Source organism: Lissotriton vulgaris, chromosome 4_1 (genome assembly GCF_964263255.1).
Source record: "Lissotriton vulgaris chromosome 4_1, aLisVul1.2, whole genome shotgun sequence".
Lineage (NCBI taxonomy): Eukaryota > Metazoa > Chordata > Amphibia > Caudata > Salamandridae > Lissotriton > Lissotriton vulgaris.
The window spans coordinates 2,110,394,108-2,110,466,196 of NC_141691.1; positions in this window are offsets into that span (position 1 = coordinate 2,110,394,108).

A 72,089-nucleotide genomic window follows, 5' to 3' on the forward strand; every position below is an offset into this window, starting at 1 on the left:
TTGCACTCTTCCTCCCCTCGCTATCTGGTGAATAAACTGAAACTGTCTAAAGGCTCAAGACCTTCTCAGTATGCAGAAAAGTTCCTGCTTGAGCCCCCCTCCTTCAAAAGGGAAAAATTGATGGCTCAATCGTTCTCAGGTAATGCAGTGAGAATCTGGAACTCGCTTCCTCCTTTGTTCCGTGCCATCACCTCCATCCAGAACTTCAAAGCAGACCTCAATCTCTTCTATTCCAAAGACACTTTCAGAACAAATTCCTTCCTTCTCAGACCCCGCCAGGAAGTTCTTTAGTCATTGTAAATTTGTCATATATTTATATTTTCGTTTGTACATTCTTTGCTTGTTGTGTTCCTTTTGCCTGCGGTCTTTTGATTCTGTATCCTGCTATTTTTGTACGTTCCATTTTTGTAACACTTCTCTCATGTAACGTAACTGGTTCTATTGGACAGCGCTCTGACACCTTCGGATAAAGTCAGCGCTTTATAAAAATGCATTAAATAAATAAATATAACCTCGATCTACGTAGGTGCCCAGATTGGGGGGCCTGCAACTGAGGCCCAGAACACAAGCAGTTTACAGGAAACTCCTATAGAAGCAGTTGGTGTGCTACTCGTATCCAGTCCGTGTTTTGCAGCCGTTCTAGTAGGAGCAGAGAGCAGAGGAGCAGGCTGCGTGCTGGTGTGAGCGCTGGGAGCTCGGAGCGCTGGGATAACAACACCGACGTGGCCTGTAGCATCCAGTGGGGGGGTCGTAACCTGCCATCGAGAACCCGGGAACCCTGGAAGCTTTGAGAGCCAGGCCCGCCTAGACAGACTGAGAAGCGGAGGCGGCTGGAGCCTGGGACAGCACGGAGTGCTCTGAGCTTGAGCACTGAGAGAGGGGCCTGACACCGCGCTCTTCCACTGCCTGCAGCTACAGCCTACGGTGTATACCAACTGACGCCTTTCAGGGGGTCTCAGCGCACCACCTTCGTTCCAAGGTCCCAGCAGCTACCAGGGAAACCCACTGCCTTGCACCCTCCGGCCTCTGTTGGAGCTCACTCGAGCCGCCCGGGGGAAAAGCTTGCGGTAAGTGTTCCCGAACCCTCACTTACATATTACCTCATCACCTGCGGGAGCCCTCGAGCACCGACTGTGTGCCTCCTGCAGGGAGTGTTTGCGGGGAGGAACCTGCAGGTGGGTACCTGCACATCTGCATACCTGTACAAAGTACAAGTGACTGTTGGGGGCCCTGGAGCACCTGTGAGCTCTGCCTCTGAGCCCCTCCGAGCATCAAGCACAGGGTCCCCCCTCTGTGTCTCACCGCAGCAGCAGTGGTTGAGCCAGGGACTAGGAACGCAAACAGGAAGCTGTGAAAACGGGCATGGGTGCAAGGTAGGTGAGGGGAAGGTGAGAGGAAGGTGAGCGGCAACCCCCACGAGCTGTGGAACCACCATTGAGACCTACTGTGAACTACTGTGGCCCACCGAGACATCAGTGACATCAGCGTTGATTAGCTTTGATCCACGGAGAAGGAAGCAGGGGTTGTGAACCCTCCATAACACTACAACCTGAGGAGGAGGCTAGTGGTCTCTCCTAGTCCCCGCCATCACCCCCCCCCTACTGACACTCCGCTTCACGGACGTCCCACTCCACAGGGGAAGCCAGCACCACAACAACTTGACCCCTCACCTCCTCGGCTGGGGTGTGAGGTTACCCTTGACAGTCTGCAGAGTTCAGCTAACTCAATATGAGGTCTGGCAAGAAAAGGGTCTACCAGGAAAGCAAGCAGAAGGCCAAATCAAAATCCCCGTCAAAAGCAAAACAAGAACCTACATCGAGCACCAGCGAGACAGGAAACATCAAAGAAGTCACTGTGAGCTGGGCAGCGATTCAAGGTGAGCCTGGAGTGTCAAGTGATCTAAACTCTCCAGTTGTGATCCATCGACCTAACTTGCGACAACCAAAAATTACATCAAAATTTAATTTTATGAAAGATCCTTTTTCCACTATCTTCTCGTCTAGCGGGAAAATTGCGGGCCTTCAGGATTCACTTCTTCCTCTTTCCCCGATGGATACGCCGCTCTCTCAATCTCTGCAGCAAGCCAGTTGTACCTCATTTCACTTTTCCACGTTAGTCAGTCAACCAGAATTGAGTCTAGTGACAGCAGGGGCAATGGGGGCCCTGGTCGACAACGAGCCCTCCAACAAGGCTATCGGTAGTCCATCACCACTAGCAGGTGGCGGGGGGCAACGTCTGTTTTTCATCTTCCCTCTTCTGCCATGGACCTAAATACTCCATGGGATCCAGCGGCCTTAAACTCATGCACAGCAAGCCAGACACCGCATAGGTTCATGCACAACTCTCCCTCCAGCAGCGGTGTGGAGCTCAACCAACGGCAAGAAGCCCTGAGCAGGGATGACATAGGTCTCCTAAACAACTCGCTGATTGAAGATACCAGCCATCTGCCCCAACCAGATAGTACAAGATCCCTCTCACAGCCCCTAAAAGGAGCAGCAAAAGTTCAGCTAGATGATAGCAAGGAGGACTGTGCCACCAAACCAAACCTTGGGAGCGACAGTCTTGCCAATACAACCTACTTGGGCTTGCAAGAATGGGCCGATCTCGTTGCTGCATATATTCCACCCACGTGCATGGATCTAGCGTCGCCAAAGGTGGATCCAACAAATAACACTCAAGCTTTCAGACAGGGTCCCAGCCAGGAGGGTTCCCTCTCAAACTCAACCTCTGTGCCCAATGCCTCATTGTCTTCAACCCCCAACAAAAGGGGCCTTGATATGGGGCACCCAACAAGACCACAAGGAACAGAAGTGTCAAACATGTGGGACATTTTGCTCAATACTATGCAGCGAACTGTTGACACCCTCTACTTCCAATCAGATAAAATGGACCTACAGTTGTCTCTACTAGACACCCTGGCCGTTTTTGTTGGGCGGATAGACGACAAACTCGGCCAATTAAACTCGCTAATTAGTAGGGCCCAGCAGGAGGCGAAGCTGTCATGTAGCTGCGGTCCCATTATTGATAAACTCGCAGCACTTCCGGAAATTGTATCTTGTCTTTTAGAAGGGCTGCCAAAAGGGACAAACGCACGACCTCAGTGGACCACCCCGGATGGAACAGCCAACCGCGTAGCTCCAACAGGAGGGTCAATCGCACCGAGTACCTTCGATAAAGTTCCACCGGAGCCGTCGCTGGGTTGCCAGCCACCAGCCCCGTCTCACATTGCAACTAGCTCCACTCCGCCTCCAAATGCTTGCAAGCCGCCCCTCAACGCAAAAAGGCGGCGCCAGCTGAAAAAGAAAAGGCCGGAACAAACAGACCTTAATAAGCAGACCAGAAATTTACCCACTCTTTCAATCAGGGAAAAAACCTGAACAGCTGGTCAGGAGCCCTGTCGTAGCAAGCCCTGTCAGTAGGGATCCACCCCTTACAGCCCCCGGATTCTCCCCTAATGGAGTACCACCAAAAGCAAGTCTTACCCCTTCCATGTTGGAGGATGGCAGAGTTGTATCCAATGGTAGCAACGGATTCCAACATAAGCCTGAGGAACACTGTATCTGCAAAGCGACCGATGTAAGTCCTCTTACTCTACCTCGGATATCTGAACCCGTAACAGTTCTGCCAACTCAAAACTCGGACCCTGTACGGAACGAACCAACCACTGCAAGCAATGTAAGCCTCCGTCCCCGAGAGCTGGCGGTACCTAGTCCCTTGAGTCCTCAAATTAAATTCTTACCCACCACAGCCAGCTCCATCACGGACCTTTCCATGCCCACTCTAACAACCCTCACCCCTGGTGAGAATCCTACTGGAATCCAGCATCACCCTGATCATAGTAATTTAAGTTTGCAAGCCCCGAACAACCAGCCAACCCCCCTGCAATCTTATCCAAATGATCTCTCTTCTAGCATTCTTTTTACTCTAGAGTATCAATCAAAGGGCCCATTTGACATTCTGAATAGAGGGAACTTACTGCGGCTACTTAACAGCATACCAGCTCTTAAGGACTTGTCTTCAGCGGACCTCTTGTCCATTGAATTCATAAAAACAGGCAGGTTGGACGGGAATGAGGCGACAAAAGCTACATGGACTTCCACTGACATAGTCAACAAAGTCTTCAAGGAGCAAGGTCTCCTTAAAGCATGGGGGATCAACACAGCTGCCCAATACAACACAGGATACCCGCTGCCCCTGCTTGAGCGGCCCCATCAGACACCAGACACAATCTCAACGACTAGGTCCGTGCTGAGGGGTGCACTGGGTCGCTCTACCACTACAGCACCGCAGGCGATACACACGGAAAATACTTCAAGGCTTACTAACACGTATCGCACAATTGAACATCGGCTCATCAGGATATGTAATTCACAAGGAAATTCTCAATGACCAGGTCATCGAACAGAGAGAGATCTGTGCATGGTGGCACCGCACATGGACCTATGCTCTTGGAACATCAACAGGCTATACAATAAAGTAGCGGATACTGATTTCCTACAATATGTACAATTGTTTGACATAATCCTCCTCCAGGAAACATGGCTGGAAGAGCCAATTCACCTGGAGGGTTATACCTGCCATCATTCCCCAGCCACAAGGAAAAGCAAGTGTGGTCGTCTGTCAGGAGGCCTAGCAACCTATCTCAAAATATCAATGATTGGTTACGCTCGGGCACTCAGCACGACCTCCTTGGCTATAAATACAGTGGAGGTACTATTTAACTTTGGGGGTAAGAAGAAAGAGGTACAGCTTACCAACATCAACATCAACCCAAAAAATAAGGGAAAGGAGGGGAAAGTCCTAACAGACCACTTATACAACATTATGAACACCCGAACATCCCCAAATTTAATTCTGTCTGGAGACTTTAATCAGTGCATCTTGGGGACTTCAGCAAACAATGATATTCAGGCACAGTCTCATTATTGGGATATCCCGAACCAATCGTTAAGCGGTCATTGCAAGGCATCAAAGGCTGCAAAGGCACTATTGGAAGACCTTGAACACATGGGCCTGAGGGTCTTAAACGGAAGATTCGCAAAGGATTCGCCATCTGTGGCCTCATTCAACTCTAGCACTACCACCTCCTTTATTGATTATACGCTAGTATCCCTCACGCTATTTCATCACGTTTTGGGCTACAACTTAGGAGACAAGGGTGAAAGCGACCATCGCCCTCAAGAAATCATTTTAGGAGCCCTCCCAGACGATATTCTCTCAAACGCAACTGGGCCGCAGGACAGTCACACAAGCAACCTTAAGCGAATTAAAACGTCAGTAGCAAATACTGCAGAGATACTTTTGGCTGCAAAGACTCAACTGAGCACTTCAAATTATCCTTCCGGCAACACAGTCGCAGGCTGGGAACATTTTGCGATGGAGTTTGCAAACAACTGCTCTACAACTGTACGGCATTTTCCACTACCGGCACATGGTGTCACAAGGAAGATCTCGGGCACCCAGAAACTGGCAATGAAATCATATAAAAAGCGATTAATAAATCTTTAAGATTGCTGAAGAAAAGCCCGGGGGATGGAATGCTACTAGCACAGATTCGCAAGCACAGAGCAGATCTCAAAAAATTGAATAGTGAAATCAAAAGAGCTAATAACGCTGACTTCTGGGCCAAACTTCATCATGCATCCAAGGGAAATAACAGTGCCCAGTTCTGGTCGATGATAAATAAATTGCTAAACCCAAAATCAGTGGTATAACATCACATATATCGAAATCAACTTGGGAATTATTTCTTGATGATCATTTTAATCACCAGGAGAGCAAAACAAGGGAGCCTCTTAATCTTCTGGATGGCCGACAACCGCAAATTTGCCCACCAAGAGAAGATGACATTCTAGCACCCTCTGCGGCTCAAATCAGGAAATTAATCTCCAAAGGTAGAAAAGACGGGGCAGCTGGACCAAATGGTATTCCCCCGGCCCTCTTCAAACTTGAACCTGATTATTGGGCCGACATATTGATCCCCCACTATTCATCCGTCACCAACTCTGGGTGTCTTCCCGTCTCATGGAAGGGCTCGATCATTTCACCGATCTATAAGTCGGGGGATAGACTCCTCCCAAAAAACGGCTGATTGCACTCCTCGACGTCGAGGCCAAATACTTTGCAGGACTCCTATTAATCCATCCGCGAGAATGGGCTGCAAACCAAAGCTTAATACCATCTAGCCAAACGGGGTTCTGCAAAGACATGGGGACAACAACCAATTTGATCGCCATTTTGCTGCTCATTGACAAGGCTAGAGCGACCAAGCAGGCTCTCCACCTCTGCTTTGTGGACTTTAAGGCGGCCTTTGACAACGTCAACCGAGAAATCCTCTGGCGAAAACTGGCCTCCTGGGGGATTCCCCCGCCTCTATTAAGCCTCCTGATCGAGTTGCACGCAAACACGTGGGTCCAGGTAAAGCTTGGAAATGGCTCGCACCTCTCTAGGTGCATTTCTACCACAAGAGGCCTAAAGCAGGGGTGCGTGTTAGCTCCAACTCTTTCCAATCTCTATACAGCTGACCTGCCACCCGCCTTAGACGCCTGTAATTCTCATGCTCCGCGGTTAGGAGGTAAAGGGCTGTCCAGCATCTCCTATGCGGACGACGTGGTCCTGGTCAGTCACACGAAAGTTGGTCTTCAAAACCTTATTAATACCCTTCACGGTTACGCCGTCAAAAACCTACTAGAAGTGAACATTAGCAAAACAAAAGTTCTTTCTATAACTAGGAGCAAAAAGACGTACACTTGGACGCTCGGCTCAGAAGCAATTTCAAACTGCTCTGAATACAAATATCTTGGGATCCAAGTCGATAATGGTGGCCGCTACCAAAACCAACTAGAAGCCATCAAGAGGAAAGGCATGCTAATAGCTGTGACTTTGAAACAGTTAAAGACTAACCTGACCGTCGAGACTCTACTTCCACTATTACGAGTAGCTAAAATCAAAATAGAGTTATCAATCACGTACGGCAGTGAGGCCCCAAGAGGAATTGACGCAAAACTTCTGGACACAACCATCTCAAAGGCCTACAGATTTCTCTTTAATCTGCCACTCTATACTCCGCAGGCCCAGATTCGGTTGGAATTTGGGCTGACGTGCCGAACACTTGCTCGAAGAGGCTCATACATCAAGTGCTGACACAAATTAAAGAATTCACCAGAAAACACCTTGAACCAACAGCTCTGGCAAGACATGATTACCTCATTGCGGATGCCGGCGAAAAAATACTTAGAGGAGTCCCTGACCATCACAGGACTGAAAGACCTATGGGAGACTCCTCTATCACATGCGCAATTCAAGCGCATAGTTAACAAGAGTTTAAAGAGACACTCACATGTGGAGGACAAAGCTTTGCTCTCCTACAGGCTCCATGCCTGGATGACCTTGTGCACATACAAAACACCGGGGCTCCAAGCATATTTTGGTCTGGGGTATGTCTGGAAAACAAAAGAGGCCTTTTTCAAACACAGGCTAGGGATTCTACCCGCCATTCCTTACCTACCACCATGGTTGAGGCAGAACTATGGGACCAAATGCCGGCTCTGCGGAACAGGAATCGAAGACTTGGAACATTTATTGTGCACTTGTCCGAAGTTGAACGATGAAAGAGTAGCTCTGTTGAAAACAGCTTTCAATGAATTAGGAGTCCGCTCACGCAGACAAGCTGTCCTCGCCTGTTTTGATCCTTGTCTCCCGCCACTAAATGGGAAGCTAGTGAAATTCCTGAAACTAGCAGAACGGAAACAAATAACCCAGGCACTTGGCTAAATGGAAACCCGGGACAGGACCAAGTGCCTTGAACAATTCTCCCTGCCGGGGTTTTACTGTCTTTTATCTTGATATTCGATCAATTACAATCTTTTGCTTTTAAGGCCTTTTAAATTTCTTATGAGATTGTTTTTAATGCACTTTTTGTAACCATTTTTATTAACTTAAACAATAAAGAATTACTTACTATAGAAGCAGTTCATCATCCTACCACGAGATGGCACGGATGACCACATGTTGAGAAATGGACGAGTCTATTAGTCTACAGAGCAGTCACTGTAAAGGTAACTTCAGTCAGTCCGATCAATGACATGTTACTTTCAAACCTTTTTTAGTTTAGGTAAACACCATTTGTAATAGATAGTTGTACGATAATAATTGTAACAAGCATTGACATAGCCAATAGGTCTCGCCTTTGGGACCTTATAAGTGTTTAGCCATGCAACAGTTGATGCTGTTGTACCAATGATATTGTGCTGGATAACTAAACATGTATAAGTTCCTAAGGGCGAGAACTATTGGCTATGCCAATGCTTGCAAATATAAAGATTGCATCTTCTTGCCCAGCGTGTCCACATTCGTTTACTGTACACATCAACGTACAGTGCAACCTAATGCTTCTTTGAATGGTCAAAATATGAATTACATTATTGAGGTCAAGAAATACACACCAAGAGGTCACTATATAGCGTCTGACACTCCCTCACTTACTCACTCCTCCACTCGCTCACTCTTTCACAAAATTGTGCTTCACTCTTTCATTCAGTTGCTAAATCACTCACTAGCTCACTGACAATTTCTTTCCCTCACTCGCTTGCTGCCTTAGTAGTTTTGTCTGACTCACTCATTCACCCACTTGCTCCCTCAATCCTTCCTTCACTCACTTGTTGATTCGTTCACTCTTGTTTCCTGGGCACCAGAGTCCTGCACTTATAAATCTTAGCTTAGGATGGTATGAGGTGCAGGTGATGGAGGTTTCTCTTACAAAGTGCAGAGTATTTTTGGTCTGTGCCAGATTGGTTGTGGGTGGCTACCTGAAACCTTCAGTAAGAGAGGATGGGGGGGGGAGGTGTAATGTCAGCGCTCTAGCTGACTTACGTTGCGTGATGACGCAACGCGCCCCCAGCCACTTTGTGGATGCGCGCGCATCCGAAAGAGATAGCGCGAGTGCCGGAGCCGTGAGTGAATTGGCTCGGCGCTCTCTGACCGAGAATAAGTACATTAAACCCCTGAAACTGTATCCTGTGGTCCTGTCGTTATTATAGCAAGGAGATACATTACAATGGCCACGAGGTCGGGATGAAAAATAAAAAACAGAATAATCGAGCAGTGGACCCAAGCAGGTGCAATCATCAGGCCATCACAAGGTGCCAGAGAGAGCCACGGCCAAGCCACAAAAGAGGTCCAGAGGCAGGACAACGACAGCCAAGCCACACAAAAGGACACCAGGGACGTCAGAGAGCGCGGCAGAGCCCAAAACACCCCACTCCACGAAGGGGCCATAGGAATCCAGGTACGAGGAGCCCCACCACGCAAACACCCACAGAGGGAGCCAGACAGGGCACACAGAAGGACGGTAAGGGCACGCAGCAGTGCAGGAACGCAAGGGGCACCCCCATAGTAAAGACACACCCAAGGGGCAGGAGCGCTGGCGACTTCAGGGAAGAGTGAAGGAGAATACACAAAGAGACCCCAACTTCAACCAAAGAAGCAAGAGGAAGACAGCGCACCAGGCAGTCCCAAGGGCCAAAGTGGGATCGCACCGCCGGAAAGAAGCGAAACCATGTGTGCGCAGGCGTCTTTTGCAACGGCGCCTGTACCGTTTCTGCCCAAGCCAGGAGAACCTCTCATGAAGTGGGAAGACTGGAGAGATTACCTTGATAACTTTATTGAAGTACTAGAGGATGAAAATGAAGAGAAATTTACAAGTAAAAGGAAGAAACGGATACTATTACACAACCTGGGTCCGGAGGGGCTCAGAGTATTCAAAAACCTAGTACCTAAACAACGTGATGATACCGACGACGATGTCTATGCCCACGCAATTGAAGAATAAAATGAACACTACAGGCGAGCAGTTTGTGTATCAATTGACCAATACAATTTTCAACAGAGAAAGCAGGAAGCTGGTGAATCGGTTGAAGAGTATGTAGCGGCATTAAGGAAACTAGCATCCACGTGCAGATACGCCGCATTCCAAGACGAGTTCATAAAAGACCATTTCGTAATGCACACCACAAGTAAGGCCGTGCAGGATAAATTATGGGCAAGCGGGGATACCTCGCTGAAGGAAGTCATGGCAATAGTAAGAAAAGCGGAGTTGGCACGACGATGCGCGGAGGCAGCGAAGAAAGAGACGTTTGCCAGACATATGGTGAACAGAATAGAAGATGAGGAGCCCCGAAGAGACAACAGGAACAAGGGAACCCCACAGAAAGGCCCGAACAGGTGGCGAGGAAATCCAGGCCCACCGGGAAAACAAACGGGAGGCGGCAAGAATGCCTGTTACCGATGTGGAAGCACAGCACACAAGGCCTATGATAGGAAATGTCCAGCGTTTCGCGCCAAATGTATGCTCTGCGGGATCGTAGGGCATTACGAGAAGGTCTGCCGTAGGAAGTCAGCCAGGAATGTGGTAAAATATGTCGACCAAGGACAAGAAGACCCAGAGGAGAGCAACCACGAGGAAGAAGACACGGTACTCTGCATTTACGACCAGGTGCTATGCGTGGATACCAAGAGATCGAGCAAGTCGGTGCTGGACATGACGATTGGTGGAGTGCCAATAAACATAGTAGCAGATACGGGTTCGCCCTACACAATAGTCCAGAGGGCGGTGTGGAACGAGACATTTAGACCACATTTGGGCTCAGAGTTAGAGCGGCTGGACATAAGGCCCGTCACATACAATGGAGACCGCATACCCATGGTGGGGTTCAGACTATTAAAATTCGAATTTGGAGGTCGCAGCGCGAACTGCAAACTGTACGTCTCAGAAAAAGGACCATCGGTACTGGGGTGGATGGACCAGGGTAACCTAAGCATCAAACTGGACCCGGGAGGAGAGGTTCAGGTTTTACTCACCGAACCAGAACGATGGCCGGACCTGGACAGATGGAAAAGGGAATACCCTAAGGTGTTCGGAGGCAAGGTGGGGAAACTAGAGAAGTTTTCACACAAGATTGTACTCAAAGCAGGAGCGGAACCAGTATCCCACAGGGCGAGGAATGTGCCCCTCGCAGTGAGAGACGCGGTGCAGGTAGAACTGCAAGAGTTGGAGAAAAAGGGCATAATCGAACCAATCACGTGTGCCGAATGGCTGGCACCACTGGTGGCGGTGATGAAACCCAGTGGGAAGGTCAGGCTATGCGTGGATCTGCGTGTGTTAAACAAGAATATCGTAGTGGAGAAGTTCCCCTTGCCACGGATTGTCGAGATGTTAGCCAAAACAGGAGGAATAAAGTAGTACTCTACCATCGACCTAACCTCAGCATACCACCAGATCGCGTTGCACTCGGAGAGTAGGAGGCTGACGTCATTCATTACCCCCTTTGGATGCTACCAGTTCCGCCGTATGCCTTTTGGACTGGCGTCAGCGGTGTTTCAAAAACTGATGCACCAATGGTTTAAGAACGTGGACGGCATCCAGTATTTTCAGGACGATATCCTAGTGATGGGACGTGACAAGATAGACCACAACGCAAAACTTGCTAAAGTGCTGAGGGTGCTGGAGGAAAAAGGCCTGACTGCAGAGTGGGAAAAGTGCCGCCTAGGTAAGACCCCCAAGGGAGAACAGTGCTCACGACAGATGCCAGTGACAAGGGACAAGGTGCCGTGTTGATGCAGGACAGAGGACAAGGAGTGGTCGAGACATTGAGCTTTACATCTCGCACACTGAGTGACACGGAGAAAAAGTTCAGCGTCATAGAAAAAGAGATGTTGGCCGTGGTGTGGGCAATGACAAGGTTCCGACAATTTCTCTGGGGAACACGTTTCTAGTTGAAGACTGATCACAAACCGTTGGTGAAAGTACTCACCTCAAGTGGGCATGCCAGTGCCACACCCAGAAATTCAAAGATGACTCTGAAGCTTTTAGAGTACAGATACGACTTGGAATATATTCCGAGCAGTCGGAATAAAGTGGCAGACTACTTGAGCAGGGCTGCGGCCATGGAGACGGAAGAAGAAGACAAGGAAGCTGGAGAGGAAATGGTAGCCTTGCGGGATGACCAGGAGAGGGTCATTAGCAACCAAGAGTGGGACGAAGCCTATAATGAAGATCAGGACATACAGGAGGTGAAGGAGTGCATAGTGAACGGTTGGCCAGAAAAGAAACACCTCAGCGAGAATCTACGGAAGTATTATGAGGTCAGGGAGGAACTGTCAGTGGATGATAAGGGAGTGTTCTTATACAGGGGAGATAAGGTCATTCCCCCAGCAAGAATCGTTCCGAGATTACTGGCGATACTCCACGAAGGACATCTGGGGATCGGGAAAACAAAACTACAGACCAAGAAAGTCTGACTCCCCGAAGAACCCGTGGGAAGAGCTGTCTATTGATATCTTGGGCCCGATCTTGGATGGACAAGGGACCCAGAAATATGTGTGCGTCCTCATAGACAGGTATTCCAAGTGGCCAGAAGTGAAGGTGGAGGAAGTAATGGACACAGAGACAATTCTAAGGTTTCTGAATGATACGTTCGTGAGAGAAGGCATTCCCAAATCCATACTGAGCGACAACGGTCCTCAGTTCACCTCAGAAAAATGGACTAAATTCATGGAGAGAAATGGCATCCTATCCAAACACACCTCCATATATCACCCGGCTGGTAATGGTCTAGTCAAAAGCTTTAACCGAGTGGTAATGGGATCGGTGAAGGCGGCCATAATGAGTAACAAGGATTGGGAGAAAGAAATATGGCAAATGATCTGGGCGTACCATATCACCCCCACGGGAACAGGGTACAGCCCCTTCCAAATTCTGAGGGGTCGAGATTCATTCACGAACGACAACCGAGTGTGGAAGGAGAAAACAGTAACCAGCAAATGGTCCCCGGCAGTGGTCCAGACGACCTTAGAGAGAGCACAAGCTGTCTACGCCAAGTACTACAACTTACGAAGGAACGTGAGAGACACTGGATTAGAGGAAGGTGAATGGGTGAGAGTCAAGTTGGCGGTGATGCAAAGGAAGGGAGACAGCAAATATAGTAGACCCCTTCAGGTCAAGGAGGTGTATGATAGAGCTGCTCTTTTAAGCGATGGCAATGTATGGTTGCAACACCGCATGGCAAGATGCAACAAAATATTACAGTGGAACTCTGGTGAGCAGGAGCTGGAAGGGGCAGCGGAGCCCAATGAAGGAAATGAACTCTCCAACTTGGAGGTGGACATGGAAGATGGAGACTCGAACGAGGAGTAGGGCAGCAGATGTACCCCAGAATAGAGATGGAGAGGAGTGCAAGGAGGTCGACGGGGAGCCCAACTGAATCGAGCCAGAGAGAAGGTAACGGAGAGACTCAGGCGAGAGAAGCTACAGCTACCCGGTAAGACATACCCGAGGGGGGAGAGCGGCGGTGAGACCATCCAGGTTCCAGGACTATGATATGAGCGATGGACTATAATTTTCATGGTTGTTTCAATGGTGGAAAAAAGGGGAGATATGTATTGTCATCGCTCTAGCTGACTTACGTTGCGTGATGACGCAACGCGCCCCCGGCCATTTTGTGGATGCGCGCGCATCCGAAAGAGAAAGCGCGAGTGCCGGAGCCGCGAGTGAATCGGCTCGGCGCTCTCTGACCGAGAATAAGTACATTAAACCCCTGAAACTCTATCCTGTGGTCCAGTTGTTATTATAGCAAGGAGTTACATTACAGGGTAGAGGGGGTGCAACACCAGAGGTAACCACTCTTCAGAGGAGAAGACCTGCGAGTAACTTACTGAAGAATGTGTGACAGCGTTAGTGCCATCAGATGACCCTTGCCCCTTCATGACATCTACGAAGTGAAGTCACACCGTCTGTGACCCTGAATACTACACAGTATACCTGCTTTTAAAGACACTCTAGATCCAGTCTGTTACTAAACAGCGATGGATAAAAGACGCAAGTGACCTCTCACTAAGGCAACCAATGCTGCAGACGAAGCAAACAGAAAAGGTTCTTTAGTCACAATAGTTATTTCACAGGGTTTAAAAACAACTTTTATTATGACAACCCCTACCCGTTGGTAGAAGCAAGGACCCCCTCAGTGTGGAGAATGGTAGTGGCCAGTATATAGTGTACGAATTAAAGGCGTGAACATGTCATAAGGCCAGGGTGGAAAAGGGCAATGAAAGCGCAATGACACCAAACATTCTCTCTGTGGGAAAGGTGTGTTGGTGTCAATTCCTGTATTTTATGCAGGCACTTTTTCGTCTGTTCATGCCCACCTGCATAGGATAATGAGCGGACGCCCGTCACAGCTGCTATGCTGAATTAGCCCAACTTCTTCTAAAGACAGAGACAGTTCTCACCCTGGTGTGTATTTTAGCGCCGAGGTGTTAAAAGGCGAAAGTGTTGCTCAGTCACATTGTACCGCCCTGGTGGCTGTAGCCCCCCTCCCCAATGTCCGCTTTACTTTAAGCCCCCAGTGGGAGATGAGGGGGTGTCTGTACTCTACACTCGCTAATACTGAAGTGCTGCCAGGGACGTATGAAAGACTACATGACCGACTGAGCAGCTCAAGTCAGCTGCAGGTGACAAGTAAAAGGGTGGATTTACAGAGGTATGGGAAAAATGCACAGGTGAAAACATCATGTTTTCGAAGTTTCTTTCCCTGTCTTGAGTGCATGAGTATTTATTTATTTTTTTGGGTCCGGTTTGAGGGAACTTTGCTGTAATGCTTTGACATCCAATAAAAAAAAGTCACGTGTTACCTCCAGCGCGTATCCATACCTACATGTTCCAGTACTCAGAGAGGTAAGTGTAGTAATAGAGACTACACAAGAAGTAGGTTCAAGCAGGTTTATTCGTAGGAAGAACAGTTTAGACAACCACAGGTAGCAAGAGAGGTCTTCATCATCAGAAATGCAGTAACAGACACAAGTCAAGGGAAAACATTCTAAAGTCCTAACACTCTACTGAGTGACATGGGAAGGTTCCAGATAACATGAGGTAATGGAATACCACACACCTCCCCACTTTTGGAAAAAGAAAAAAAAAAAAAAAGAAAACAAAAGCCTAAAAAAAAACCAAGAAAATACAAAAAGAAGTCAGGTTCTAATGTAATCTCTAAACTTTGAAGGAGCACATTTAATGCGCTCACTACGTCTTAGTGAAATGTCTTCACACTCTACATTCGATTGATTGTCAAAAGAGACACACGGAACAGAATGCGCATCAGGGTTAAACACAACATCAGAATTATTTACAATCACCTTTTCTAAATTGTCATAAACTTCATGCGTACCAGAGAAACCATCTGGATTATGGTCTGATACAAGTTTTTCTGAGTCAAGTCTGTCAGAAACAAGTTTGTCTGAGACAAATTTCTCTGGTAAAGTAGATTTCTGAGAAGGGGTAACAAGGGGTTTGCATAGAGAAATCCTTCTTAAATTCCATATTTTCCCCCCTTCGACTCTGACAGCTTTGCTAAAAATTTCAATGACTTTGATAGGATCAGACCATCTAGACACATTCTTATGGAACAAACCACCCATTTTTACACGCACTCGATCACCAACTCTTACGCTGCAAGCATTATACTTCTATTTGGCAGAATGCTGGATCATACTTTCCTGGTATTTCCCAATTTTCTCCCTCAATACCTTAAAGTCTACCTCGTAGGGAGAATAACCTTTTAGCCACCAGGGTAAAAGCCGAGAACCTGGTTTCCTCCCACGCAATAATTCAAAAGGAGATAGCCCAGTGACTGAATTGGGAGACAACCGATAAGTTAATAAGGTTGCCTGAAGCGCTTTTTTCCATTTCAAGCCACTTTTAATAGCCAATTGGCAAGATTCTTTGATGACTCTGTTGAATCTCTCAACTTGGCCGTTGGCTTGCGGAAAATAATTAGAGGTTCTTTTGTGAACAATACCACAGTTTCTGAGAAAACACTCAAACTCATTGCTAATGAACTGTGGACCATTGTCAGAGACAAGTTCCTCCGGTAAACCTTCCCTAGCAAATATCTCATCAAGAAAATCGATAACATGCTCAGAGGAGGTTTTCTCAACGATTTTAAGTTCAGGCCACTTAGAGAAGTAGTCAATTAGGACTAAAGCAAACATATCCTTACTGGACTGATAACTGAAAGGTCCAATAATATCAATTGCTAACCTTCGCCAAGGACCATTAGCGTACTCAATGGGAGAAGTGTCAACAGCCAAACTCTTCACAGATTTGTCACTCAACGAGCAAGGGGAACAATTCCTGACCCAACTATCTACCATGGCATCGATACCAGGCCACCAGTAGTGTTCCCTAATCCTTCTTTTGGTGGTGGACATTCCCATGTGCCCTTCATGAGCTAAATTGCAAATTTTTTCTCTCAGACTTGTGGGAGGTATGATTTTATCTGATCTGAGAATGATGTTTTGAGATAACATTAAATCATCCTTAACTTTGTAAAACGACCCCAGCTCACCAGAAAGCTTCCTTTCTTCAGGCCAACCTTTAATCAAATACTGCTTAACTAGATTCAAGACAACGTCATTCTCCATAGCTTCTGACCAATTCTTTTCTGAAAGAATCAAACAATTTTCCTGATCTGAAATTATATTGATGTCTGCAAACGAGTACGCAACATCACAATCTAAGCTGTCACCAACTTCTACACTGGCTGGAAAATGCGACATGCAATCCGCATGAACATTTAGACGACCTGGAATGTATACAACCTCACAACGGTATTCCTGTAATTTTGCCGCTAGTCTCGCTAAGCGAGCAGTAAGAACTCTTCCACCACCAGCAGCCAACATGGAGATCAGGGGTTTATGATCAGTTCTTAAAGAAAATTTTTGTCCCCCACAAAAACTGTCTGAAATGCTGAGAAGCCCAAGTACAAGCAAGTAGTTCTCTTTCTATAGTTGAGTAATTCTTCTCAGCATCACGTAGAGCTCGAGAAGCATAAGAGACAACAAACTCCCCAGATTTATCTTTTTGCATTAGAACAGCCCCTAAACCGACATTGCTTGCATCAACGTAAACAATACATTCTTTACCCACTGAGTAAGGTTTCAAAAATGGGGCTTCAACAATTTTACGTTTTAAAATAACAAAGGAATTCTCTTGTTCTTTCCCCCAGACAAATTTTGCATTTTTTTTTAGAAGAATTCTCAAAGGATGCACAATATCCGAATAATTTTTAACAAATTTCCCATAGAATTCAGTCAGTCCTAGAAAAGAAAGTAATTGTTCCTTTGAATTGGGAGAAGGAGCATTGACGATATTTTGAACATGATTAAGTTTAGGTTTGATTCCATGACTTGATATTTCGTGTCCCAGGTACTCAACTTTGTCTTGTCTGAATTTGCACTTGTTATATTTCAAAGTGAGACCCTTAGAACGAACTTTCTCCAAAACACAAGATAAATTCTCATCATGTTCAGTATGGTTTTTCCCAAAAATCAAAATATCGTCTTGGAAAGCTATGGCCCCTTTGCAGTCTGTTAATAGTTCTTTCATAAGACGCTGGAAGACGGAAGCTGCACTTGCCAACCCGAAAGGCATGCGTAAATACTGAAACATGCCCTCAGGAGGGACAAAAGCAGTCAATTTCCTTGAGTCTTCATCTAATTCTACTTGGTGATAGGCACTAGCCAAATCAATTGAAGAAAACACAGTAGCGCCTGACAATGCGGAAATTAACTCGAGAATATTTGGCAAAGGATGTTTATCAATCCATATTTCTTTATTGAGGCTGCGCAAATCCGCACATAAGCGAAGTTCACCAGAACTCTTAAGAGAAATCACAATAGGCGAAACCCAAGGGGAAGATTCAATTGGCTCTATTATGTTCCTTTTTACTAAATCATCTAGAATTTCTTTTAATTTGGGTCTGTAAGCTAAAGGGACATTTCTTACCTTATGCCTGACAGGAACAGCATTATCATTAAGGACAATTTTGTGCTTGAAATCAATGTATTTCCCAAGCTTGTCGTTAAAAATCTCGGGAAAATTCTTGAGTACACTCTTAGTGAAATCAGAATTATTAGATGTATTCAAAGTTAAATTGACTAGCGAGTCAGTAATGTGTTTTTCAAACCGGGGTTCTTCAACGTAAACTGGTGGAACAGAATTTGGATCCAACTTGATCCCTAAAGCACGTTGATGAGGCCAACCAAGAATAGAAACACCCTTGGTAGCAACATAAACCTTTGCTCTGACATCCCAGTTTTTAAAAAACAATTTAGCCCAAAAGAAACCCTCTAATGCAATCCTACGTCCTGTGTACCCACCAGGATATATATCTGGACTTAAGAGTTCCCTGTTGTGCCAAAGTTGTTAAAAAATATCCTTACCAATAATAGTGTACCATGCACATGAATCGACAAAAATATCAATAGGTTTGTCGTCCATGAAAATTGTACAAGAAGGAAAATTATTTTGAATACATTCGTCAACAGAAAGTATGCAATTTAGACTATTTTGGACTTCTTCTTCTTCAGGAGAAATATAATTAATTCTTTGACCAGATCTGCACACATTACCAAAATGTCCTTTCTTTTTACATTTGATGCAGATTTTATCCCATGCAGGACAACCTTTGTAGTTACCAACATGGTTAGTACTACCACATCTGTAGCAAACTATTGTACTTTTCTTGGTAAAACTCTTATTATCACTAGCATTCCTTACATATTCTTTCTTAAATGCAGGCCTAGGATTAAAAGTATTAGAAGTGGTTTTAACAATGGCAACTTCAACTTCAGGAACATTAGTTTTCAAATTTTTCCCTCTTATTTCAGATACAAAAATTTCAGAATGTTCTATACCCTTAGCTATGTTCACAACTGCAGCAAGGGTAGTTTCAGTACCTAACCAAAGCCTTTCTTGGATCTTTTTACTTTTTGTTTTCATCATGATTTGGTCTCTGAGGACTTGCTCATATGATATAGTTTCGAAAGAACAAGTGCAGGCAAGTGAACGTTAAGCTGCAACGTAATCCTCAATTGTTTCATCCGGTTTCTGTTCCCGAGAGTAGAATTTAAACCTTTCCATCACGGTATTTATCCGTCTACCAAAACGGATTTTCATTTGCTTTGAAGCTTTGTTAAACACATCCATATCGCCAGCATCTTCCAAAGGTGGTAAATTATCGAATTCTTTTATTCCTGCATCACCAAGACAATGTCTTAGAAGAGCAAGTTTTCTTTTTGCTGAACAATCCTCTTTTTCTAAAACATCCACATAAGCAATAAACATGGGAAACCAAAGATCCCATTCAATAGGAGGATCGCCTGCAACTTGAAGAAAGTGAGGTGGTGCTGCAATGTTAGAATTGAAAGAAGTGGCAAGCAGGCATGAACTTTTGAGGAAATTTGAACCGATACGAAGATTATGCTTCAGACTTAACCAAGATGGCCGCCGAGAGCGTCAGCAATGCGCGATGACGTGCGCAATGACGCGTATGACCAGTGCAGCTCCGTATAAACAATGACGATGGAGCAGGGTGTAGAAGGCTCGAGCAATACCTCGTGAAGAGTTCGTGAAGTAAACGAACTGCAAGGCGCTCGAGCAGCGCTCGAGGTGAGTCTTTTTAATTGTAAACAAGGCTTTACTTAAAAACTGTACAAAATCTTCACTGTTACGTTTAGGTTCGTAACACCGCTCGATATTGCGGTCGAAAAGTAAAGGCACAGAGCGGAAAATAAAATCCAAAAAAAATGACTCACGTTTGAGCTGGCTCACGTTTGAGTTAAGGGTCAGTTCAGATGGATAATGATGGTCCACAATCTGTTCAGATGAATGAGGATGATGACGAAAGATCCTCTCAACAGAGAAACAGAGAGAACGTCCTTCTTGGTAGGCAAAATCCAATTTAGCCAGAAATAGGAACCAAAGTAAACGAGTGAACGCTGTCTTCGAGAAAATCACTGCTCCCAACGTCGCCAATAATTGTGTAGTAATAGAGACTACACAAGAAGTAGGTTCAAGCAGGTTTATTCATAGGAAGAACAGCTTAGACAACCACAGGTAGCAAGAGAGGTCTTCATCATCAGAAATGCAGTAACAGACACAAGTCAAGGGAAAACATTCTAAAGTCCTAACACTCTACTGAGTGACATGGGAAGGTTCCAGATAACATGAGGTAATGGAATACCACAGTAAGAAACCTGGTTAATGTGCAGAAAGGGGTCCTTTTTGGTGCTGACGAGAGGGAAGGCAGGTAACTTGCAGTCTGCCGCAGCAGAAGCATGAAGTACTCTGTAATTGAGGGATACTCAACTGGGCAGATTTACAAGCCCCTTGCGACATCTTTAGGACACCGTTGCAGCACTTCTGTGCTGCAGCAGCGTAGTAAACAATGCACCACTATGTGACAGATTAACAACATGGCGCATCTAGTGACATGCGTCACGTTGTAAAGCCCTGTGCTACATTATACCTGCGTCAGGTATATTGTATGGAGGGCGGGCGTTCCGTTCCGTCGCAAGGAAGCCCTGTAAAAGAGGCGCAGTGAATTCTAAAAGATTTACTATTATTACTATTTATTTATATACTATTATAATGCCTACTTTCGGCAGTAGTAGGGAGGTGGGTTTATTAGATTCAGAATTACCCAGCTTTCAGGTCCCTGCTGCGGAAACACTAGTCACTGTATGCAAGAAGGTTAAATCAGGCTCCCCCCGTGATCCGGCCCCCCCCAAAATACTCAATGCCAGTCTAGATGTGCTAGAACCTCTGTTCAGACATGTTATCCAACTGTCCTTCTCCTCGGCCACCCTTCCAGGAGACTGGAAGAAAGCCATAGTTTTGCCGATAAAAAAGAAATCTAATGTAAGCCAGGATATACTGGAAAATCTCCGTCCAATCTCCCTTTTACCTTACTTGGCGAAAGTGACGGAAAAACTGGTAAACACTCAGCTTATGGAGTACTTAGAGTCAAACAATATGTTTCATAGCTCTCAGTCCGGCTTTCGAAAGAACTATTCCACTGAGACTGCCCTGCTGAGAGCAACCGAAACTTTACGGATCGGAGCTGATGAGGGTAACACTATGGCACTTATCATGCTAGACCTCAGCGCCGCATTTGACACTGTGGCACATTCCACCCTGCTACAGTGTCTGAGCAGCGCTGAGGTTACCAAGGCAGCATGGGGATGGCTCAAGGACTTTCTCTCTGACCGTAGTTTCCAGGTTCAGAGAGGTATGTTCCTCTCCAACAGCGTTGCCTTAGAACAGGGGGTGCCTCAGGGCTCTGCCCTGAGTCCCACCCTGTTCAACCTGTATATGGCTCCATTGGCAGCTGTAGTTCAGTCATACGGCATAGATCTAGTATCTTATGCCGATGACACGCAGCTGCTCATCTCCCTGTCACAGTCACCCAAGTTAGCAGCAGCCAATTTTAAAACCTGCATGCAGGAGCTTGCTGGCTGGATGAATCAACACTGCCTGAAGCTCAATGGGGCTAAAACGGAGGTGCTAGTGATAGGGGGAGATGGGGCGAGCTGGACTCAGGAATGGTGGCCGCCTTGCCTTGGCTCTCTGCCCATCCCGTGCAGTGAGGCCAAGAACTTGGGGGTCTGGGTTGATCCTAAACTCTCTTTTGAGAGTCATGTTGACAAATTGGTGGGGAAATGCTTTGGGGTTATGAAGACCCTAAACCGCACTCTGGACCTACTGCCACTTGAGGCCAGACGCATTATGATCCAAGCTCTGGTCACTTCTCGTATTGACTACGCGAATGTGCTGTTATTAGGAACTACGGAGAAGAACCTGAGAAGACTGCAAGTGCTGCAAAATACGGCGGCCCGTTTAGTCCTCAGACTCCCCAAAAGAACAGCATCCAAGCCTACTTTGGCTGCCCTTCACTGGCTTCCTATAAAGAAAAGAATCCTCTTTAAAGCCCTCCTCTTTTGTTATAGGATAACTTCTGCAAAAGCTCCAGGGTATTTGAAGGACTTGGCTATCCCCTATCTACCCCAAAGAGCACTTCGCTCTGTGGGTATGGGTCTCCTTACAGTTCCTCGTGTAAGAAGGGCCAGGATGGGAGGCCGCTCCTTTCGGGTGCTGGCAGCCACCCAGTGGAACAGCCTTCCAGCTGTGATCAGACTAGCCAAAACTGAAACTATGTTCCGGAAACTTTTAAAAACACATCTGTTTGCCCTTTAGGGATGGATGCCTCTGCCCTCTTGACTCTCGCTCCACAGCGCGGGGATACGCCGTGATGGCGTGACCAGGCGCTTTAGAAACCCCTTTATTATTATTATTATTATTATCTTTAGGACTTAGGGTCTGTGGGATAACACTGCGCTTAAACTCAGCTCCTGTGGAATATGTAGTTGAAGATAATCCTACAAGGAGAACAATTAATACTGCAACAAGGGCAAAAAAGACCCCTACTAATATATATCTACGTCTGTTTGTGTTATTAGTTTCTATAGCTTCTCTACAATCAGACCATTGAGTATAAATTAGCAGCAACATGGTATTCTCTGTATGTATCCACTTGTGCAAATTGCAAAACAAAGTTCAAACAATGTGCAATTAAATTATGTATAAAGACCTCATGAATCTTCCCTAGCACTACTCCATCTTCTTATGAATGACACCCTTGGACTCCTTCTGCTGTTTCGGGCCAGGGGAGTCTTCTTAATTCTTTTAAACAGTTGCCTTATGTTTTTTTTCTAACAAAGCACAGGCCAAAGTTCAGTTCAAATGATCAATGCAACAGTATTTCTACTCAGTTCGCTCAATAAGAGTGCACGTTCAAACTCAGTTCAGGTTGCATCTCTGGTTCACGGAGGCTCAACTAGGATTTCACTCTTGTTCCTCAAATCACAGATAGCGCCTCCATAATCACTATCAGCAAAATATGTCCATTCAGGGGATGAGTGCATCCGGCGCGGCACCCTAGCTCTTTTTGATCTCCTTACTCCAGGTTGTTTCTTTCTTTTTCACTCAGGCCAGACTCATCAGTATCCTCCAGGACAGTACTCAGTCCTCATTCTGTACTCAGTCCTCATTCTGTACGCAGTCCTCATTCTGTACTCAGTCCTCCTCATTCTGTACTCAGTCCTCATTCTGTACTCAGTCCTCATTCTGTACTCAGTCCTCATTCTGTACTCAGTCCTCCTCATTCTGTACTCAGTCCTCATTCTGTACTCAGTCCTCATTCTGTACTCAGTCCTCCTCATTCTGTACTCAGTTCTCATTCTGTACTCAGTCCTCCTCATTCTGTACTCAGTCCTCATTCTGTACTAAGTCCTCCTCATTCTGTACTCAGTTCTCATTCTGTACTCAGTCCTCATTCTGTACTCAGTCCTTATTCTGTACTCCTCAGTCCTCATTCTGTACTCAGTCCTCATTCTGTTCTCCTCAGTACTCATTCTGTACTCAGTCTTCATTCTGTACTCAGTCCTCATTCTGTACTCCTCAGTCCTCATTCTGTACTCAGTCCTCATTCTGTACTCAGTCCTCTGTACTCAGTCCTCATTCTGTACTCAGTCCTCCTTCTGTCGGCAATCCTAATCTCTCTCGTTCTTGCCTTCTCGGCCAATGGTCCCCAGTCTCCACTTAGCTTGACACAGAGTCTGAGTCTGGCTCAGGTAGCAGTTCAAGCCAAGACTCCTCAAGTGTCAGTTCATCAAGACCCCCTCAGGGATGAGGATGTGCTGTCACCGGCTCTTGCTGAGGCTCAGTAGTTCGTGCACCCTCTTCTTGCTGTCTCTCTGTTGTGGGTTTCTCTTAGGGGCCATATTATACAAAGTGCCCTGGGGGCGCAACAGGTGTTTGCGCCCACTTTGCGCGTCCCTGGGGCTCTTTAGCATTGCAGAAGGGGCCTCATACACTTGTGCGCCCCCTTCTGTTATACAGATAGAACAGGCGCACATGTAGTGATTGTTATGTCTTTGCCTCTGCTTCCCTGCTATGTTTTAGATGTGGCAAAGAGGAAAAGAAGCTGTCAAGTGGTGCACTGACAGTGCCCCACCTAATGGCAGCCCTCCGAATAGGACCCCCCTAGTCATGCCCTTGCAGGCAGGTGCAGGCACTCACTGCACCTGCCTGCAAGGTGGTCTTAAATGTGCCACCTGCATAGAAAACCACAGAACGGCTGCTTCAATGCTGCTCTGTATTTCACTTACATACACTGCCCCCAAGGCAGCACAACTTTGCAGCAACCCTGAGGGCAGCATATTCAATAGAACATGGAGCACTCTCCTTGTTTGCACCGGGCACACCCTTTGTAAGGACGATGTGTCACCAGATCAGGGCTGGCTTTAGCACTGGTGACTCCTGGTGCAACAATCTTTGTTGGCATATCACAATGACCTCCTTCTCCACAGATTCCCTCAAAGGTGCCCCTCATCTCTCTATATCTTCTCTCACATACATATTTCATTTCTTTTATGGCGCAATTCATACCAATGTATGATGCTATATTAGAAGCATTGCAAGTTACAAACTTCAAATAACAAAAACATCTCCATTACAAAACCAGTACCCCACTGAGTTTTCTACATAAAATGTAATTCTATGATCTGCAGGTTACAGGTGGTTTGCAGGCACATTGATTTGTTTGAATATTCGGACGTTATCTGACGTAGACTGCCAGTTCCTGCTACAATCAGCATCGAAACTGGTGAGAATATCAGATTCTACAGGAAGGAAACACAGAGCTCTGTGACTGGATACACTTTAAAACAACTACTTCACCATACCAACAGGATTCTTGGAGTGCGTTCATCAAATACAATAGATCCTTAATATACATTTTCGCCAACCCAAAAAGATTTAGGGAATTTGTGCATCGCATCGGTGTTAAATACGATCGTTCAAAATCCTTTATTTTGGTCTCAAGGACCATAAAAGTATGCACAAGACAAGACAATGATAATACATGTAGACAGTTCACACAATTAAAAACATCAGCTCTGAAAATGTTAACACTCACTACTCACCTGTGAGGGTCTCAAGGCGCTGGGGTGGGGAATGCTGCTACTACTCAAAAAGCCAGGTCTTGATGAGTTTTCTGAAGGTCAGCAGGTCTTGGGTCTGCCATAGGGGGATGGGGAGGGTGTTCCAGGTCTTGGCGGCGAGGTGGGAGAACGATCTGCCACCTGACGTCGCTTTTCGGAAGCAGGGGACTGTAGCGAAGGTGAGGTCGGCGGAGCGGAGCTGGCGGGTGGGAGTGTAAAAGCTGAGTCGTCTGTTGAGGTACGTTGGTCCAGTGTTGTGGAGTGCCTTGTGTGCATGGGTGAGGAGCTTGAAGGTTATCCTCTTGTTGTTCGGGAGCCAGTGCAGTTCTCTCATGTGGGGTGCGATGTGGCTGTAGTGAGGGATGTTGAGGATCAGGGCCCTTATTTATGAGGCCTTGCGTCAGTTTTGCGCCGCCGGTGCGTCACTTTTTGTGACGCACCAGCGGCGTAAAATATGCGCCTTGTTGCGCCATATTTAAAAAGTGACGCATCTAAGTAGATGCGTCACTTTTTAAACCCCTGCGCCACATTATACCTGCGTCAGGTATAATGTATGCAGAGGGGGCGTTCCCCCGCAAAAAGACTCGTAATAGTGACGCAGTGAAATCTATGAGATTTCACTGCGTCACTTTTAGGATGCTGTTGCGTCAAAATCTTGCGCCTGCCTCACAGCAGGCATAAGACTGACGCAAGCCCTTTCACATGGGGCTTTCCCCATGTGAAAGGACGCATTGCTGGAGTTGCGTCACTTTTGTGACACACTCCAGCAATGCGTCACTTTTGCGCTTACAGATACGTCAGAAATACTGACGTATCTGTAAGTCCTTGCGACATGATGCGTCATACATTAAATATGACGCATCATTGGTGTCGCAAGGAGTGCGCAGTGAAAAGTGTTGCATCGCTGTTTTCACGCAGCGATGTGTCACTTTTCATAAATGAGGCCCCAGGTGTGCAGAGGCGTTCTGGATGCGTTGGAGCTGTCTCAGGGGTTTGGCCGAGGCTCCTGCGTAGAGGGCGTTTCCATTGTCCAACCTGCTGCTGACAAGGGCCTGGGTGACTGTTCTTCTCGTTTCAGTGGGGATCCACTTGTAGATCCTACGGAGCATGTGGAGGGTAATGAAGCAGGAGGAGGAGACGGCGTTGACCTGTTTAATCATGGAGAGGGTGGAGCAGAGGATGACCCCAAGGTTGCATACGTGGTCAGGGGTATTGGAGCGGTTCCCAGTGCGGTCGGCCACCAGGAGTTGTCCCAGGCTGAAGGATTGGATCCGAGGATGAGGACTTCCGTCTTGTCCGAGTTCAACTTCAGTCGGCTGTTCCTCAGCCATTCAGCAATGGCCTTCATTCCTTCGTGAAGGTTAGTTTTGGTGGTGTGGGGGTCCTTGGTGAGGGAGAGTATCAGCTGGGTGTCATCGGTGTAGGAGAGGATGTTGAGGTCGTGCCGACGGGCAACGTGGGTGAGCGGTGCCATGTATATGTTAAACAGGGTTGGGCTGAGGGATGACCCCTGGGGTACGCCGCAGATGATCGGTGGTTTCGGAGCGGAAGGGGGGAAGGCGGACGCTCTGTGTTCTGCCAGAGAGGATGGAGGTGGTCCAGTCCAGGGCCTTCTCTTGGATCCAAGCGTTGTGGAGGCGTGTTCGTAGTGTGTGGTGAAAGACCTTGTCAAAGGCGGTTGACAGGTCCAGGAGGATGAGGGCTGCCGTTTCTCCGTTGTCCAGCAGGGACTTGATGTCATCGGTGGCTGCGATGAGGGCAGTCTTGGTGCTGTGGTTGCTGCGGAACCCGGACTGGGAAGGGTCCAGGATGTTGTTCTCCTTGAGGTAGCGGGTCAGTTGTTCGATGACGGTCTTCTCGATGACCTTTGCCGGGAACGGGAGCAGGGAGATGGGCCGGAAGTTCTTGAGGTCCTTGGGGTCCGCCTTGGGTTTCTTGAGTAAGGCGTTGATCTCAGCGTGCTTCCAGCTCTCCGGGAAGGTTGCTGAAGGAACCCTAGACCATGTGTGTACCAGTAGCACTGAAGCCTTCAATCCCCAGAGAGGGTTACAAGCAGCACAGGCACCAAGAGGTCAGCGTAGGAGCCCTCAGGACCATGTACGTACCAGCAGCACAGAATCCTTCAGTCCCCAGGGAGGTTTACAAGCAGCACAGGTATCGAGAGGTCAGTGAATGAACCCTAGACAATCTGTGTACCAGCAGAACTGAAGTCTTCAGTCCCCAGAGAGGGTTACAAGCAGCATAGGCTCCCAGAGGTCAGAGAAGGACCCCTCAGGGCCATGTGCGTACCAGCAGCACTGTACCCTTCAGTGCCAAGAGAGGTTTACAAGCAGCATAGGTATCCAGAGGTCAGTGAAGGAACCCTAGACAATGTGTGTACCAGCAGAACTGAAGTCTTCAGTCCCCAGAGAGGGTTACAAGCAGCACAGGCTCTCAGAGGTCAGAGAAGGACCCCTCAGGGCCATATGCGTACCAGCAGCACAGAAGCCTTCAGTCCCCAGGGAGGTTTACAAGCAGCACAGGTATCCAGGGGTCAGGGAAGGAACCCTAGACCATGTGCATACAGGCAGCACAGAATCCTTCAGTCCCCAGAGAGAGTTACGAGCAGCACAGGTGCTCATAGGTCAGCAAAGGAGCCCTCTCGACCATGTACATACCAGCAGCACAGACGACTTCATTCCCCAGGGAGGTTTTGAAGCAGCAAAAGTATCCAGAAGTCAGTGAAGGAACCCTAGATCATGTGTGTCCCAGCAGCACTGAAGCCTTCAATCCCCAGAGAGGGTTACAAGCATCACAGGCACCCAGAGGTCAGGAAAGGAGCCCTCAGTACCATGTGCGTCGCAGCAGCACAGAAGCTTTCAGTCCCCAGGGAGATTTACAATGAGCACAGGTATCCAGAGGTCAGGGAAGAAACCCTAAATCATCTGTGTACCAGCAGCACTGAAGCCTTCAGTCCCCAGGGAGGTTTACAAGCATCACAGGTATCTAGAGGTCAGTGAAGGAACCCTAGACCATGTGCTTACTGGCAGCACAGAATCCTTCAGTCCCCAGAGAGAGTACAAGCATCACAGGTACTCATAGGTCAGCAAAGGAGCCCTCTCAACCATGTGTGTACCAGCAGCACTGAAGCCTTCGATTCCCAGAGAGGGTTACAAGCAGCACAGGCACCCAGAGGTCAGGGAAGGAGCCCTCAGGACCATGTGTGTACAGCACCACAGAAGCCTTCAGTTACCAGAGAGGGTTACAAGCAGCACAGGTATCCAGAGGTCAGGGAAGGAGCTTTCAGCACCATGTGTGAACGAGCAGCACAGAAGCCTTCAGTCCCCAGAGAGGTTAACAAGCAGCACAGGTATCCAGAGGTTAGGGAAGGAGCCCTCAGGACCATGTGCGTACCAGCAGCACAGAAGCCTTCAGTCCCCTGGGAGATTTAGAAGCAGCACAGGCTCCCAGAGGTTAGGGAAGGAGCCCTCAGGACCATGTGCGTACCAGCAGCACAGAAGCCTTCAGTCCCCAGGGAGATTCAGAAGCAGCACAGGTATCCAGAGGTGATGGAAGGAGCCCTCAGGACCATGTGCGTTCCAGCAGCACAGAAGCCTTCAGTCCCCAGGGAGGTTTACAAGCAGCACAGGTATCCAGAGGTCAGTGAAGGATTCCTAAACCATGTGTGTACCAGCAGGACTGAAGCATTCAACCCCCAGAGCGGGTTACAAGCAGCACAGGTTCCCAGAGGTCAGTGAAGGAACCCTAGACTATGTGCGTACCAGCAGCACAGAGAGCCTTGAGTCCCCAGGGAGGTTTGCAAGCAGCACAGGTATCCAGAGGTCAGTGAAGTAACCATAGACCATGTGCGTAACAGCAGGACAGAAGCCTTCAGTCCCCAGGGAGGTTTACAAGCAGCACAGGTATCCAGAGGTCAGTGAACGAACCCTAGATCGAGTGTGTACCAGCAGCACTGAAGCCTTCCATCCCCAGTGGGTGTTACAAGCATCACAGGCAACCAAAGGTCAGGAAAGGAGCCCTCAGGACCATGTGCGTAGCAGCAGCACAGAAGCGTTCAGTCCCCAGGGAGATTTACAATGAGCACAGGTATCCAGAGGTCAGGGAAGGAACCCTAGATCATCTGTGTACCAGCAGCACTGAAGCCTTCAGTCCCCAGGGAGGTTTACAAGCATCACAGTTATCCAGAGGCCAGTGAAGGAACCCTAGACCATGTGCTTACTGGCAGCACAGAATCCTTCTGTCCCCAGAGAGAGTACAAGCAGCACAGGTACTCATAGGTCAGCAAAGGAGCCCTCTCAACCATGTGTGTACCAGCAGCACTGAAGCCTTCGATTCCCAAAGAGGGTTACAAGCAGCACAGGCACCCAGAGGTTAGGGAAGGAACCCTCAGGACCATGTGCGTACCAGCAGCACAGAAGACTTCAGTTACCAGAGAGGGTTACAAGGAGCACAGGTATCCAGAGGTCAGGGAAGGAGCTTTCAGCACCATGAGTGAACGAGCAGCACAGACGTCTTCAGTCCCCGGAGAGGTTAACAAGCAGCAGAGGTATCCAGAGGTCAGGGAAGGAGCCCTCAGCACCATGTGTGAACAAGCAGCACAGAAGCCTTCAGTCGCCAGAGAGGTTAACAAGCAGCACAGGTATCCAGAGGTCATTGAAGGAGCCCTCAGGACCATGTGCGTACCAGCAGCACAGAAGCCTTCAGTCCCCAGGGAGGTTTAGAAGCAGCACAGGTATCCAGAGGTCAGTGAAGGAACCCTAGATCGTGTGTGTACCAGCAGCACTGAAGTCTTCAATCCTCAGAGAGGGTTACAAGCAGCACAGGTATCCAGAGGTCAGTGAAGGAGCCCTCAGGACCATGTGCGTACCAGCAGCACAGAATCCTTCAGTCCCGAGAGAGGGTTACAAGCAGCACAGGCTCCCAGATGTCAGTGAAGGATCCCTAGACCATGTACATAGAAGCAGCACAGACACCTTCAGTCCCCAGGGAGGTTTAGAAGCTGCAGAGGCACCCAGAGGTCAGAGAAGGAACCCTAGATTATGTGCCTACCAGGAGCACAGAAGCCTTCAGTCCCCAGTGAGGTTTACAAGCAGCACAGCAATGCAGGGGTCGGGGAAGGAACCCTAGATCATGTGAGTACTGGCAGCACAGAAGCCTTCAGTCCCCAGGGAGGTTTACAAGCAGCACAGGTATCCAGAGGTCAGTGAAGAAGCGCTAGACCATGTGCGTACTGGCAGCACAGAATCCTTCAGTCCCCAGAGAGAGTTACAAGCAGCACAAGTACTCATAGGTCAGCAAAGGAGCCCTCTCAACCATGTGCGTACCAGCAGCACTGAAGCTTTCAGTCCCCAGGAAGGTTTAGAAGCAGCACAGGTATCCAGAGTTCAAGGAAGGAGCCCTCGGGACCATGTGCGTACCAGCAGCACTGAAGCCTTCAGTCCCCAGGGAGGTTTACAAGCAGCACAGGTATCCAGCGGTCAGTAAAGGTGATGGAGCAAGGTTTCACGATATATTAAGCATCTAGGAGTAGCTTGCCAATGTGCTTTACTAACTATAATCCGTTTGCACTAAAATGGCTGCTGCTACGCTGGATTTTCTACTGCGCATGCGTCTGCCATGCTCACGTAACATGCTTGGTGGGAAAGCTTTTGCTTCTGCACAATAGAACTAAGATGGCTGTTATTTGTCCTAAAGTGTAAGAAGCTTGCATCGCCGCATTGCTAAGCTGTTTGTTTTTGTTGTTTTTTTTTCAGTCCTCATCACGCAAAGTTTTGAATATTAGAGTGTTTTAGCAATTTGGCCACCTAAATTAGAGCCTTTTTGGCTAACTGTACCTTCCATGGCCCTTCCTCGGCACTAGGATTGCTTCTTAATCTTCGTGGGGGTATCCTACTGGCTTATTAGGCATCTCTTAAGCAACTTGCCCACTCCTCACAGGCTGTACTCTGTACCCGATACTCCAAAACTGTTAGTGCGCTTAATCATTGGACCTTAAGGTTTGCTGAATCAAGGATACTTATGCTCTTTCCGCCCAGTACTGTTCCCAGTTGTTACAAAACTCCAGCTCTTTGCTATAAGGCCCAGCTTTATCCAATTTGTTTATTCTAGTAACTGAGTTTGACCATTCTTCTACTGTGAGGGGAACGGGATTAACCCATGTAATGCAGATCTCGCATCTGGCCGCCAGTACCAACATAAATAACAAATTTCTGAGTTTTTTGTTAAGACTAGATCCCCCAGTATCGTCTGTTTCACCCCAAATAGTATCAAATGGGCGCTTACATGTATTTCCTGTTTGAGGACCTCGGAGAGGATCTTACCTACGTTTTCCCAATAAGACCAGAGGTAGGGGCACTGCCAAAATATATGTCATCCACTCTTTCTTTGTTGCATTTGGAGCAGCTCTTTATTCTCCCTTTGTTCATTTTCGATAACCTCTTGGGAGTCCAATATGCTCTATGTAGAGTAAACAAGAAGTTTTTTTTCAAGGGTGCAGATTTAATCACATCTCCGCATGCAGCCACAGATACTTGCCATAGAGCCGGTACATCCTGCGACGGCAGCGCCTTCCCCATATCTCATTTGGTAAGGTGAAATCCTCTCGTCCCTCATTAATAAGCGACCAGTACAAGTAGGCTACTTCCTTCTTCTGGAATGTTTGTAGGATCTTCGCTAAGTTCTACATTCCCTGGCCCATCCTTTCCCAGCTTGCTAACTGGTGGTATTTTAATTTTGACAGGCTTCCGTCTGTTAGGTCTGCAAGTTTTTCCCAGTCAGTGATGTTAGACCCAGTCAATATTTGCCCCCAATCCACAATTCCATTTTCTTTCAGTGGAGTTGATAGTACATCCTTTAGGCATTCGGGCGTGCCCGGTGAGTCCCATATGGGGGCATATTGACTGTGTTAGGGAATCTTCCATAGACGTCCCACTTGGACCCACAGTCTGATGGCTGCCCTCAAGAATTTCAGTTTGATCTTCTTGAAAACTTTTGTGTGGCAGAACTTGTACAAGAAGTAGTCTCCTCCTGCACCTGCCATTGCTTGCAAATATGCTGGAAAGCTATTATGTGTTTTAAATAGCACTCTGATGTTCTTAAAAAGGAACGCCCTATGATATTAAAAGAGGTCTGGCTGGCTATCCCTCCATGTTCCAATTTCCTTCTCAACTTCTTCCAAGAAATTCTTACTCCCTCGGAGCCCCAGATAAAGCTATTAATATGGCCCTGAAATTTGGCTATTGCTTCTTTTTTAAACTCTAAGGGTATTGAGTTGAAAAGGAAAGTGAATTTTGGAAGGATCATCATTTTAACCAGGTTAGAACGACCTATAAATGATAAAGGAAGAAAGCTCCAGGCAATAAGTAGTTTTTTGACCTCAGAGTGAACCTTGTTAAAGTTTATCTGAGCGATGTTTTTGATCTCTTTCACAATTGAGATACCTAAATATCTGATTTGAGGTCTTTCTAAGGGGTGGGTGGTCTGAGCGTTCCAACACATTATCTCGTTTTTTTGTTGGTTAATTTGGTACCCTGATATGCTTCCAAACTGTTGTAATGTGCCTATTATTTCCGGAAGAGACTCTGCCAGGTTGCTTGTGTATATCATTAAATCGTCCGCATAAAGCGCAACCTTCTTTTCCCATTCCCTATAGCTAAATGGATATATGTGTGGGTTTGATCTTAAAGCACAGGCCAGGGGCTCAATGTATAGATTGAACAATATAGGGGATAACGGGCACCCCTGCCTAGTACCTCTTTCTATGTGTATTTTCTCTGTCAGAGACCTGTTAACCAGCACACATGAAGTTGGAGAAGCATATAGGGCTCTGACCGCTCTTGAAAAGTTATTGCCTACATTATATGCTTCCAATGTCTTGTGCAAGAAACTCCACTTGACCTTATTAAAGGCTTTGGCGGCATCAAAGGTTGCAATCAATAGGGAGAGGTTTTCCTGATAAGCTAGATCTATGGCTCCTATCAGCTCGTGTGTGAGTTCTTGAATCTGTCTACCCCTTATAAACTCTTTCTGATCCATGTGGATTAGGTGTCCTGCACATATTCCTAACCTCTTTGCTAATAGCTGTGTAAAGATCTTATAGTCACAGTTTAACATAGAAATCGGTCTATAAGACTCACAGCGCTTAGGGTCTTTACCAGGTTTCAGTATTATGCAAATTATAGCTTCACTCCATGATTTAGGAGGTGCTTGTCCTCTTATAAAGATGTCATTAAACAGATTGGTAAGTTCTGGAACCAGTACCCCACGCAATACTTTATAAAATTCATTAGGCAAGGAATCCGGTCCAGCTTCCTTAGCACTTTCTAGACTTTTAATCACCTCTTCGAATTCAATTTCTGAAAATTCTGCATTTAGCTTCTCTTTTTGTTCTTCTGACAGAATTAACCCAATTAGTAAGATATTCTTGAGTTAGGTCCTCGCTATTATTTGTATCATCCTTATAGAGTTCCGAGGAAAATTCAGAAAAGTCATTTTTAATATCTACAACAAGGGGTGGTGAGGGACAGAGTCTCTGAATTAAGCAGAAAGCTCTCACCCAGTCAAGAGATCAGGGCTAGATCCAACACCGTTTTTTAGCTCACTGCACCATCCCAGTTTCAGAACCTGTCTGTATGCAAATTAGTCTGTTCCTGTCCCAGTGCATGATGGGAACAGGGCAAACCAAACTACAAAAGCCAATTCTTACACTGGGAAGGAAACAAGCTCCCGGGGACCGGTTTCTGGCATTACAGCCGTCTTCGGCCCGGTTTGCTTGAATCCTGATGGTGCAATGAGCAAGGGTCTCACATCTGAGAATACCCTTCCACGCTTAGGGTGGACAAAAATATTTACAACAAGGGGTGGTGAGGGACAGAGTCTCTGAATTAAGCAGAACGCTCTCACCCAGTCAAGAGATTAGGGCTAGATCCAACACCGTCTTTTAGCTCACTTGTCTCCTTTCTGGTGAAGAATTGGCTTGGTAGTTTAGTCTGCCCTGTTCCCATGATGCACTGGGCCAGGGACAGACTGATTTGCATATAGCCAGGTTCTGAGCTGGGATGGGGCAGTGAGATAAATAACGGTGATGGATCAAGCCCTGATCTTTGGACTGGGTAAGAGTGGTCTGTTTAACTCAGACACTCTGTTCATCACCACCCCCTTTTCTAAATCGTTTTTGGCCACTATAGGTGTGGCAGGGTATACTCAGACATGAGTCCATTTCTCACTGCTCCATCAGGATTCAAGCAAGCCGGGCCGAAGAAGGCTGAAATGCCAGAAACCGGTCCCCGGTAGCTTGTCTCCTTTCTGGTGAAGAATTGGCTTGGTAGTTTAGTCTGCCCTGTTCCCATGATGCACTGGGCCAGGGACAGACTGATTTGCATATAGCCAGGTTCTGAGCTGGGATGGGGCAGTGAGATAAATAACGGTGATGGATCAAGCCCTGATCTTTGGACTGGGTAAGAGTGGTCTGTTTAACTCAGACACTCTGTTCATCACCACCCCCTTTTCTAAATCGTTTTTGGCCACTATAGGTGTGGCAGGGTATACTCAGACATGAGTCCCTTTCTCACTGCTCCATCAGGATTCAAGCAAGCCGGGCCGAAGAAGGCTGAAATGCCAGAAACCGGTCCCCGGTAGCTTGTCTCCTTTCTGGTGAAGAATTGGCTTGGTAGTTTAGTCTGCCCTGTTCCCATGATGCACTGGGCCAGGGACAGACTGATTTGCATATAGCCAGGTTCTGAGCTGGGATGGGGCAGTGAGATAAATAACGGTGATGGATCAAGCCCTGATCTTTGGACTGGGTAAGAGTGGTCTGTTTAACTCAGACACTCTGTTCATCACCACCCCCTTTTCTAAATCGTTTTTGGCCACTATAGGTGTGGCAGGGTATACTCAGACATGAGTCCCTTTATCACTGCTCCATCAGGATTCAAGCAAGCCGGGCCGAAGAAGGCTGAAATGCCAGAAACCGGTCCCCGGTAGCTTGTCTCCTTTCTGGTGAAGAATTGGCTTGGTAGTTTAGTCTGCCCTGTTCCCATGATGCACTGGGCCAGGGACAGACTGATTTGCATATAGCCAGGTTCTGAGCTGGGATGGGGCAGTGAGATAAATAACGGTGATGGATCAAGCCCTGATCTTTGGACTGGGTAAGAGTGGTCTGTTTAACTCAGACACTCTGTTCATCACCACCCCCTTTTCTAAATCGTTTTTGGCCACTATAGGTGTGGCAGGGTATACTCAGACATGAGTCCCTTTCTCACTGCTCCATCAGGATTCAAGCAAGCCGGGCCGAAGAAGGCTGAAATGCCAGAAACCGGTCCCCGGTAGCTTGTCTCCTTTCTGGTGAAGAATTGGCTTGGTAGTTTAGTCTGCCCTGTTCCCATGATGCACTGGGCCAGGGACAGACTGATTTGCATATAGCCAGGTTCTGAGCTGGGATGGGGCAGTGAGATAAATAACGGTGATGGATCAAGCCCTGATCTTTGGACTGGGTAAGAGTGGTCTGTTTAACTCAGACACTCTGTTCATCACCACCCCCTTTTCTAAATCATTTTTAATATCTGCCACTTCCACCAGTAGTCTAGTATTATTTGCCTCTTGGATGCTTGAAATTTTGTTTTTGGTTAGATCTGTCTTCGTTTTCCAAGCTAGAAGTTTTCCGCGTCCCTCCCCGTATTGATAATTAGCTAACTTGCTTGCTTCCCACTTCTTCTTGATTCTAGAGTCTAATATGTTTACTAGGTTATTTTTTGCCTTAGTTAGCTCCTTCCTCGATGTTTCTATTATTTCAGCTGATGTTTCCTCATTGAGGTTCCTTTCCCGCCTGTGTATCTTGCCCTCTAGGCACTCTATTTCCTTCTTCTTTATTTTGTTTCTGTGAGCCGTTAGGCTGATCATTTTGCCTCCAAGGACCGCCTTGTAGGCCTCCCATCTGATCTGGCTCGAGGTCTGTTCCTGGTTAAGTTAGAAATATGTCAAGGTTTCGTCTCTGAGAGCCTCTAGTATATTGTTCTCTGCAAGTATTACCTTATCTAGAGTCCACCCCACCGTGACTGAGACTTAAGCTTGTTCAACTCCATTTCCAAAGCAACTGCAGAATGGTCTGACAAATGTTCAGGTAGATGTCTAACCTTCTTAGCTTGCCCCAATAATGCTTTATCTATTAAGAAATAATCGATTCTAGAAGAGTGTCCCAGTTTATTATTCTTAAAAGTGAACAAATGGTTTGTTGTTTTTTCTCCCTTATGTCTCCATACATCTATTAGCCCTAGATCCTCTTGGTAAGTTTTGAGCCATCCCCTCATTTTAGGCAGATTGGGATTATTTTTTGGAGGACTCCTGTCTAATGCCGGGTCTAACAAAATATTATAATCCCCCCCAAGGATGATGGGCCCTGGTGCATCCAGCATGTATGCATAAAGCTCTTGCAATGCTGAGGGATCATCAGTATTGGGCCCATAGTACCCTCCAATCGCTAATGTTCTACCCTCTATGCGTATGCTCCCAACCGCCCATCTCCCTTTTACATCAGCTTTGTAAGCCTCCAGCTGTGCTTTTGCTGATTTTTTAATGAGAATGATTACACCTTTAACACAGCATGTTTGTTTCGTACAGATATAAAAATCTACCCAGCGATGGCCTTTCATTATTCCTTTCCATTCGGATTCCAAGAGATGGGTTTCTTGTAAAATAATTATGTCCCATTCTTTATTTTTGAAGTACTCTAAAATCCTTTGCCTTCTTGCTCTAACTCTCAAGCCATTTACATTCCATGTAAGAATTTTAATCCCCATGATTTAAGGTGGTACGGGGCAGCACCTCTTAGCTTTGCGTGACTTGGACCAGAATTTTTTGATTTTTTTCCAATATGCTCCCACACCGTGCACCCTGTATTGAATACAGAAATTGTGTCCCCCCCCTCTCCTCCCTTTTGACCCCCCCCCCCCTGGAGAACTCTCCCTTTATTCCTCGGCTGGCCTAACCTGCCTATTCCAGAACCCTACCCCATAGGCGCCATGAGACTTCTCGGATGTGATTTGTGCGTGATACAAATGTCCCTGATTTGATTTGATAAGGCAGATATTTTTACTTTATGGTCCGGCTTTCCACACCTTAATTGTGTCTATCAGAGTTTCTACCTTTTATGGTTCTTACAGGTTATACATGTGGTTGTCCCACATGATCCTCAGCCTAACTGCCACTGTGGGTCTTTTGTTGTTTTAGAAATATCTGACCCTATTCTGAATGTCCACTCATCTTTTTTGTAAGAGCCTGCACTTATTGCCTCTTTTAATATTCTTTCTTTGAGTGCATAGGTTTTGAAGTTTACAAGGATTTTCCTTGGATTTGTCCTGTTTTTGTTTTTGGCGAAAGGATCTCTATGGACCCTTTGTATATCATCAGAGAGCTCCTCCGTATTTACCCAGGGAAAAAACTCTTTTAAAAGATTTAATACAAAGATCTTTATGTCGCCTTTTTCTTTTCCCTCTGGTATGCGCAAGTCTCAGATTATTGCGTCAGGCCTGATTTTCTAGTGACTCGATCTTGCTACGGAGTTCTTTCTCACTGGACTGCAGTGCTCCCGTGGATTTCTCATTACGAGTGAGTCTCCTAGATAGCTCTTCCATATTAGTTTCCAAAGTGGTGACCCTTTCCATCATTGAATTCAACTTGGTCTCAAATGTCTCGCAAACTCCCTGGATTCTAAGTTGATATTATTCTGACATCGCAAAACCCGATCTAATTTCTGTGACCAAAATTTCCATTAATTGGTCCGAATTTCTGACTCCCTCTATATTCTTTTGGACTGTGGTCTGTGTATTCTCCTCACTCTCCACTTCCTTACTTTGCTCTGGTATTGCCAGCTCACTGAAGCGGTTGGGGCTATGTGGGATACCAGCCGTTAGAGCGTTCTCCGCCATTGTAAGTTGTGGAGCGACTCTTTCTGAGTGGAACTCTGAACACTCCTTCTCAGGGCTATGACTTTTTGGATCTTTTGGATCTTTTGGAAAAGTGTGTATTACCTTGAAGTAAGTACGTAAGGAGGGGATGATTTTTACCTTTTGTGTTAACACTTTAGTACCTATTGGGGCCGCTTATGACTCCACAATTTGTGTAGGAGATACTACTTTGGGTTTTTTTCTTGATGTTTTCCTTTCTCTCCCTTTCTTTTTGTAGAGCTTCCGAGTTTAAGGCAGCCTCTGAAGCGTTTCTATTTCTCAATATCTACCCCCACTTTTAGGCAAAACGCCTACAAGATCTGCGACAAGATCAGTGACACACTCACTAGCCAAATTCTCAGTTACACCAACAGTGGTTTTACCTCCTCCTCTCCCCACCCCCTCCTTTAGAGCCACTTTGTCTACCTTTACTGTAGTATTTCCCCAATAAATGTCAGAGTTTACACTTACTTGGTTAACCACAGGGCCCTTCTTTGTTGATTTCCAAGCCTTTTTCCTTTCCTTTTTTGAAGAATTAGCAGCCCTGCTGCCTTTGCTTGTTCTCCTCTACCTTCCAGTTCTTCCCCCTGTGTCCTTTCCTCCTCACCGGCTCCCTTGCTGCCGGGGCTGGCTGTAGCCTTTGACCGGTAGGAAATCCTAGTGGCATCCTCCCTGTTCTGCCTAAGCACCGTCACCACTCTCCTCCACTGCATGCCTCCGGATTTTTCTGCTCCTCCAAGTGTCACCGCAGGTCTCTGGCCAGACCCACGAGGCTGACCCCCCCTCACCGCCATGCCTGAGTCCTCGCCGTGCCGTAGGGCACCAGAATCTCCCCTTGCATCCCTCGCTGATAGAAAGCCAAGTGAACGCTCCAAGCTGATTCCCGGAAGCCCACCGCCAAGTTCACTAAACAGCCCGGAGCCGAGCCGGCGGTGAGTAATGCTGCAATTTATCAAAGTTCTTTTTCCTGGTATGCGCAAACTCAAGTTATTAACAAAATTATGCTATCAGGACCTCATTTGTGCTGCTATTTTCTAACGATCTGACAATGGGAGCCGGGAGCTCCCGACCGGCGTTCCTATCCAGCGGCCATGTTCTCCTCTCTCCCCAGCGCTAAGCTGTTTGTTGTAAAATAATGGGAATAGAGTAGAAAGAAGTGGAATACAGTGCATTCATGTTATTCTGTGTCTCTAAAGCTGTTTCTTTTCTATTTTTACATGTAACAAATTATGGGCCTAAATGCTTAGCTGAACTCCATCTTTGGAGACACTGCGCCTGTGCGACAAAAGTCCTGAAGCCACAGAAGCTGTAGCCTTGAACCTAAGCTAAATCAGACATGAATGGCGGAGAAGAGTGAACTCCTCGCATTGCTAGAGGAAGCTTTTATTGAACAAAATGATATTGATGTTTATTGTTACATTTCACTACCGGGCGGAATAAAAGTACATGGGTAAAATAAGTTATGGGAGGGAACAAATTGAATACATGATTGACAAATTGCTTCAAGAAAAAATATGGTGTGATGGCTACTCCTTGTTCTTGTCCAATAAAATTGCGGGATTCACACATTTGCAAAATTTGGGGGTGGTACACTGACCTGAAAAATAGTATAACTAGGGTAGGCTTAGCTAGTTAGATTGTCCGACTTGTCTGAATAGCTGACCTGTCACTGACCCAACACAGATGTCTGTTTGGCAATGGACCTAAATATTTGAAAGAAATATTCAAACCCTATAAACCCAGCCGTACCCTGCGCTCTACCAATCAGCAACTTCTCACAGTTCCAAGGATAAAAAAAGCTAGGCAGGGAGGATGAGCCCTGTCCTACAAAGTACCCATCCTTTGGAACTCACTGCCCCCTGTCCTCAAAAACACTGCCAATTTTCAATCTTTCAAGAAGTCCCTGAAAACTTTTTTATTCGTCGCATGCTAGGATTCTTCCCCCACTTTTTCACAGTTCAGAACTAGGTCCTGGCTCTTTGGTAATGTTCAAGCGCGGAGATACCCCTTCGGGGGTTGATATCCAGCGCTATACAAGAATATAAATAAATAAATAAATAAACACACTCAATAGGTGATCGGGAACAGAGTTGCTGGCGGAGCACTCTGTCAGAAGATTCGATAACCCAATCGGGGTTCGACTGTTAGCTGCAGAGAAGGTTTACAATGCTGGCATTTGAACTTTAGCTGTGGTGCAAGTCTTAGCCTGTGGTAGTCCTGTCCTGATCCAATTTGGTCCGTATCCTGTCCTGGTTCGGATACTGGCTTGCACCTGTTCTTTCCTGCTGGCACCTGTATCTTGGTATTCTTATTCTTTGACTCAGCTCGTGGCCAGTGTTGGTCATCACACCGTTCTAGGTAACTATCAAGTGTGGGTTTGTCATTGTGCTGTATTCCATTTTCTTTACCCACCCTCTGTTTAAATGATTAACAATATTTTCTCTCCAAAAATTCATTTTGCAATGTTTATTTTTGTAACAGGGTCGGGGCGGGAGGCCTCGAGGACTGGTGGACCCATGATCCTAACTCCCCTCCTTACCCGCAGACTGACTCTTCGAGGGCGGATTGGGACAGCTGTTCAGAACAGGAAGGTGAAATCGCCCCCGGCGCCTTTAACTGGGCGTATGATGACCACAACGAGACCCCGCCCCCAGCTGACGTCGGAGGCTCCGATTCGGTGAAAGGACAGGAAGTCCTGTATACGGCGTGTGACATCACCCCGGAGTGCGGAGAAGGAACCGGAGAAGAAGGACCGTGGAGAACACGAGAGAAGAACGGAAAGGACAAGAGAATTGAGAGCGGAGGAGAGCCAGGAGGCCAACGACCCCCATGATCCGCCGTGCCACGCTCCCGAGGGAGGAGTGTGGCTTTCCCAGGTACGGCGGCGTTGGGCAACCTGGGTGGAGAGAAAGAGCGCCCCTTTGTAGATTTTGTAAATACCCTTGTGTGTGCCTTTCCCGTGTCCTTTCCTCCCCCCTCCACCCATCCTTACCCTTCCCGCGTTCCTCACACCACTCCTCCTTCCTTAGCACGGACACGTCAGGCTTATAGATACCACGGGTGCCCCCTCACCACCACTCGGTCCTAATGCGGGCAAGCCGGTATCAGGCGTAAACTAACGGCTCCCTCTGTTGGTCTCCTTTTTCCTTGGGGTCCGAGACGGCGTATCCGCAACGAGGGAGAAGATATCTGCCAGGAGCCACTGCGACCTAGAGACTCCGCCAAAACGGACAAGCTAGAGTTTGCCAGAGAGAGACTTACCTTCAGAACCCGGCGTACCCTGATAATAAAACCCAGTTTGAGAAAACATTCTGGATTTCAGCCTCCTACTGTTACTGTGCCCATCTCCACCACACCTCCCACGTCCACATTGGCGTCAGAAGAGGGATCTGCCCCTTCCTTGCCGGACCCAGCAATGGAACAGGTGATACAGCAACTGATAGAGGGGCAGCAGAAACTGGAGTGGGCTGTCAGTCAGCAGATCTCAACCGCAGATACTGACCGCAACATGTTTAAGAACACCATCACAGCCCAGATTGAAGGCTTCCAGAAAGTAGTGCAGAGCCCCGGCATGCCTATGCCGATGGAAAGAAGGAATTATGGACCGCACCCCTCTGGTGTACAGCTGCAAAAATACGTTCTTGGTGAAGACCCCGACGCATTCCTCACCAACTTCGAAAGGGCGGCCAGAGCCTGCGGATGGCCAGAGGAGAAGTGGCCATTCTTTCTAGCCCCCCTATTGTCAGGCGAAGCCCAAGCGGCATACCAAGTAGCCAACCATGCAGGAGTAACCCCCTATCCGACGATCAAGGCTGTGATACTAGACCACTTAGGGCTAGATGCGAAGCCTATAGACTCAGGTTCAGGAAGGAAAAGGGGATAGCAGGGGAACACCCTAAGACTCTGTACCTGAGGCTGAAAATGGCCTCCGACAAATGGTTGAGGCCAGAGAGCCGTAGCAAAGAGGAACTTATGTCCAGCATCTATCTGGAGCAATTCATGGAGGCCCTGCCCTATGACACCCAGCGATGGCTGAAGCAACATTCAGGCTTAACAGCCGAACAAGCCATTGAGATGGCCTTCAATTACAACCGAGCAATGCCAAGAACATTCCCTTGGGAAACAGACAAGGGAACCAAAGCGGCCCCAGGGATAGCGAAACTGGAAAAGAAGAATAAGCCGGTCCCTGAACCCCTAAGAACACGACCACTGAGATACGAGATACCCACCACAAGGGGACCACAGTGTTTTGAGTGTGGGGAGTGGGGACACATCGCTAGACTGTGTCCAAGAAAAAGAACAGCAGAAGAGCCGATGGAGGTCGGCTATATTCCTTAAGCAGTGATGTACACGGCGGAGATGGGACCATCCTTTTACGTAAGAGTATACGTTAACAGCAAATGTGTGAAAGCCCTTTTGGACTCCGGTTGTAGACAGTCGGTGATACAGAAAAGACTGGTCCGTCCCTCACAGTTAGGCCCCAACGTAGTGGTGCACATTAGATGTGTACATGGAGACGTGAAACCCTACCCCGTAGCCCACCTCACCCTACGGCCTCTAGGCGGGGAACCGTGTGTAGTGAAAATGGGAGTAGTGGAACCCCTACCCGAGGACCTGATCATAGGGGTAGGTAACCCTGATTTCCTTCCCCTCTTCAGGAGAGAGATAGAAGGACAGCCCCGGGAAGCATACTTAACGTCCGAACCCTGGGAGTTGGATCGGGGGTTCAAGTTTGCTCAGGCCAATGATCCCACCCTGGGAGGCAGCCCATATCGCAGAAACAACACCAACCCACGGGTATCCCAGGTTCAGGATCCTAAACGATCTGTTGTATAGGGAAGGGAAAGCAGGTGATCCCCGACAACTAGTCGTCCCAAACGTTTTCAGGGATCAGATACTTTTCTATGCCCACACCCATCTGACAGTAGGGCATAGCGGGGCAGAGAAGACCCTTCAGAACATCACAAGACTCTTCTTCTGGCCCGGCATATACAAGACGGCAGAGAGTTATTGCAAACAATGTGAGGTCTGCCAAAAAAAGAATATGAGCAGACCACCAGCGGTGCCCCTCCAGCTGTTACCTATCATAGGCAACCCCTTTGAAAGGGTGGGTATGGACCTTATTGGTCCTCTTCCCCGTACATCCAGGGGACATACCTACGCCCTAGTCGTGGTGGACTATAACACCCGATTCCCGGAGGCCTTTGCACTTAGCACACCTACTACCAAGAATGTGGCAGAAAAACTGATCGAGTTGTTTTCAAGGGTGGGATTCCCCAGGGAGATCCTCACGGATCAGGGCACTCCATTTGTTTCCAGAATGATGGCGGAAGTCTGTAAAACGCTAGATCTTCGACACATTCGTACCTCGGCCTACCACCCCAGACGGATGGTGTGGTCGAGAGATACAACCGCACGCTCAAAACAACCCTCAAGAAAATGGTAACCGCCGAAAACAAGGACTGGGACAAGTTGTTGCCCCTAGCCCTTTATGTTCTGCGGGCACAAGCACAGAGCAGCCTAGGGTTCTCTCCCTTTGAACTCCTATATGGGCGACAGCCCAGGTCGCTATTGGAAATAACAAAGGACGCTTGGGAAAAAGAAGAGGCGGCCGAACCAAGATCCCTCTTGGAATATACCAAACAGTTAAAATCCAAGTTAGGCAAACTGAGAGACCTGGCCTACTCCAACTTGGAGAGAACCCAGGACAAACAGAAACAATACTATGACAAGGGCAAGAAATTGAGGACGATGGACAAGGGTGACTGGGCCTTGGTACTTCTCCCCTCTTCCACACAAAAGTTTAGAAGCGAATGGAAAGGACCTTATGAGATCATGGAGACCATAGGCAAAACGATCTACCAGGTACAGGTCACTCCCAGTCGACAACAGACCTTCCATATCAATCTTTTGAAGAAATGGATAGGACCCCCGCCTAAAACAAACCACCTAGTGTTGCCATCACGGGACGAAGGTAACACACTAGACCAACTTCCCATTAACCCAGAGCTGACGGCGACTGAGCAAGGGGACCTCCTGCAAAGGCTGCAATGGTTCTCCCCAATGTTCTCGGATACCCCAGGTTGTACCCACTTAGCAGAACACTGCATAGAGACCGAACAGGGCAAGGTGGTCAAGTAGAGAGCTTATCGTATTACGGCTGCCAGTAGAGCGGACGTAAAGAGAGAAGTCAGGGACATGCTTCAGCTCGGAGGTATACGTCCATCACAAAGTAACTGGGCTTCACCCATCGTGATGGTCCCAAAACCCGATGGGTCAACCTGGTTTTGTATGGACTTCCGTGCATTAAACACGATTTCCTCCTTCGATGCCTTCCCAATACCCAGAGTGGACGAGCTGATAGAGAGGATAGGAGAAGCCAGATACATAACGACACTAGACCTGACCAAAGGCTACTGGCAGGTGCCGCTGCGAGAAAGAGACAGGCATAAAACAGCCTTTGCCACTGACGATGGATTGTTCGAATTCAATGTATTACCATTCGGGCTACACGGCGCCCCGGCAACGTTCCAGAGATTGATGAACACAGTATTAGCCCCTCACACCAAGTACAGTTCAGTGTACCTCGATGACATAGTCATCTTCAGTCTGACTTGGGAGGAACACCTAGAACACATAGGCCACATCCTCACTGCCTTACAACATGCAGGTCTACACGTAAACTCAAAGAAAGCAAGGGTCGCATATCCCAAGGTAAAATACCTGGGGTTCATGTTGGGGGAGGGGGTGATAGCTCCCCAGGAGGAGAAGATACGGGCCATAACTAACTCCCCTTTTCCCTCCAACAAGAAAGAACTAAGGGCCTTCTTGGGTCTTATCGGCTATTACAGGCGGTTCATAATGAACTTCGCAAACGTAGCCGCTCCCTTGATGGACCTCCTCAAAAAGAATGTCAAACTCAAACTGGGAAAACCCCCACCCGAAGAAGCCAGAAGGGCTTTCGATGATCTAAAGAGAGCCATCACGTCCAGTCCAGTGTTAATACCCCCAAACTACGAGAAACCATTCACTCTGGCAACAGACGCCTCTGATACAGGGGTGGGGGCGGTACTGTCACAGGAGGGGGAGGACGGATTAGAGCACCCCATCCTTTACTTAAGTCGGAAGCTCCACCCTAGGGAGCGCAAATACCCAACGGTCAAAAAAGAGTTCCTTGCAATTCGCTGGGCAGTGGACAAGCTGCGATACTACCTGGAGGGGAGGTCTTTTACTCTATACTCAGACCACGCTCCCCTGCAATGGATGCAAAAGAATACGGCCCAGAATCCCAGAGTTCTTAGATGGTTTCTTTTCCTCCAGCCCTTTTCCTTTAGAGTAGTTCACAGAAAAGGGACAGACAACGGCAATGCAGACTATTTGTCGAGGGTGCCCGTTCTCCCCGATCAGGAGAATCCAGGGGGGGGTCGAGTGTAACAGGGTCGGGGCGGGAGGCCTCGAGGACTGGTGGACCCATGACCCTAACTCCCCTCCTTCCCCGCAGACTGACTCTTCGAGGGCGGATTGGGACATCTGTTCAGAACAGGACGGTGAAATCGACCCCGGCGCCATTAACTGGGCGTATGACCACAACGAGACCCCGCCCCCGGCTGACGTCGGAGGCTCCGATTCGGTGAAAGGACAGGAAGTCCTGTATACAGCGTGTGACATCACCCCGGAGTAAGGAGAAGGAACCGGAGAAGAAAGACCGTGGAGAACACGACAATAAGAACAGAGAGGATAAGAGAATCGAGAGCGGAGGAGAGCCAGGAGGCCAACGACCCCGTGAGCCGCCGTGCCACGCTCCCGAGGGAGGAGTGTGGCTTTCCCAGGTACGGCGGCGTTGGGCAACCTGCGTGGGGAGAAAGAGCGCCCCTTTGTAGACACTGTAAATACCCCTGTGTGTGCCTTTCCCGTGTCCTTTTCTCCCCCCCTCCACCCATCCTTACCCTTCCCGCGTTCCTCACACCACTCCTCCTTCCTGAGCACGGACACGTCAGGCTTATAGATACCACGAGTGCCCCCTCACCACCACCCGGTCCTAATGCGGGCAAGCCGGTATCAGGCGTAAACTAACGGCTCCCTCTGTTGGTCTCCTTTTTCCTTGGGGTCCGGGGACGGCGTATCCGCAACGAGGGAGAAGATATCTGCCAGGAGCCACCGCGACCTAGAGACTCCGGCAAAACGGACAAGCTGGAGTTTGCCAGAGAGAGACTTACCTTCAGAACCCGGCCTACCCTGATAATAAAACCCAGTTTGAGAATACACTCTGGATTTCAGCCTCCTACTGTTACCGCACCCATCTCCACCACACCTCCCAAGCCCACAATTTTTTAATCTGCATTATTGTAAAAAAGAATAAGAAGTTAATCTGAGTTCATGTTTTATAACTTTTCAAAAACTACTTAGATAAAGATTTTTTAAACCTTTCCAAGAGTTTGTGGTTATTTATGAAATGCTAAATGTTATTATTGTTACCTATTTTCTCTCTAACTCACTTGATCCTTAGGACTATAGGTATCAGTGACTTGGATTTGGTAAGATAAATGGTAAAAAATTCAAATGGTAAATAAACCCCAATTGATTGAGTGTAGGTTTACCTGTTTAATGTATACATAGATATATTGGCCCGGGTGAGTATGCTGACCAGGTGAGCCCGCGCTCTATCAGTTATTTTGGTAGCAGAGGCAAGGTTAGGGAGTAGTGTAGATAGGTAGTTAGTAATATATTGATTATTGATTGATTATTAATTATTGATTTTATTGATTTTATGCATTAACCAAAACTGTTCAAACCTGTTTTATGTTTTGTCTGAAAACCCCGGGGGCAGATTAACAGGTGGGAAGCCATTGTGAAGTGAGGTCACTTGTCCGAGGAAGTAAGTGCATGGTTAGGTAAAACCACAAGCACTGTTTTAGGGTCTTTTTCTGTATGAATGTGTTAACAATTGATAGCAAAGAGTTCGCTAGTAAAACTTTGGTGTGATATCACCTAGAAAGGGTCACACAGAAGGAGTAGCAGGTTCTTCTGAGCTTGCTTGATAGCAAAGGGGTTCGCTGGTGAAACTTTGGCATTACATAACCTAGAAAGGGTAGGTTTGAGGGAGTAACAGGTTCTCTGATGCTTGCGTGAAAAGTAGAAGGAAGGGATCTACATGTAGCACATGAAGAGTAAACGAAAGGGAGGTACTCGCAGTGAATATAAATCATTCTTTCTTTTGAATTTAGTTACTCAGACACAGTGGCGAATGTTTTTACGCTGCAGGTTAATAAAATGAACAATTAAAAGTGAATCGAATTACCTTGCAAAGGAGGGAGTCTGTCGCGTAGCTGCGCTGATGTCACTCAGAGCCCCGCTGGAATTGGTTGATACAGCAGGTGTGTAGCTGAGGTAATTCTGTAAAGGAAGGGTGGTTACAGGAGCGTCAGAATTTGTCTCACGAGAAAAGCTGTGCAACCATTGGTTGAATATATTTTGAAATCAAATCATTGATTGGTCATTGAAAATAAGAAACGCTTTGGTACTGGAGGTTTTTCGCAAACGAACTGAGTGTCATTACAAAGTAAAGCGGCATAAAATATATGTGGCGTTTAGATCCAGGATTCATAGGAAATAGACCAGATAGAAAATATCTAGGTTTTGCTAAGGAACAGATGATAAGAGGGAGACCTTATATCATGTACGGAGATAAAAGAAAAATGTCATTTGTCAAGAAAGTAAACATTTCTTTAAAAAAGATAAGCCAATAAAAACCAGAGAAGGGATTATTATTCCAACACCGAATACACCTGCATCATACATAATGGTTGAAAGGAGCTACCATACTTGTATATGGTTAGAAAACTGGATAGAATACACAAAAGATGATGGAATTTTGGCATTTCCAGAAAATGGTACCTTTAATGGTAGAGTTTTGTACAATTTAAGAGCACGCATGAATGAATTAGATCCAAGACCTAGATTAACCCAATATAAGGCATTGGAGGAATGGGAAACAGAGGCTTTTGAACAAGACAGATCTAGAAGCGATAAAAGTATGAGTACATTTTATCCTAAATTTCCTAAAGAGACAAGAGATAAGCAGATGAAACAATGGAGACCGTTTATGCTAGTAGAAGGATTATATCCTGTCGGAGTATTAGAAGAACAAACAGGGAGTAAAAGTACAGAGAAAATTAAAAATTGAATGACAGGTGCTGATCCAGAAGATGATTACTTGGTTTGGGATGATTACTCCCCACACGCTCCCTGGTCACTTGGTATCGTAGCGCTATTGTGCTCATTGCTGTCATTAACCAATTTGCGCATTGCCCTCATTGCCTGCATTATCATTTGTGGCTGACTGGTATCGTAGCGCTATATTGCATTGCCCTCATTGCTTGTATTATTGTTTGTGGCTGACTGATATCGTAGCGCTAAATTGCATTGCCCTCATTGCTTGTATTATTGTTTGTGGCTGACTGATATCATAGCGCTATATTGCATTGCTCGCACTGCTTTTGTAATCATTTGTGCCTGATTGTGCCGGTGCCTCTGCCCATATCTTAGCGACATCGCAGACTGTGCCCCAATCTCGTCCTGTTTCACTTTTGTTTTTGCTGCCATCTTGTTGTTGTGCCTCCTAGCCCGTCTCTCCACCCCGCTCTCGCCTCCCAGCTGCTCCTCCCTCTCTCCGCCCCCTCCACTCTCCACTTATGACAGATGCATTTGCGCGCAGCGACCACACGCCTCGGACGCGCCCTATGCACGCCGAAGGCACTCCAAAGGTAAGCCCGTCTACGCCCGTCCGCGCCCGGACCGCACCCAGCACCAGACCCCCTGGTCCCCGCACAATCCACTCCATCCGCATAACGTACGACGCCGCAACCCTCTCTGCACTCAACACAGGACGTCTCCCAGACTGCTACCAAGCCGCCCCAGGACACACCCATGGACCCTTCACCTGCCACTCCTGCAAGCTAGACTGCATCAGGACCCACACCAAATCCACAAACGCCAAACAGAACTCCGACACTAACCACCTGAAGTGCATCCTGCTCAACACCCGCTCGGTCCACAAACACGCCACTGAACTATGGAACTTACTAGACACCGCATCGCCGGACGTCGCCTTTCTCACAGAAACCTGGATGAACGCCTCATCAGCGCCATAGCCATCCCGGACAGCTATAAGATCATCCAAAAGGACCGCACCAACCAAACAGGAGGAGACATCGCCATCGTCCATAAAAACACCATCCGCATCACGACCAGTTCCGACGACAACCTCGCAACCGCCGAACACCTTCACTACCAGATTCACACTGACCCTAAGACCACACTCAGAGGCACCCTCATCTACAGACCCCCAAGACCCCGCACACAATTCAGCGAAGACTTCATCAGCCCACACGCCCTCCCCTCCGAGGACTACATTCTACTAGGAGACCTCAACTTCCACCTAGAAAAGAACAATGACAGCAACACCACCACCCTTCTAGACAACCTCGCCAATCTCGGACTCAAACAACTGGTAAACACCCCCACCCACTACGCCGGACGCATGCTCGACCCTATCTTCTCCTCCAGCAAGTACATCTCCTTCAATCACGCCACAGGACTCCATTGGACGGACCACAGCTGCGTTCACTTCATCTACAAAAAAACCACGACCCACCACCACCCACAACCAATCCCCCGCAGAAACTGGAACAAAATTACCACCGACCAGCTTTTCACATTGCTTTACCAAAACCCTCCCGCCAAATCATTGGACCCAAATCAAGCAGCCATCAACCTCACACAATGGATCACTCACTGCGCAGACGAATTAGCACCCTTGAAAAACCATATAACCAAGCAAGGTAGCAAAAAAGCCCCATGGTTCAATGACGACCTTAAGAAATCCAAAAAGATCTGCCGCACCCTCGAGAAAGCCTGGCGAAAAAACCCAACCACTGACAACATGACCACCTTCAAGAACGCCACCTTCAAACACCACCAGCTGATCCGATCCACCAAGAAATCAGCATTTAAGGATCGACTCGACAACAACACCCACAACAGCAAGGAACTATTCAACATCGTCAAAGAATTTACCAACCCTACCGCCGACACCAACAACATCACTCCATCTCAAGACCTCTGCGACTCTCTAGCCTCGTTCTTCCACAACAAAATCGCTGACATACATAACAGCTTTGGCGACCTGTCCACCCCCCTCACCTCCAAACCAAAGCCCCCCTCCGACATCCTTTGCGCCTGGAACCCAATCAGCACTGAAGACACCATCCGCTTGATGAACACCATCCACTCCGGATCACCAACCGACCCATGTCCCCACCACATCTTCAACAAAGCAGACTCCATCATCGTACCCCATCTCCGAGATGTCATCAACTGCTCCCTCAACACTGCTACCTTCCCGGAAAGCTGGAAACATGCCGAACTCAGCGCTCTCCTGAAGAAACCCACAGCAGACCCCACCGAATTTAAGAACTACCGCCCCATTTCGCTCCTCCCATTCCCTGCCAAAGTAATTGAAAAAACCGTCAACAATCAGCTCGCCGCCTTCCTCGAATCTAACGGCTCCCTCGACCCATCACAGCCCGGCTTCCGAGCCAAACACAGCACCGAGACCGCCCTCATCGCAGCCACAGACGACATTCGAACACTACTTGACAATGGAGAAACAGCTACCCTCATCCTACAGGACCTCTCCGCAGCCTTCAACACAGTCTGCCATAGCACCCTGATACAACGCCTCAGAAACGTAGAGATACAAGGAAAAGCACTGGACTGGATCATCTCATTCCTCGCCGGAAGAACCCAGAAAGTTCACCTCCCCCCTTTCAGATCAGAGGCCACTGAAGTCATCTGCGGCGTACCACAAGGATCTTCACTCAGTCCCACCCTCTTCAACGTATACATGAGTCCCCTCACATCCATCGCGCGCCAACACAACCTCAACATCATCTCCTACGCAGACGACACCCAGCTGATCCTCTCCCTCACCAAAGACCCAAACACCGCCAAAACCAACCTACACGAAGGGATGCAAGAAGTAGCAGAGTGGATGAAGAACGCATCCAAAGATCCACCATGGGAGGAAGATCCTTCTGCTACTTAGCGGCCAAGACCTGGAACTCTCTCCCCATCCACCTCCGCCTTACACAGAACCACCTCTCCTTCAGAAAACAACTCAAAACTTGGATATTCGATAAGTAACGCTTCCCCCCACCCCTCCCTCAGCGCCTTGAGACCCTCTGGGTGAGTAGTGCGCTATACAAATTCTAACTTGACTTGACTTGATAATGAAGAGCAGAATCAGACAAATCCTAGTGCTCCGTTTTTAAAGCCACCTTTAGTTCCACAAGTGTTAAATGAGGCATCATTTGAAAAAGTATAACAGGAAAAGGAATGAGAAGCAATAATTAGGCAAAGGAATGAGTACATTCATAAAATTACACAGTTAAATATCAGTCCTGAAGCCTTGACAATTTCAGTAACTATAGGTCCAGTTGTTCCTTTATATGGAGAAAAACAGACCAGTCCCAGACCTCCTGTTTTAACTACACCTGTAGTGCAGCCAAGGAAAGAAACATTAATAGTGGATGACCAAGCAAGTGAATGTGGGTCAGAAATTTCTTTGATGGATTTACCTATAAGAGAACCAGTAAGTAGCTCAGCTAGGAAAACTACACCTGTAAATACTAGAGAAGTGCAAATAGAAACCTCTTCAGGTACGAGAAGTGATACTGTAGTTACTACAGAGGAAATTGAAAGATGGTCCTGAGAAATAGAAAAAACAAGATCACAGTCAAAGACATTGGACATTTTTAAATTAAGAGTTGAATTATTAGAACTGATTGCTGGAAATGTGGGATTAGATCGATTGAATGCATTAAATGAAGATGAATTGTTGTTTATATAACGAAGTATCACTCGAAATACAAAAACATTTCATGAAAAATTGACGAGTTTAGCAAGTGAAATGGGGATTGACATTGGTAAATCAAAAGTGTTACAGAAACCATATTGAGCTGAATTTTCTGATAAAGATTTAGAAACTATGAATGTGTCGTAAATTACAGATTAAAGAACTGTTATCATTGTTGCAAAAATTGGGTGATATAGACAGATGGAAAGCTAGATGGTTGAAGAAAAAGGAAGAAGCTCAAGGGAAAAACACTGTATCAGAATATATGTTGAAAGAAACAGAAAACGTGGAAAGGTTGTGTCCAATCAGAGAAGTACCAGGTGTAGGTTATGTGCATGTTCCATGGTCCTGACAAGATAGTTTGTCATTTACAAATGAATTCCCAAAACTCAGAGAGAAACCTGTAGAATGGTATAGGCAGGTTGAGAGATTTGTAAAAGTCTCAAATGTGTTAAAAGATCTAGATGGGTTATACGATATTGTTGTGTCTGCCGATTTAGGGACAGAAGGCAAAACTGAAGTAAACTGGCCAAATGATGAGTATCCTAGAGACCCAAAAACAGGAACACCATCATATGAGGTGATAAGGAAGTATAATCAGGTAATACTGTACTTGAAAGGGAAAGTACCTCCAAAAGAGACAGACTGGACTAGAATAAACAGAAATACCTAGAATAAAGCTGAATCTCTGCATGCATAATATGAACGCCTTTTACAAGTTTTTAAACAGTATAATGGTTTAGAAAACATTGACACCAAAGATATAATGCATTTTATCTAACGGTTTGTGTCTGGACTAAAACCAGAAATTTCGCAATGGATAAAATCTGTTGGCAGGCCAAACCTATTGATGAAATACTGAAATATGCAAAATATTGTGAAGATGAATTGGACAATAAATGAAAGAATTTGGAGGAAAAAGTAATGTGGGCACAGGTAAAATTAGCAGAACAACAAGAACTACAATTGAAAAACATTCAGACCCAAGGAGATGGAAATGGTAATAAACCTAGGGGAAAATGTAATCGAGAGGAAGCTATAAAGAAATTTCCTTGTCATGGGTGCGGCAAGTTGGGGCATTGGAAGAACGAATGCAAAGCTGTCTTAAATAATATTAATAATTTGAATTCACAGACGCAGAATGAGGTATCGGAAAAGCAGCAAAAACAGGTAATACAAAATCAGTTGCCATTGGCGTCTATGCCAAACCCTGGGAGTCAAACAGCATACAGTGTAGATACCACATGTTGGGAAGGAAGTGGTAAAAGGGACACAGTGACGCACCAATTTCTTTTGAGTGATACATACTTTGATGAAGACAGTTTCTGACGGTGCTTGAGGGGGAAGGACGAGGAGTGCGTACTTGGCGCATCCTTGCAGGTTGATCATTCAGGTCCATAAATTGAAGGAAAGGTTGAAGGATATGATGTTACCTTTCTGTTGGATACTGGCGCTACCCGTTCTACCGTGAGAACAGCAGACATTCCAAACCTACCCCTCTCAGGAGAAGCGATCCAAGTAGTGGGCGTTTCTAATAAACAAATTAGTAGCCCAGTTACAGAACCAATGGAAGTCAATATAGGCAATTTTAAAGAAATGCACACATTTGTTGTATGTGACTCCAGTCCTGTAAATCTATTAGGCAGGGATTTGCTGTGCAAAATGAACTGGACTATCTTTAATACACCAAATGGTGTTGAAATTCAAACCCCAAATGAAGATGGAATTCATAAAATTATGTTATCAAAACAAGAAACTGAAAAACAAAAGTTTATCATAGAAAACTTGCCAAAACAATTACAACATACGGTCAATCCTAACGTGTGGGATTTCACAGGAAAAGATGTAGGACTAATGGCAAATGTTGACCCAGTAAAAGTGACAGTAAAAGAAGGTGCAGTTTATCCAAAAATTCAACAGTATAAAATGAGCCCAGAAATAAAAGCAGGAGTTGCAATAGAAATAAAACGTCTGGTGGAAGCAGGAATTTTGCAGGAAATAATGTGCAGTCCATGTAATTCACCCATAATTGGCATCAAGAAACCAATCGGAAAATATAGGGTCGTACAGGACCTCCGCAAAAATAATAAAATTGTTGTCCCATGTTATCCAGTTGTGCCAAACCCTGCTGTGATTCTGTATCAAATACCATGGGCAGCAGGCTGGTTCACTGTAATTGACCTTTGCCATGCAGTTTTCTCCATACCATTACACCCAGATAGTAAATATCTTTTTTCGTTCAAATTTGACAACCATATCTACGTTTGGAATCACGTCCCTCAGGGGTACACAGAAAGTCCATTGATCTTTAATCAGATCTTGAAAAAATTTCTGGAATCTCTGATATTGCCCGGACAATCAGTGCTGGTGCAATATATGGATGACCTACTGGTGGGATCTAAGAATCGAAAAGACTGTGTTACTGATACAATTGCTTTACTGAACCATTTAGGTAAAGGGGGACACAAAGTATCACCTGAAAAACTACAATATTGTACCACATCATTTAAATATCTGGGGCACCAGATATAGAGAGGTGTCAGAAGGGTTACCTCTGAAAGATTCAGAATAATTCAAAACATGAATCTACCACAAACACAGAAAGAAATCAGAATGTTTCTTGGAGTTGTAGGTTATTGCAGGCAATGGATTGTGGGATTTGCATTCCTAGCAAAACCATTAATACCAATGACAAGGAAAAGAGCAAACGACCCAGTAGAATGGGATGATGAGAGCATGTCATATTTCCTAAAGTTACGAGACTGTCTGTGTTCAGCTCCAGCATTAGGGATGTATGACTATACAAAAGATCTTGCATTGTTTTGTGACACACGAGACAATTGTGCACTTTCAGTTCTGACTCAGACACATGGTCTGATGAGATGACCTGTTGCATATTTTTCCTCTACTTTGGGTCCAGTGACAGCTGCATTGGCAGGATGTCTGAAAGCAGTAGCAGCAACTTGCGCAAGTCTTGAGCAAAGAGAGTCCATTATCATGAGACATCCAGTAACAGTGTATGTCCCACATGCAGTTGTGATTTTACCGACCAGGACTAAAACTCAGTACCTAACACCTAGTCGGCTGACTAAGTATGAACGAATTCTTGTAGGTGCAGAAAATTTGACAATTGCTAGATGTAATATTCTGAACCCAGCAACATTGTTGCCTGAATCGCACTTTGCAGAAGTCGAAATTGAAATTTAATATAATTGCATTGATCTTACAGAATACTGTTCTAAACCACGCCCAGACATAGGAGAAGAGCCACTAATAAATTCAGAACATGAGCCATTTGTAGATGGCTCATATATGCGACATGAGGAAGCAGGTTTGAGTGCTGATTATGCAGTTTGCACTCCATGGGGTCCAATTGAAGCATACTATTTTCCTGGAATAAAATCGGCACAAGTAGCCGAATTAATTGCATTGACAAAAAGTTGTAAATTTGGGAAAAATCTGAAAGTGACTATTTATACTGATAGCCAATATGGCTATGGAGTTGTGCATGATTCTGGCCAACTCTGGATGCAAAGAGAGTTTCTGACTTCATCAGATACTCCTATTAACAATGGAAATGTTGTCAAAGATTTGCTAAAAGCAATCCAATTACCAGAAACTGTAGCTGTGGTCAAGTGTGCTGCTCACCAATCTGGCAACCACAGAGTGACAGCAGGTAACCGATATGCTGACTAACTAGCTCAATAGTGTGCCAAAAATAAGATGGCAATAAACAGGAAAATTGAACCAAAAAGAAACAGCTGCCAAATTATGTTGCTTGAGAAAGTGAGAACGTGGGAAGAAGTGAAAGATTTGAAAAATGATGCAGAACAGGAAGAAAAGGAAGAATGGGCGAAAATAGGATGTCAGAAAAGGGCTGGAGACAGTGTCATTGTTTACCTTGATGGGAGGCCTGTGTTGCCACACGAGACAATTGTGCACTTTCAGTTCTGACTCAGACACATGGTCTGATGAGATGACCTGTTGCATATTTTTCCTCTACTTTGGATCCAGTGACAGCTGCATTAGCAGGATGTCTGAAAGCAATAGCAGCAACTTGCGCAAGTCTTGAGCAAAGTGAGTCCATTATCATGGGACATCCAGTAACAGTGTATGTCCCACATGCAGTTGTGATTTTACCGACCAGGACTAAAACTCAGTACCTAACACCTAGTCGGCTGACTAAGTATGAACGAATTCTTGTAGGTGCAGAAAATTTGACAATTGCTAGATGTAATATTCTGAACCCAGCAACATTGTTGCCTGATTCGACTTTGCCGAAGTCAAAAATGAAATTTAACATAATTGCATTGATCTTACAGAATACTGTTCTAAACCACGCCCAGACATAGGAGAAGAGCCACTAATAAATTCAGAACATGAGCCATTTGTAGATGGCTCATATATGCAACATGAGGAAGCAGGTTTGAGTGCTGCTTATGCAGTTTGCACTCCATGGGGTCCAATTGAAGCATAATATTTACCTGGAATAAAATCTGCACAAGTAGCTGAATTAATTGCATTGACAAAAAGTTGTAAATTTGGGAAAAATCTGAAAGTGACTATTTATACTGATAGCCAATATGGCTATGGAGTTGTGCATGATTTTGGCCAACTCTGGATGCAAAGAGAGTTTCTGACTTCATCAGATACTCCTATTAACAATGGAAATGTTGTCAAAGATTTGCTAAAAGCAATCCAATTACCAGAAACTGTAGCTGTGGTCAAGTGTGCTGCTCACCAATCTGGCAACCACAGAGTGACAGCAGGTAACTGATATGCTGACTAACTAGCTCAATAGTGTGCCGAAAATAATATGGCAATAAACACGAAAATTGAACCAAAAAGAAACAGCTGCCAACTTATGTTGCTTGAGAAAGTGAAAACGTGGGAAGAAGTGAAAGATTTGAAAAATGATGCAGAACAGGAAGAAAAGGAAGAATGGGTGAAAATTGGATGTCAGAAAGGGGCTGGAGATAGTGTCATTGTTTACCTTGATGGGAGGCCTGTGTTGCCAAACTGTATGCTTGCTCCTAAGGCTAGGATGTATCATGGTGAATCTCATCTAGGGCGAGACGCTATGATAAGGCTATTCAGAAAAACTTGGTTTAATGCAAAATTCAGGAACATTGCAGAGAGTCTTTTCCATAGGTGTTTGGTCTGTCAACAAATGAATCCTGGCTTACTCTACACATAGGAATGATAGCATCACAGTAGCAAAACTACTACTTAGTGAGCTCATACCACGTTTCGGTCTTCCAGTAACAATAGAATCAGACCGAGGAAGGCATTTTAATATTGAAATAATTGGTCTAATTTGTGAAGCATTTAAAATTGAACAAAAGCTAAACTGTGCATACCACCCAGAGGCTTCTGGAGTGGTAGAACAACTGAATGGCACAATCAAGTCAAGATTGAGAAAGATTTATGAATCAACTTGATTAGAATGGCCAGATGCTTTACCTCTGGTTCTGATGGGACTCAGAAGCATTCCAGACAGAAAAACAGGCTTGAGTCCTCAAGAAGTACTCATGGGAAGAGCAATGAGGCAGGCATGGGTGTCAGGACATAAGTTGATAAATATATCTGACGACTTAGTACTAGAGTACTGCAAAGAACTGGCTGACTAAGTGCGTTCTATCCCTCACCAGGTTGGAGAAGACGCTGACACCAGGCAAACAACCGCCTCCAGAATAAGGATGATTTTCCTTTCTGGCTTGCAGAGAAGTTTGACCAGCTGGAAGAAGCATTTCCTAACACGACTCCTGGTGAAAAGCACAGGATTCTGACAATTAGCATGCCAAAAGACTTGGTCCCAGAAGCTGGTGACTGTGAGTCTTGGGGTAAGATCTTTGCGGCAGTGTATATGAGGTGCTTCGGAATCGGCACACCGTCAATGACTGTCCTTTCGACGGTCCTTAAGCGTGTTCAAGATGAGCATGGACCCGAGGCAGCGGTTGAATTGGGTATGCGCCTATGTGGCAGTTTTGACGTAGTTTCCGATCTCGTACTTCCGAATGTCAAGGGTGATGCAATAAACTTTCAGGCGTCCAATGCTTTACAGGCTGTACCCAATGTCGACAAACCCCGACAGTTACCAAGAATTATTGTGGCGGCCTATAAGACCGTAGGCCGTAATTGTTTGGGACTCAAGCCTTTCTCAACAAAAGAGAAAAAGCAACCCCAAGGGCAGAAGTCAGAGACTGACGAACAGCCCAAGGCTAAGAAGCAAAATTGGTCAAAAAAACAACAAAAACAGGGTAAGCAACAACTGCAGAAACAGGAGTCTCGTCCTGCGTCTCCAGTGCCTGCACCTATAGAACGTATTTATGACTTGCGCGATGGCGCGACGATAAAAATCACCTGATCGTTTTCAGGTTTCTGAACAACGCTCTCCTCGTTCTTTTCAGGACTCATCGGCCTCATGGACCGGTGGTGGAGGAGGCGGCAGAGGTCCGGTGGCCAGCAGGGACGCGACCAGCCCCGCCCGAAAGACGGTAAAGGCAAGCAGGACGATTCAACACTGAAAAGACCGAAGTTTCAGAAAAAGAAAGTTGCCGCTTTAACAGCGAGATATGCCACAGATAGTGAGAACGCAGCTTCGGAATTAGACATAGGCTCTGACCTTGCTGGACAGCGCGGTGGAGATTATCATAGTGCGAGAGGCCCTGCGTCCACTACTGAAGGTGACAGCGACTGACCGATATGTTGTTGTGGAGACAGCTGACACTAGAGTAGCTCCCCCTGATAGACTTCATGAAATAGTCCTTTTAGTTGAAGGTGACATACAACGTACCATAAAAGGGGTATTTTGGGAAAATCTTACGACTACCTATGACATTTTGCTAGCGGAGGCTAACTGGCCCCCACCTTTTGCGCTCGCAGCTCCGAGAGGGGAGGAGGTGATCCTCCCTAGATTCACGCACACTGTCTCGAAGGAGCATATGCTGAATTTTGCAGGAGTGGGCTAAAGCCCTTGCGCCGGTTCTGTACCGTACACACTATGGTTGGGATAAATTTTCCCCACACCACGAGATTCCCATACGGTCTATGCCACAGCCTCAACCTCAATATCCCATCAGACGCAAAGCTAAGGCTTCCGTTGCGGAAATCCTTGAACAATTGGAATATCAAGGTGTAATTGAAACTGGTGTGTCACCGATGAATAACCCTCTTTTTACTGTGACCAAGCCAGACGGCTTGTACCGTTTGGTATTGGATTACCAGCATCTTAACTCGCATTGGCGTACCTGTGCAGTACAGAATACCCACGGCTCTGCTTTAGTGGATGGTCTTGTGCGAAAACGGTTTAAAACCACACTTGACATTTCCATTGGTTTTTTTGCCCACATGTTAATGGTCTAAGTTCCGAATGAACCAGTTTTACAAGTGGCGGCAAACAGCGCCAATACAAATGTTTAACGATGGGCTATAAGAATAGTCCAGGCGTGTTTGCTGCCCGCATTGTCTCTCTTTTAGAGAAAGTGGACACGGATGCATGTCCATATGTGGATGATATATATATCACAGACAACGAGCTTTGGGCGCATCTCTGTCACGTTGACCGCATAATTTGTAACTTTGTGGACTTCGGTTACAAATTCAAATTTGCGAAGTCTCACATTGCAGGGTACACAGTGTTGTTCCTGGGCTATGAGCTCAAGAATGAAGGTCGAGAATTGGCTCCTCACTTCTTGGAGAAATGTGCACAATTGCGCGCTCCTACAACTACATAAATACTAATGATTTAATACAACACCTTACCCAGTAGGAGTATCTCAATTCATAATTTTTCTTCATTGTACCCTAACTCATAGGTTTTTGCCCCTCTTTGATTAGTTTGAGAATTTTAGTTTCCCTAAATGAATGGATCTTTGTGAGTTTCTGCTTGTCTGTGAATGAATGAGCGAGAGTGTCAGTAGTTGTGTGAATGTTTTATTCTTGTGTGGGGGATCATTACCCGTTTTTGTGTTTTGTTATCAAATGTCTTGCAAATGTATAAATTATTTCTTTATGAATTTTGATTCTATTATTTCTTAATGAATTTTGATTAAAACATACCCATGTACCCATAACTTTTTTGTTGCTTTGCTGACCTTCTTTCTCCTGGGAGGGAGACCTTTATATCAAGTGACTTTATAAGCACTTAATGATTTAATACAGGTGGAGCTTTCTTGTTTTATTGTACTGTTACCCCGTATCCTGCATTAGAGGCAGTTACAAAAGCCAGTGTACCAAATTTTAAAGCTTTGCACCCACGGCGGATACAATGGGCAGCATCATTGTTATCTCCGGATGTCACGTTTATTTTTATGCCTCCTTATAGTCGCAGGAGTTTTTGCAATATGAATTCGTTCATCCTTCACCACCGGCTATGCGGCCTTTTTTTCAGGATTTCCATTGCATCATATACACTGATGATTCAGCGCAAGTTGCGCATAGGTCTAAGCATGCATACGTTTCAGCTTGCGCCATTGTGGTAGGTGCCATGGTGAATGATGAGTTCAAGTCCAGAGTCGTGCACACGCAGACTCTAGGGGACTGCACCGCACAATTGGCAGAGCTTCGTGCTCTGATGCTTGCATTGGAGTACGCTGATACTAGTGTGATGACTCTTATTGTGAGTGATTCTTACTACTGTGTCCAGTCTTACAATGAAAACCTGTTCTTTTGGATTCAGAATGATTTTCGTGATTCCAAGGGTAGCACAATAAAACATGAAATTATCTGGGTCCGAGTGGCTGAGCTTATAGAGCAGTTGCCACTCTTGTTTGTAATTCACAATTTAAGTCATCAGCGTGTGGAAGTCCACGCTGTTGGAAATTTGTTGGCAGATGGGGTCGCGAAATCAGCAGTATCGTCATATTTGGTTGCAGCAGTTACACAGTCCAAAAATAAGATTGATGATGATATCTTGGCAGCTGTTGCTGCGACTGAGAAGGGAAGTAAATATCCTAAGGGGTTCCCTGCGAAGTATTCATACCACTTAAGTCCTGATAAAGTTCCTTATGTGAAAATACCTGACGTTGGTGAAAGGTTGATTCCCAACGCGGATCGCAGGCACACATTGCTCACAGCGGCCCATGAAGGAGTTGCGTCTGCACATGCAGGCGTTTTGGCTACTGTGGCTCAGCTACAACAGCGTTTCTGGTGGCTGGGACTGTACAAACAGACGCGTGATTATGTACTTCAATGTGACATTTGCCAGCAGATTAAGCCTTCAACTGCTGCGCGTCCGCCCCAGACACAGTTGTACATTTCTAATAAACCACTTCGTTGTGCTTATTTAGATCACTGCGGTCCTTTTTCTTCTGATACTGCGTATAAGTACATCTTAGTAGCAGTTGATTCATGCACATGCTTTGTGTGGGTGTGGCCTCACCGCAGCGCTGATTCACGAACTGTCATAAGAGACTTGTGTGTCTTTGTAGGGATTTTTGCCTGTGGTACCTTCCATTTGGATCAGGGTCCGGCTTTCGCCTCTAAGGCGTATAAAGATGCCATGACTTCGTTGGGGGTCCAAGTCAAGTTTTCGTCTCCATACAGACCTGAGGGTAATAGTGTTGTGGAACTGATGAACCGAGATTTAAAGCAGTCTTTGACAGCTAGAGTTATAGGCACTGGCAGGAACTGGCTTGCCCACCTCAATAGCGTGCAGCGTGCTCTAAATAATCTCCCTAGAAGGTCTCTGGGTGGGTGGACCCCATTCGAAATGCTCTTTGGTATCAAGATGTTCATACCGGACCTTGACGGTCTAGGCTCGGCGGCTGTTGCTGCCTCCTTTGACGTAGATGAACATTGCAATGTTTTACAGAATCTACAAGAAACAAGAGACAGTCTTGCAAAGGAACATTTGCCCTCCACCTCGGATGTTGCGTTGCAGATCCCGGTAGTTGGCAAGAAAGAATTTGGTCCCTCTTATCGAGCTCCAGTTCCAGTGCTTGGTGTGAATGGCACAAGAACAGTCATTTTACCTCCACTTCCAGGTCGTAAGGAAAACAGGTATATCTCCATTGACAATGTCAAGATACACAGAGTGGCCGATACTTCTTAGTATGACACCGGCGGTCTCATGTCCTTCGATTGTGAGAAATTCTGTTTTGGCCCCGGCTTCAAATCCTGTGCCTGATGTTGCCCTTGAGATGCCTGCGATTTCTAGTCCTTTATAGAGTACACTGCCTGGTACTCAACTTGATGAAACTGACTACACTTACCCAACTGACTTATCGATGCCTGATTTACAAACTTGCTTGGCCACAGAATCCAGATTTTTATTTGACACTGATTCACACATATCAAGAAAGCGTTCAAGGATTACTGTTTATGTAAGACTGTTTAAAAAACATTTTTTTATTCCCCCTTGGACCTATATTTGGATGGTGCTTTTTTCGATTTACCTTTTTATGTCAATTGGTTATGTGTTTTATTTTTTCCGTCTCGTCAATAGACACTATGTCGAGGAGAGAACATGCATTCCACATATCAATGGAACATTGGCACCCCATTCCTAAGCACACAGATTGAAGAGAGACTTGACTTTTGTTAACATCACTGCTTGGCCTGTCCTAGATGAGATTGTATGGGATGCTGTTAAATTTTAAATCCATGGCCCCACTAAGGTTATAAATGTCCCTAATGTGCTTAGAGTTAACATGGGGGATGTAGTTAAACAAAATATACGTTCTGATGATTGGGATGTTCAGGCCGTAGAAGCGTTGTTTTCTGATTTGAAATATTATGCTGCCTTTGATGCTGAAGATTTCTATTTAGAATCTGCTAATTACGGTGATTTATATTGTTATCAATATTTTGGCAATCACTACCTGCATAAAACTAATACCAGGAGAAACACTGTAAATTATACACAATGGGAGCATTGTTCAGCTCCTATACAAGGCAGTTCTGCTTCCTTTTTGAAAAGGTTGACTTATTTTACTGATTTTAATCAGTCAAATCCTAATGCATTTTATTTTAAAATGACCGAAAAGTCCACATCCAAAGTTATACTTACCGATACTAAATTTTTGTACTCGAAGTCCTTTCTGGACCAGTTAGCTGTTGGAGGCTACAAGTTGTGGAAGGAAACAGTTGACATTAAATCTGTTTGGGGTTCTAAAAGTTGGCAGGTGCAAGGCACTGAGGCTTTGCACCGTGCATGTCTCATCCCGAATCATATGTTGTTTTTGAATTCTACAATTTCACAGACAACATGCTTTGGATTGGCTACCTCTAAAAAATTAAATGCTCCTTCTTTCCCGGATTTAGAAAAATATTCAGGTTGGGGTAATACTACAACATTTTCAATCAGAGAGTTGCAAACTCTGTTGCAAAATTCTTCTTTTAACATATCCAGTTTGGATCCCAATGGCTGGTTGCTCTGGCACAGAAGTGCTGACTCGTGCCAGCATCGTTTTCTGGGTTTGGCTCAAGGCTTTACGCAGGTCAGGGTGGAGACCCATTTTGAAAGTGACCATTCTGTGACTACCTATTCTGTAGGCAAATTATGTCAGGCGTGGCTCAAACATTCGTCAGCGCTTGGACGCCCATTGGGCAGCAACCGATTGGGCAGCAACCGCGCTATACAAAAATCAATACAATACAACAATACAATTCTACCTTGGCGTCAGTTAAACTGCATTTATCTAAACTGACCGACGATGTTGATCAGAATGATTTCATAAAAGGCCCGGCTAAAGGTACATCTAAAAGATGGATATATTCTGTTTATAACGAATTCTGGAAAACATCCCAGATTGAGGCGGCTACCCGCCTTACGGCTATAGATCAAGCTAATTTTGAAAAAGTGCTAGCAGTTGTAGATAATAGCATTAACACGCTTTCTTCCCGCATTTACACGTTGGATAATATTGTGTCATCTGTTGTTGATATTGTGCAAGATGAAGTGTCTTTGTTGTACCATGGTCAAAATCAATTGCGTTCTATTATGCAGTTTGCTTGGACCCTGCAGGGATGTACGTCAGTACAATGCAATCAAAATGATCGCGGTACTTTACGACGCAGCCATTACAACGCAAGTCGTTACAACGACTTGCGTTGGAGGGCGTGGGATTGTGGATTAGTTTAATTTTCTATTCCAACTCCAGCCCACGTAACAGTAGGGAAGGTGATGGAATAGAAAATCAAACTATTCCTTTACCAAGAGCGCCCTCCAGCGCACGTCGTAGTAACAACTTGCGTTGTAATGGCCGCGTAGTAAAGGACGCGCGGTGTAAACCCCTCATCATAAAAGATGTTTACCCCCCGGAAAACGCTTAAGGCAGGAAAAGTGCCATGGCGTTACATTAATACCTCTTCCCCGTTTGCCCCGTTTTATTTGACTGACAAGCTGCGTTTACTTTCAATGAAGGATGCCTCTTTTTCCATGTGACACATTGAGAGGTTGGAGTCTTTACCGTTTTCTGTGGCAGAGGCCACTACTGCAACGTGGCTTATCCACAGATTGATAACTCTCCCATTTCCCCTGTTCCAGTTCAAAAGCTGTATGAAGTACTTTGCCATTGGTAGATACGAGCCTCTTGGAAGTTCTTATGTCCATGAAGCCTGGTTGCTTCCTTTTACATATAGATGCCTTAGGGAGGGCAAGGAAGTATATTTGAATGGTGAATAATGCACTGAAACACTGGATCACTCATTATGTGTAGACATATCCAATTACACGGTTCCTGTAATCAGAACGGGCCAAATTTAGCCTGTATTTTGAAAGGTACCCCTGTGCCTGCTATCGTTCCCACATTCACATTACTGGCAAATGGGAGTTATTTACTATTAAACAATGAAGATTGTTGTGGGTTAATAAAAGGTATTGCTTATGTCATTACCGTCAGTGAGCGTGTGGTTTGCTGTAAGAATGTAATGTATCCACCCCGCATGGGAAACTTGATGTTTCCATCTGGCCCAAGATTCCGACCTTTAAAGCAGGGTTCAATTAGATGAGTCGCATAAGAGCTCTATTGTCTCAAAAAGAAGTTGCCCTCACATCTGCTTGTGAAACATTTGTCCTTCACGTGGCTAACACCCGTAGAGAGGTGCATGCTTTATTAAATACTGACTTGCCATTGCATTTCGGTGAATTAATTCACACAATCTTTAATGCATCCTCCACAACGGGGCTGGCGCACTTTTTTAAATTGGTTAGCAGCGGCCTTGTGACTTCTTTTCAAAGCATATTCGGGGTCTTTCCTGCTTTCTTTCATTCGATCTTTTCCAGCCTATTTGATGGATTTCCCATTCTACTGGCTCTGGCTGCAGGCGTTCTTTTGCTGTTTTATTTCATTCAAAATGGATGCACGTCCTGTGTTTCGAGACGAGCTGTCATGTCTGGCACTGTTTCGCAACAGAATGCTTGAATACTATGGAGCGCGGCCTCCTGCGACCTTAAGTGCAGCTTATGGACTACCGTTTCGGTTTTCCTATTTTACATGTGTCCAGCCTGTTTTTTATTGCCTGAGTTGCGATTTCGACTGGGCCCTGGATTTGTGTCTCTGCAGTACGGTGTCTCCCAATGTGGATTATAAACAGCTTATGAGCCCCTTAGTTGCTCATGAATTGCTTTGTTCTGACGGAGAGATTATGGCCCAGATTCATCAAACTAAAATCCGCTCGCAAAGGGGCAGATTCTCAGAATCTGCATTTGGGATGCATCATCCCAAATGCAAAAATCGCAATTTTCGAAATTGCTAAATTGCAAACTATTGCATTCAAGGAATCTCAAATTGAGATTCCTTAAATGCAATGCATGAACGTTTTAAAAATAGCGAAATCGCTAATAGGGCATGCAAATTACCATGAAGTACAACTTCATGGTAATTTGCAAAAACGTTGAAAAATGCACTAAAGTGCATTTTTCAAAGTTTCATGTTGCGCACACACATGCCCTAAGGGCATGTGTGTGCGCAATATATGTGCACATATCAATTTCAGGGGTGCAACAGGGTGTCCTTTGGACACCCCTGCACCCTTGAAATCGCAATCTCAATTTGCGAATCGTTAATTGCGATTCGCAAAATTGAGATTGTCTTCCCATTCATTCCTATGGGCCTCTAGGCCCATAGGAATGAATGAGGAGGTATTCCTTAATTGCGACTCGCAATTTGCGAGTCGCAATTAAGGAATTCTATGAAATCGCTATTTTTTAAGTGATTTCTTGATGCATTCCATTTTGCAATTCCTTAATAGCGAATCTGTATTTTTCGCTATTAAGGAATCGCAAATTGGGTTGTTGATGCATCTGGGGGTAAGGCCTTTGCAGTGATGCATGGAATACTGGGTTGTTGGAATGTGTTCGCAGCGGTGCAAGATTTCTTGGCACACAGCTTCATTGAGAACCCACAGAGTTGTCCTCTGATGGTGCTAGAGGCTCTGGTAATTGAAGAGCATGCATGTTCTTTCCCATTGTTAAATTGGATGGCTGAATTATTTTCGGATGAGAACAGTGACTTTCTGTTGGAGGCTGTTGCTGCATATTTTGCATATTCATTGTTAGAATGAGATACGTCATCGCTTCTCTCTCCTATAAACGAGTTCAATTATTGGACATCAAAAAAAATATATTTATTGGACATCGAAAAAAAAAAAATTCACAAGCAGTTATAAAGATAAATTTCTCTGCCCCAGGCCTATTGACTTTGCTTCGGCTAATGACTCGATTTATTGGATTCGCATTTCACTTTTGTCTATGTGGATTTTTAAAGACAAAATGTTTTCTTTTTTTTTCCCTTGTGCAAATTTGGGCTGACTACCATTCTTGAACTCTGCATTAAAAAATGTGCCCCTTATCTTATCTTATCTTATCTTATCTTATCTTATCCGTGCTCGGATCAAGGGAGGGTGTCATATAGATATGCTTTGCCTTCACACTGTGTTAAGTTACCATGAGCTTATTAGAGGTTTAAACACCATTTTACCTTTCTGCTGCTTCTGCACATGGCACCTGTTATTATTAGAGCTTTGAGCCTAGTAGAATATTTTGCTTCACACGAGAATAATATGTTTTGCTATAGTATCAGCTTTGCTTGGTAAGCTATGTCTGAACAGTGAGTGCAGAGGCCTTCAAGGTTATTTCAACACAGTGGTTGTTGTGAGGTCTGATCTGCGCACGTTCTAGACATAACACATATGCAGCTGCGGCCAACTCTGGTTTTAGGCGCGTTTAATATTGCACTGCGCAGAGCATGCAAACACACTTGATGAATATTCGCATGCAGAGAGCTGGTTGAAGATGATGTGATGCCTTTCCACTAGGATCAGAGGTATGGGGCCGCCCTTCTAAAACCCAAAGAGACCTTCTTTAAATATAATATAATATACTAGCAAGGGAGGGTAAGACTTAGGTGCCATTTAGCCTTCTTCCCTTTAGCATTTTAACATGCTTTCTCGATTTGTATTTTATGGACTAGTAACTATGCTGATAACCTTGTTGTTTATTAATATGTTTGCTTGTATTAGCTAAGATACTACACTTGGGAACACTGCATTAGAAATAAACATTTCAAACCTGCACATGTCTTCATTTACTCCTCGTTCTGGATTGATATGTTGGTATAACAAAAGAGTGTTCATGTGTTCCACGTTACCTGAGGTGTTCTAAGACCATGTTCTGGATTGTCTAAACATTGGGAGTTTGTAAGAACCAATGACACACTGATTGCTGGTCTGGTAGGGGATTTGGGGTACTAAGGTGAGTTTTGGCACACCCTAATTCATTGAGGTTCCATGTCTCTATGCACAGTTCTGTGTGAAAACAGGATCCCTGCGACACTTCTAATGATGGTAGCTTGGCATTGGTTCAATGACAAATGACTTGAGCTCCTTCTGGCGTTTGACATGCGCAGTGTGGGTTTTCAAGATGGAGTAATAGCACCTCCCAGGCCCAAGATTACGTTACATGAAAAAATAGAAAAGAAACAGTTTTAAAACACAGAATAAATGAATGCAATGTATACCACTTATCTCTACTCTATTCCCAATACTTTATTTTAACTATTGCATTAGAAATTAGGCAAATCGAACAGCTTAACAAAAGCAGCAATGCAAGCTTCATGCATGCTGTAACACAGAGCAACCATCTTAGTTTCTAGTGCGCAGAAGCAAAAGATTCCCTCCAAAGCAGCAATATTATTACAAGCGGATTAACATTAGTAAAGGCACATATGCAAGCTTCACTTTGATGTCATGTAATGCAATATTAATAGGACAAACTTGTTGATTAATACATTAACGTTATGTCGAGAAGACTGATTACAAGCAAGGCGCATTATGTGCACATCCTGGCTCCATCAATCCCCTCTTTGTTGATATTTTATGTCATCACCAATTAATGGCGTTAAACAGGGACCCCCTGAGTGAAATCAGATTCCTGGATTAGGGCAAAGCAGTTGATAGCAAAATAAAGTATGTAGATAAACAATGTAGATATCTGGCACAAATTCAGTATAGCAATATAAACACAAGTAAAAGAAGATAATATAACCAAATATTATGATAACATATGAAATTTAATAATATTGATAAAAATTGATATAAACATGTTCAATCATGTAGAAGAAATATATAAAAAAAGCAATAAAAAAGAGAGAGTACGATATTCAATTATAGTAGTCTCTAATATTGAGGGGAAAGTTTAAAACTTTGGTGATTCCCAGAGCTGATTGTCGGAGCTGATGTCTGTCTGTCAACGCGTTTTGACACAAACAGTGTGTCAGCATATTTCTAAAATTCAAAAGGTACTATTTTTAGAATACTTTTACTTGTGCTTAATCAGATACAACTTTTCCTAGACTTTGGTGACTATACTATAACAGGTTGCTAGATAACTCTTACAGCAACAACAGGATATACCGCAAGATAAGGACACACAAAAAGTGGCTCATGTATATTTGTAGCAGTTTCTAGACCATATTGAGATTCTTATAACATAAATTACATTTTGTTTCAAAAAACAAATACACATAGTCGTTCAAATTATGAGTCTCAAGAAAGGAGAAAGAATAAGAAAAAAGTTTTTGGTGCAAATGTCCTGCCTAATTTTAAGTTTGGGGAAAGGGATACTGGTTCATATTATGACCTCATTATTACCTAATTAGAGATGGATATTCTAGAAAAGGGCCACATTATTTTAATATAAAGAAATTCCTAGTTGTTTTTAGAGTCCTAAAACTCTATAATTATAAATGCTACGGACTACTGTCTCCACCTATATGATGTACACTTCTAATGAAGAAATACTTGCCTTTGAAGAGTTGGGATGACAAAGTTACTTGCTCTTTCAAATTCATTCAGTTCGATGTTGTCTATTGGGATCAGGAAGTGCAAAAGATGATAAATGATACAGATAATTATATTCAAACCTATCTAATATTTTGAACTGTATTTAGATACAACGGCTGAAAATAAAACTTTTTAATGTGACTTGTTAGGTTGGAGAGTCCCTTTAGGTAGCTTATTTCATTGAAAAGGCTATAATTACCTATATTCATTACCAAAATAAAGGTTATTTAGCCAACAAAGAATGTCCATTATAATCGGAAAATACCAGTAATCACTTCTCATACGCTTTTCCGAGATTCGCTGGTTCAAGATGTATGATGTATGATGCAAGGTATTTTCATTACCTTGCTATCTGTTAAAAGAATAGCCACAAGTGATGGTCGCATCATACATTTATATTGTAGTAATTCACCTACTGGGCCATCTATCAAAACTTTACATAATTTACCTTTAGTTCTTCACAAGGACGATTATCTCATGTACGATTATATGGAACTTGTTAAAAAACATTCTGAAAAAATTTCTGTAGAGAACAGGATGTTGAAGGTGGATATCAATTCATCCTTTTGAAGGCTAAATTATTTTTAAAAGAGACAATCTTACCTTATAGGATTATAACGTGCTAATTGACGGTTGGGTCCAACATTCAAAACACCGATAACGCAACGCGAATCAAGCAGTCTTAGTCATAGGTTTGCTGCTCTGCAAATAATAGGTAAAAAGGAATAATTATCGTATGGGCAGATGTTTTTCTATTGTCCGGTTATTTAAATATAAAGATTGTGGTAACTGGATTCTACCTGAAAAGTACACGATAATTAGATATCCTGCTCGTTCACGTTGCGGTATTATATTTGATTGCAGAGACAGGAGAGTTGTGTCGTGTCGCAGCAACCAGCGTCCGAATCGGATGTAAAAGCACTGCCCACATAAAGATATATCGTCTGAGTATTGTTAATTTTCAATTATGGGGCGCGACTATTCATATCTGACAATATAAACTAATGTGGTCTCCCAAATTAAACATATAAAAATATTATATTACGACCAAACAGCAGTATATTTTTAATGATAGTACGGTCAACAAGGGCTACAGCATATCACCCGTATTGGGTTGTTTCAGTGCATATAGTAAATTATATCGATAATATATCTAAAGCATCTTTTCTTGACACAAAGGATCCCTATACGGAGCACATACCTGTCAGAGTTGGAACCCGGCGTGGTCAATGGCGGCAAGTAAGTTAGTTGCGAGAGAAGAAAATTGTAAGTTTGAAGCTGATTGGTATATATACAGAGATTTCCGATAGGCGGTAAGGTGTAGTCACTCCCTCTCTTAAAGTACTAGGTCGCTATATCAAGTACGATGCAAATGAGGTGTACAAAGAATGGTATTGATGGCGGTTACTCAATGCGGACCATAGTGTTTCTTACAAATAGTTATCGATATATTATAACTGGACAATATCTGCACTGTGCACGATGTTTTAAGGACAGGTACTTGTCACCGAACGGAACAAGAGTATCATAAATGATTAATTGAGGGAAGACTTCCTCATTAATTTATGAATTTTATATAGTATTATCGGGGTTATCTGAATTTTATATTGAAGATTGCAGTAATTATCATGTCTTCAGAAATTCTCATTAACGGACAGAGAGGATAAAGCGAATGATGAGGGGCGGCAGAATTGGAAGGGGCCCAGGTTACGATTAGGAAAAGGGGGAGAGACTAAGGACATGGGACTGGAATGTGGATGATAAAAATAGGGCTTAATAATAGTAAGTCTATAGATAAAAGGAGAGTTCAGTTCTGTGGGGACAGGAAGACATCGTAAATAGTTTCAGAGAACGTAAGAATGTTAATCAGAAATTATCTATATTAACTCCACTATATAATTGCATTCTCCCATGGGAGTTTGTGGTTCAACCCTTGGTTAAAAGTTCCAAGAGTGAAAATCCAATAAACTTCTTTTTTCTTTCGTGTTTTTTCACCTCCTTTATGATCCGGTATGTGTATTTTCTCCAAAATACACCATTTTGTCTCTATTGGAGAGTGTTTATATTCCACAAAATGGCTGACCAGAGGTGCCATATGTTTCTTTGTTTTAATGGCAGATCTATGTTCTGTTAGGCGTATTTTTATTGCCTGAGCAGTCTCACCCACGTAGCCCAAGTTGCAGGGACATACAATGAGATAGACTACGTTCCGGGTCTTACAGGTACATAGTTCCTTAGCATTAATGGTAACACCATTGAATGTTATAGTGTCACCAGTAATGATTGAGTCACAAGACTGGCAAGAGCCACAGTGAGATGTACCTCTGACTCCATTCCTTCCATCAATGGATTTCTGCACGTAAGGAATATTTGTGGATCTTGTGAAACGTGAGCGAACAATGAGGTCTTTCAGATTTTTATTTCGCCGATGGGCAAACACAGGTTTGGCAAGTTTATTTTTGTTCTGATTTACATTTAGAAGGTGCCAATTCGAGTTAATCACTTGTCTTATGGTTGCATTTAAAGTTGAGTGTCTTGTAATACAGACTATTTTCTGTTCTTGTTCTTGTTTCTGAGAATTTAGTAAAGAATCGCGGTCGTAAAACCGTGTCCTTTTATAGACTTCCCTCACCATCCGATGTGGGTAACCTCGCTCAGAAATTTCTTCTTCATTGCAATCGATTGGGTGTCGTAGTCTTTCAGATTCGTGCAATAACGTCTCACCCTGAGAAATTGAGAGAAAGGGATGCTATCTTTTTGGCATCTGGGGTGGTAACTTTTGAAATGTAAAAGGGTGTTTCTAGCGGTTGGTTTTGCATACAGATCAACTTCAAGGTGCCCATCATTATTACATCTAATGTAAATATCCAAGAATTCGACTCTCCATTTATTGGTATGGGCAGTGAAGTGTAGATTGCTATCTGTAAGATTCAACCATGTTAGGAAATCTTCCAGAGTCTGTTACCCATCGGTCCATACAAAAAAGATGTCGTCGATGTAGCGGTACCAATGGGAAACAGACTCATAGAAGGGGGCAATTTTGTTATAGATGAATT